Source organism: Moschus berezovskii, chromosome 23 (genome assembly GCF_049115385.1).
Source record: "Moschus berezovskii isolate FMDL1 chromosome 23, NW_MosBer_1.0, whole genome shotgun sequence".
NCBI lineage: Eukaryota > Metazoa > Chordata > Mammalia > Artiodactyla > Moschidae > Moschus > Moschus berezovskii.
The window spans coordinates 5,481,425-5,553,513 of NC_142482.1; positions in this window are offsets into that span (position 1 = coordinate 5,481,425).

Consider the following 72,089-nt stretch of genomic DNA (forward strand, 5'->3'; position numbering starts at 1 on the left):
GACTAGGCCTGACTCCCCAGGGGAACTTTCATAGCAACCCCAAGATCCCTGTGGCCACTGCAGAAGAAAACTGAGTTTACCCTCTCAAGTCTAAATGTGGCCCTCATGCCCTGCAATGACTCGAAAGGAATCACGAAGTTCCACTTACAACACGACAGGAGACATGACTTCCATGAGGCAAAACTAGCGAGTCACAGTGGTTCCCGTCGTAACTCGAGAAGACCTCCAAGCTTCAAGCCGCAATTCGAGAAAAACCATGAAATTCTGCACTCCACGTACAGGTCGCCCCTATCCGCTAATTAAACTTTCTGGATGTTCCCGACGAACAATAGCCAATCAGACTTTCTCTGTTTCCAGTGAAAAGGGACTCGGGTGCAGCCTCCCTTTCAGCACCGATCCCCAGGTCGGGTTGACAGGGTTCTGATCTTCCATCTGTGAGCCGCAGGCCACAGGTATCCTCGTTTGGCCTTGGCTGTGTGAGCAGCTGAAGGGAGTTTAGTCTCGGCAGGCGCCCAGCAGGCCTGTGGCTTCGGTCCGCCAGAGGTGAGCATCTCAGCAGACAGAAACAACCGTGCCAGAAGTGGAGTGGGATCCACCCTGAGGGTGGGCACTGATCGCCAAGAGATGCTCCTGTGGGACTTTGATGGGTCCTGCACACTCTTCTCCCAGAGAGCGAGAGAGATGTCTATGGGCTCTGCTAGGCCCTCGGCTCCCTCTTGTGGTCCCGAAGGCTGGTTGTCACCATCTGGAGCACCTAGCTCTGAGATGATGACCACTGCCACCTGCACTGTGTTTCCCTTTGCCCGCGTGTCCATGCGAAGTGTCAGGCCATCTCTGACCTACACGAGACATGTGCATTTCCTCTCATTGGACTTGCATATGTTTCTTCTCTTTCCTTCCCGATCACTGATTTTCCCGAGGATATGGGGGCCAAAAGGATGGTGGGTCTTTCTCTGGCTTTGTGCTCTGAGGAACACTTCTCCCTGTGTTGGTGTGGGTTTATCTTTCCATTTCTCCTGTCTGGTTTATTGTTGTGAGTTTGTTTGTTCCGGCATAAGAACTCAGCATTTCCCTTGTGCCTGAGGAGTCCCAATTACCACAGCACTGCCTACCTGGAGATTTTGAGCACATTTACCAAGAGGCTTCATTTGGCAGATGAAATCTTGAAAGGACCTACACTGTCCTTTCAGATACCCAAAGGCTACTTCAAATTACATAGAAATGAGAATTCTAAAGTTTGGTCTTCCAGTAGATGGGGAGTCAGAAAGTCCCCTGGAGAAGGGAAAATCTACCCACTCCAGGATTCTGCTCTAGAGAATTCCACGGACTGTAGAATTCATGGGGATGCCAAGATTCTAATAATACTGAGAGACTGCAACTTTCAACTTAAGTCAGTGGAAAATCCAGTTTCCTTTCATTTCAGTGATTGGCATTGATTGTGGCCTCAAAAGGATGGGAAGAAATGCAGAGAAAAGTATACTCAATGTTGTCAGGAGGGGGAGAGAGGAACGGGGAGTGCTTGCCATGAATCTAGGCTCTGCTGGGAAGTGGGGGGAATAGAATGAGGGTGTCTGAATGTAGACAGTGGTGATGCTTACAGAGCATTGTGAAGGCCTCCATATTCCCAGATCGCTTCAAGGAAGGAAAATTTATTGATACATACTTATGAGCAAAATATACATAAAGCCACAAAAAACATAAAAGATGAGAAGAAAGATGCCTAGGAGCCTGATGAAAATCAGCTCAGGGGAAGGGAATTCAATCTCCCCTGGGTGGGGAGAGAGTGGACGGCGTCCACGGGGAACACACAGGGATGGAGGCTGCAGAGCCAACCACACCCTTGGACCAGGTATTTGCCAAAAGGGCTCTGAGTCTATGTCCAGAACTGGGGCCTGTTCTCCCTGCAGGGGAGGGACAGAAATGGTGTGCGTCTGAGTCCTTGGCAGGAGCCAGGGCAGGCTGCCCCTGCCCAGGTGGTCACTTAGGCCCTGACTAGGGTTCTGCCGCCAAAGCCCAAGCAGGTGCAAGTGCATGTGGAGGTGGAGGTTCTGGAAGGTGGGGTAGGACATCAGGGCCTGGGGCTGGGGGTCCTGCAGGCACAGAGATCCAATGTGCTGAGGGTGCTGGCCAGTACCCGGCTTGCCCCGTGTCTTTGGGTGGGGACGTCTCAGGTCTCGATCTCCCCTCATTGGATCCCTGGGTCCTGCACCTGGAGCTCCCACCTCTGTAGGGACAGGTCTTGTTCGTGGAGGCTGGATGAGTTTGACGGCCAGAGCTAGAGCTTGGGGAAAAGAAGAGTTTGCCACAGGCCAGCCTTGCCATGTGCCTAAGTGGGCATGAAAGCTTCCTAGAGATGCACTAAGAAGGCCCAGCATTGGTGTCTTCTCTGCAGTCTCCAAGATGGGTGGTTTGAGTCCAGCCTTTGGTCCAGGCCCAGCCTCAGCTCTTGAGGACTCATCCCTGTGTGGCTCAGCACCGCCTCCCCACACTCACATGCAGCATCCCCAGCCGCCTCACCTCTGTGCTCTGCTGTGTTGGGTTCCAGGTCCTCCTGTTGCCTCCGAGGCAGGGCTTCTCAGCGCTCTGGTTTAGAGCTGCCTGTGCTGAGCTCAGTGGCAGCCTGAGACTGGGTACCCGGGTGTGTGCTGGGTGGTGTCTGAGCAGCAGGCCTTGCCCGCTTCCTCTTCATTGCCAGTTCGCCTGAGCCCTCCGTGGTCACGCTCACCTGGAGCCTGCACTGGGCCTCCAGGGCAGGGGGTGGTGCTCTGAAACCTCCCTCTTGGAGGTTGATGGGGTGTGCACCTCAGGGGCCACCTCGGGTGGGACGCTATGCAATGATAGTGACCACCAGCCAGCCCTGCTTCAGTATTTCTGAGCTGAGCCTGGACAAGATGTCTAAAGTTTCTGCCCGCCTGCCCTTCTGCTCCCAAAATGAACAGATACGGGTGTCTGCTCAGTACCCACCGGGTAGGACGGAGACCCCCCATGAGGGTGTGAGGTCAGCCTGGGCACACGGCTCAGCCCAGACGCTCCCCATGGCACCCAGCATGCTCTCCCCTGGGGTGTGGACACAAGCGACCCACGGGCTCCTGACCCACATGCGGCTGGGCTTGCCTGAGGCAGACACACCCCAAGAAACCCCCATCCACACACAAGGAAAGGCCTCAGGCTTCCCCATATGGGACGGGAGAGGTGGCCTGACCTGGCCTGGGTCTCCCCTGTTACCTTTCGGTTCCTTCAGGCTAAGAATCAGAGGCCTCTCTGGGGGCCCAGAGCCAGCGTCGACCGCGTTTCCACACACTCTGCCTGTGAGCTTGCCTGAGGCCCTGGCCTCTGGGCAGGGGCAAACAGCAGAACATCTTGAAAGCAAGTGATCTGGCTGGGGGCTCCTCTCTGCTGGGGAGGCCTGGAAATCCGGGTTTCGGGTTCTGTTGGGTTCTGTTTCCAGGAAGTGATATCATTTCCTGCTTTCGTCGCCAACGTCCATTCCACAAAGTTCCCCAAGGGAACCTCTGTGTTTCTGGTTGTTCCCCCATGCCCTCAGGACACGTGCAGGCAAATTGACACGCACACAGCACAACCCACAGCCTTGAGAAGACCAGGGTGCAGCCAGGGCCTGAGCTCTGAGGACACAGCTGCCTTCAGCCCAGGTTCCTTCTTCTCAGAAGTGATGTGGCCCTGGGCAAGCCATGTGCCCCGCAGGGTTTCCACAGTCTCTCCATCTGCAGAGTGGGGCTCACTCTCCCATTTCCTGCCTAGGTCTGTCAACCTACAAACAGCTCCAGTGCCTGTTCAAACTTTGGGCCGCTCTCCCATGGAGCTAGGACACTGAGACTTCCCAATGGACGGATTCCACACAGGACTGACCTAGCACAGAATGGGGCAGAATCAGGCCTAGATGGGCTCTGGGACCTTCGAAGATGAAGTCCACTTCCTGCCTATTTCTTGACCCCAGCATTGGGAGGATCGGAAGGTAATATTCAGACATCGCCGCCTCTGATATTAACATTTCTCGTCCTACTCAAATGTCGAACTCTGCCTCGAGGGGTGGTGGAGCCTGCCCCAACAGTGGCTCCCCGCATACTTGTTTTTGAGTCTCATCATCTTGGGTCATTTTCCCCCTTTCAGGGGGAATTGGCACTGTTACTTTTCCCAAACTCAAGAGAGATTCATGCAAATACTGTGAAATCGATTCATTTACTCTCTCCATTGTTCAGTCTCTCTCCCTCGTTCCCTCTCTTTTTTGACCTTTCCCAATTCAGTCTGTCTCTTCCTCTCTGTGTTTCTCCTCTGGATGCTTGCATGCCTGAGAAATGCATGTACGCATGTATATTGTTGACATTCAGTACAGTTCAGTTCAGTTCAGTCGCTTAGTCGTGTCCGACTCTTAGCAACCCCATGAACCACAGTACGCCAGGCCTCCCTGTCCATCACCAACTCACGGAGTTCACTCAAACTCATGTCCATCGAGTCGGTAATGCCATCCAGCCACCTCATTCTCTGTCGTCCCCATCTCCTCCTACCCCCAATCGCTCCCAGCATCAGAGTCTTTTCCAGTGAGTCAACTCGTCGCGTGAGGTGGCCAAAGTGTTGGAGTTTCAGCTTTAGCATAAGTCCTTCCAATGAACACCGAGGATTGATCTCCTCTAGAATGGACTGGTTGGATCTCCCTGCAGTCCAAGGGACTCTCAAGAGTGTTTTCCAGCACCACAGTTCAAAAGCATCAATTCTTCGGCGATCAGCTTTCTTCACAGTCCAACTCTCACATCCATACATGACCACGGGAAAAACCATAGCCTTGACTAGAAGGACCTTGTTTGGCAAAGTAATGTCTTTGCTTTTTAATATGCTATCTAGGCTGGTCTTAACTTTCCTTCCAAGGAGTAAGCGTCTTTTAATTTCATGGCTGCATTCAGCATCCGCAGTGATTTTGGAGACAAAAAATAAAGTCTGACACTGTTTCAACTGTTTCTCCATCTATTTCCCAAGAAGTGATGGGACCAGATGCCATGATCTTCGTTTTCTGAATGTTAAGCTTCAAGACAACCTTTTCACTCTCCTCTTTCACTTTCATCAATAGGCCTTTGAGTTCCTCTTCACTTTCTACCATAAGGGTGGTGTCATCTGCATATCTGAGGTTATTGATATTTCTCCCAGCAATCTTGATTCCAGCTTGTGCTTCTTCCAGCCCAGCGTTCCTCATGACGTATTCTGCATAGAAGTTAAATAAGCAGGGTGACAATATATAACATTGACGTACTCCTTTTCCTATTTGGAACCAGTCTGTTGTTCCATGTCCAGTTCTAACTGTTGCTTCCTGACCTGCATACAGGTTTCTCCAGCGACAGATCAGGTGGTCTGGGATTCCCATCTCTTTCAGAATGTTCCACAGTTTATTGTGATCCACACAGTCAAAGGTTTTGGCATAGTCAATGAAACAGAAATAGATGTTTTCCTGGAACTCTCTTGCTTTCTCCATAATCCAGCGGATGTTGGCCATTTGATCTCTGGTGCCTCTGCCTTTTCTAAAACCTGCTTGAACATCTGGAAATTCTTGATTTACATACTGCTGAAGTCTGGCTTGGAGAATTTTGAGCATAACTTTACTAGTTTGTGTGATGAGTGCAATTGTGCTGTAGTTTGAGCATCCTTTGACATTGCCTTTCTTTGGGATTGGAATGAAGACTGATCTTTTCCAGTCCTGTGGCCATTGCTGAGTTTTCCAAATTTGCTGGCATATTCAGTGCAGCACTTTCACAGCATCATCTTTTTGGATTTGAAATAGCTCAATTGGAATTCCATCACCTCCACTAGCTTTGTTTGTAGTGATGCTCTCTAAGGCACACTTGACTTCACATTCCAAGATGTCTGGCTCCAGGTGAGTGATCACGCCATCGTGATTGTCTTCGTCGTGAAGATCTTTTTTGTACAGTTATTCTGTGTATTCTTGCCACCTCTTCTTAATATCTTCTGCTTCTGTTAGGTCCATAACATTTCTGTCCTTTATCGAGCCCATCTTTACATGAAATGTCCCCTTGAGATCTCTAATTTTCTTGAAAAGATCTCTTGTTTTTCCTATTCTGTTGTTTTCCTCTATTTCTTTGCATTGATCGCTGGGGAATTGTTGACCTAGGGTGAGGCTTTAGGGTTTAATTTCAAGTGAGGTAAAGTTTTCGGGTGGGAGTTCATGTTAGGGGAAAGGATATGTCTGGGGTTTGTTCTGGGAGACTTAGTGGTGTGAGTTCTCAGTCTCTTTTATGAAGGAACCCCTTCTCTGATATTCTCCTTGCAAATATTCTTTTGTGTTAAGATTGCTACCATTTTGATAAGTGAATGCTTATCTTTTCTGATGCAAAGCTGTTCAGTGGATGGAAGCAAGTTGGTGTTTTTTGGTTTCCTGTTTCCTTGACTTGAAGAGACCCAATTTTCTTCCCCCTCCCACACACGTGTTGAGAAGTCCCTGACATTAAGGAGCCAATGGCACTTGTTTCTTTCCAGGAGTTTCATCACTTCAGGTTTGTATTGACGTGTTTCCCTAAATCTGAAATGCTATGAGAACAATAGCTAATGTGATTGTTCAGATGGAACTATCTCCAATTCCCACGGCCTTTCGTTGCAGAGGCTCTAGTTCCCATTCGTATCGCCTCCCCTCCTTTGGCATTGAGGAATTGACCGTTGATGCTTGGGTTTATTTCTGGAACCTCAATTCCATTCCATGTATCTGGTTCTGCGTGTTTGATTTCTTCCCAGTACCATGCTGCCCTGATGATCCTAGTGTGATACTATAATTGGCTATCAGGCAGCCTGCTATGAACATTTCAGGGCTTTGTGGCAGATTGCATTGACTATTTTGACTCCTTTGTTTTTCCATAGATATTCTGGAATTCTTTGGTTATAATGACCTGAGAACACCCGTTGGTATTTTGAGAGGAATAGCGTGGAAACTCTGGATTGCCCCACGGTGGGGTTTGGGGGGAGGGGGAAGTGACATCATCTTACCAGGAGGAATTCCTCTGATCGGTGAGCACAGCTTATTTTCCATTGGATTGTTGGGCTTCACCTTCTTTCATCCATCTCTTGCAGTTCACTGAGAATGGCTTCCCTCCTGGGTTAGATGGACTCCTAGCTATTGCCTTTCAGGGAATGTCACTGTCGGTGGGGTTGATAATTGCCTTCTAAGCGTTTGCTGGAAGTGTTAGAAATGCCAAGGATTTTTCTTCCCCTTCCTCACTGTCCATTTCTCTGAGCCTTCAGGTAGAACAGGCCTATTCCAGGGTCCCACGGGGCTCGGGGTATGCAGCTAGACCGTATTTCTCAGGCCTCAGTGCTGGGCATCATCTGGTGTACTCTCCCTGTCCCTTCCTTCTCCTGGTGTCTCCTTCAGGCCAATTTGTGTTCTTGTCATTTGTGTATCAAGAGCCAAATCCTGCCTAAGCTCTGTGTATGCAAACAGTTTTCTCCCAGCTTGGGATGTGTCATTTGCGCTTTTCAGACGGTTTTGCCCAGAGTCCAAATCTTGGATTTGACAAAGTTCACTGTGTTCCCTTGTTACTCTTTGTGTAGTGCCTTTCTGTAATTTGTGTGAAGACACAGAACTCATGCTAATCTCTGCTCCATTTCCTTCTGGATTTGTGAACCGTTTTGCATGGAACATATGTCTAGGAATCATTTCAAGTGCATTTGTTGAGAGCTGTCAAGTTTCCAAGGACATGCATGTCATCCCCTCTGGTTTCCAAATGTGTTGCTCCTAAACTCTTTTGGATATCTTCTCGGAAAGATGGGTGTTTTTCAGCTTGCATTTCCACAGAAGAATGGATTCAGCAGTTCTAGTTCAGGGACGCTGTGTCCAGTGAAAAGGGAGTTGGGTGCGGCCTCCCTTTCAGCACCAATCCCAAGTTCAGGTTGACAGGGCTCTGAACTTCCATCTGTGATCCAGATTCCACAGGCATCTTTGTGTGCCCTTGGCTGTGTGAGCAGCTGAAGGGAGTTTCGTCTCCGAAGGCGCCCAGCAGGCCTGCAGATTCAGACCGCCAGAGGTGAGCATCTCAGAGGACAGGAGCCACCGTGCCAGAAGTGGAGTGGGATCCACCCTGAGGTTGGGCACTGATCGTCAAGTGATGTTCCTGTGGGACTATGATGGGTCCGCCACACTCTTCTCCCACATAGTGAGAGAGATGTCTATGGGATCTGCTAGGCCCTCCACTCCCTCTTGTGGTCCCGAAGGCTGGTTGTCACCATCCTGAGCACCTAGCTCTGAGATGATGGCCACCTCCACCTACAATGTATGTCCCTTTTCCCACGTGTCCAAGCAAAGTTTCAGGCTATCTCTGAGCTACACTAGCCATGTGCTTTGCCTGTCATTGGACCTGCACATGTTTCTTCTGTTTCCTTTCTGATAACTGATTTTCTCGAGCATGTGGGTGCCACAAGGATGGTTTGTCTTTCTCTGGCCTTGTGTTCTGAGGAACACTTCTCCCTTTGTTGGTGTGGGTTTATCTTTCCATTTATCCTGCATGGTTTATTGTTGTGAGTTTGTTTGTATCGGCGGAAGAACTCAGCCTTTCACTTGTGCCTGATGCGTGCCACTTAAAACAGGATGACCTACCTGGAGATTCTGAGCACATTTGCCATGACGACTTCATTTGGCAGATGATATCTTGAAAGGACCTACACAGTCCATTCAGATATCCAAAGGCTCCTTCAAATGACACAGAAACCAGAATTCTCCAGTTTGGTCTTCCAATATGTGGGGAGTCAGAACAATCCCCTGGAGAAGGGAAAAGCTACCAACTCCAGGATTCTGGCCTAGAGAATTCCATGCACTGTAGAATTCATGGGGATGCCAAGACTCTAACAATACTGAGAGACTATAACGTTCACCTTCAGTCAGACCAAAATCCAGTTTCCTCTCATTTTAATGATTGGCATTGATTGGGGACCCCGAAACGATGGGAAGAATTGCAAAGAGAAGTAGACTCAATGTTTTCAGGTGGGGGAGAGAGGAACGGGGTGTGCTTGCCATGAATGCAGGCTTTGCTGGGAAGTGGGAGGGGGATAGAATGAGTGTTTCAGAATGTAGAGAGTGGTGATGCTTACACAGCATTGTGAAGGCCTCCATCTTCCCAAATGGCATCAAAAAGGAAAATTTATTGGCACACACTTGTGAGCAAAATATACAGAAAGTCATAAAAGACATAAAAATGAGAAGAAAGATGCCTAGAAACCTGATGAAAATCAGCTCAGGGGAAGGGAAGTCAATCTCCCCTGGGTGGGGAGGGAGTGGACGGCGTCCATGGGGAACACACAGGGATGGAGGCTGCAGAGCCACCCGTGCCCCTGGACGATGTGTTTGCTGAAAGGGCTCTGGAAGTCTGTCCAGAGCAGGGACCTGTTCTCCCTGCAGGGGTGAGACAGTCATGGTGGGCGTCTGAGTCTTTGGCAGCATCCAGGGCAGGCTGCCCTTGTGCAGGTGGTCACTCAGCCCCTGACTCGGGTTTTGCCGCCAAAGCCCAAGCAGGTGCATGTACACGTGAAGGTGGAGGTTCTGGAAGGCATGGTGAGACATCGGGGCCTGAGGCTGGGAGTCGTGCAGGTACAGAGTTCCGATGTGTTCAAGGGACTGTCAAGTACCCGGTTCGCCCCGTAGCTTTGGGAGGGTTGTCTTAGGTCTCGATCTCCCCTCATTGGATCCCTGCGTCCTGCACCTAGTGCTCCCACCTCTGTAGGGACGGATCTTGTACGTGGAGGCTGGTTGACTTTCATGGCCAGAGCTAGAGCTGGGAGAGAAGAAGAGTTTGCCAAATGCCAGGCTTGCCATGAGCCTAAGGGGACTTGAAGGCTTCCTAGAGATTCGCTAAGAAGGCCCTGCTTCGGAGTCTTCTCTGCAGTCTCCAAGATGGGTGGTGTGAGGCCAGCCTTTGGTCCAGGCCCAGCCCCACTCTGGGGGACTCCTCCCTGTGTGGCTAAGCACCGCCTCCCCACACTCACATGCAGCAGCCCCAGGAGCCTCAACTCTGTGCTCTGCACTGCTGGGCTCCAGGCTCTCCTGCTGCCTCCAAGGAAGGGCTTCAGGAGCTCTGGGTCAGAGCCGGGTGTGCTGAGCTCCGTGGCAGCCTAAGACTGGGCCCCGGAGTGTGTGCTTGGTGGTGTCTGTGCAGCAGGCTTTGCCTGCTTCCTCTTCTATGCCAGTTTGGCTGAGCCCTCCGTGGCCACGCTCACCTGAAGCCTGTACTGAGCTTCCTGGGCAGGGGGCTGGTTCTCTGAACCCTCCCTCAGGGTGGTGGTAGGGATGTTCCCCTCAGGGGCCACTTCGGGTGGGACACTCTACAATGACAGTGACCGTCAGAAGCACTCCTTCGATATTTCTGAGCTGTGCCTGGCCAGGATGGCTGCTGCCTCTGCCCATCTGCCCTTCTGCTCCAAGAAAGCGCCGAGACGAGTGTCTGCTTAGATACGCAATCGGGAGGACAGATATACCCCTGAGGGAGTGAGGTCAGCCTGGGCAGCCAGCTCTGCCCGGATGCTTCCCATGCCACCAGCCTGCTCTCCCCTGTGGTGTGGACAAAAGCAACCAACGAGCTCCTGACCAATATGCGGCTGGGCTTGCTTAAGGCAGACACACCCCAAGAATCCCCCACCAACACACAGGCAAAGGCCTCAGGCTTCCCCATGTGGGACGGGAGAGGTGGCCAGACCCGGCCTGGGCCTCCCTGTTACCTTTCTGTTCCTTAGGGCAAAGGGCCAGAGGCCTCTCTGGGGTCCCTGAGCCAGCGTCATCCACGTTCCCACAAATCTGCCTGTGAGTTCGCCTGAGGCCCCAGCCTCTGGGCAGGGGCAAACAACAGAACATCTTGAAAGCAAGTGATCTGGCTGGGGACTCCTCTCCACTGAGGAGGCCTGGATACCAGGGTTGCCGGTTCTGTTGGGTTCTGTTGCCAGGAAGTGACATCATTTCCTGGTTCATGGCCGAGGTCACTTCCACAAAGCTCCACAAGGGAACCTCTGAGTTTCTGGCTGTTTCCCCACGCCCTTATGCCACATGCAGGCACAGTGACACACACAGCCCACCCCACAGCATTGGGGAGACCTGAGTGCAGCCAGGGCCTGAGCTCTGAGGACACAGCTGCTTTCAGCCCAGGCTCCTTCTCAGAAGTGAAGTGGCCCTGGGCAAGCCATGTGCCCTGCAGGTTTTCCCCACTCTCTCCATCTGCAGAGTGGGGGTCACTCTCCCATTTTCTGCCTAGGTCTCTCAGCCTACGAACAGCTCCAGTGCCTGTTCAAACATTGGGCTCCTATCACATGGAGCTTGGACACTGAGACGTCCCAAAGGATGGATTCCACACAGGGCTGACCTATCACAGAATGGGGCAGAATCAGGCCTGGAAGGGCTTTGGGACCTGGGAAAAGGCAGTCCCCTTTCTGCCTATTTCTAGACCCCTGCATTTGGAGGACTGGAAAGTCATATTCAGACATCACCCCCTCTGATATCAACCTTCTACATCCTCCTCAATTGCCCCACTTGGCCTTGAAGGCTGGGGGAATCTGCCCCAACAGTGGCTCCCCGCATCCATGTCCTTGAGTCTCATCATCTTAAGTCATTTTCCCCCTTGGGGGAAAAGCACAGTCATTGTTTGCAACCACAAGAGAGATTCATGCAAATTCTATGAAATCGAATCATTTCCTCTCTCCATTGTTCAGTCTCTCTCCCTCGTTCCCTGTCTTTCTTGACCTTTCCAAATTCAGTCTGTCTCTTCCTGTCTGTGTCTCTCCTCTGGATGCTCGCATGCATGTGAATGCATGGACGCATGTATGTTGTTGAACTTGTTTGAGGCTTTAGGGTTTCTTGTCGAGTGAGTTAAAGGTTTGTCGTTGGATTTGGTGTTAGGGGAAGGGATAGGTCTGGGGTTTGTTCTGGGAGACGCGTAGGACCCCCTTCTCCGATATTCTGCTTGCTAATATTCTTTTTTGTTCAGTTTGTTACCATTATGATTTGTGAATGCTCAGCTTCTCTGATGCAAATCTGTTCAAGTGGATGGAAGCCCGTGGGTGTCCTTTGGTTTACTGTTTCCTTGACTTGAAGGGACCCAATTTTCTTCCCCCCCCATACACACATGTTGAGAAGTCCATGGCATGCAGGAGCCTATGGCCCATGCTTATTTCCAGGAGTTTCTTCACTTCAGGCTTGGCGTTGATGTGTTTCACTGAATCTGACGTGTCCTGAGACCAAAAGCCAATGTGATTGTTCAGATGGAACCATCTCCAATTCCCACGGCCTTTCATTGCAGAGGCTCTTGTTCCCATCCATATCGCCTAACCTCCTTTGTCGTCGAGGAATTGACCATAGAAATTTGGGTTTATGTCTGGACCCTCAATTCGATTCCATGGATCTGGTTCTATGTGTTTGATTTCTTCCCAGTACCATGCTGTCTTGATGATCCTAGTGTGATAGTCTAATTGGCCATCAAGCAGCGTGCTATGTCCATTTCAGGGCTTTGTGGCAGATTGCATTGACTCTTTTGACTCCTTTGTGTTTCCATAGATATTTTGGAATTCATTGGTTATAATGCCCTGAGAACAGCCGTTGTTTTTTTTTTTTTTTAATTTTATTGGAGGCTAATTATTTTACAATATTATATTGGTTGGTTTTGCCATACATTGACATGAATCCACCTCGGGTGTATATGAGGTCCCTCTCCCGAACCCCCCTCCCACCTCCGTCCTTCCTTTATTTTCCCTCTGGGTCATACCAGCCCTGAACATCCTATAACATGCCTCGACCCTGAACTGGTGATTCATTTCACATAAGATAATATACATGTTTCAATGCCATTCTCCCAAACCATCCCATCCTCACCCTCTCCCACAGAATCCCTACGACTGTTTTATACATCTGTTTCTCTTTTGCTGTCTCGTATACGGGGTTATCATTTGCATCTTTCTAAATTCCATATATATGCGTTAGTATATTGTATTGGTGTTTTTCTTTCTGGCTTACTTCACTCTGTATAATAGGCTCCAATTTCATCCACCTCATTAGAACTGATTCAAATGCATTCTTTTTAACGGCTGAGTAATACTCCTTTGTGTATATGTACCAAAGCTTTATTATCCATTCGTCTGCAGATGGACATGTAGGTTGGTTCCATGTCCTGGCTATTGTAACCAGTGCTGCGAGGAACATTGGAGTACATGTGTCTCTTTCAATTCTGGTTTCCTCGGTGTGTATTCCCAGGAGTGTGATTGCTGGATCATATGGCATTTCTATTTCCAGTTTTTTGAGGAATCTCCACATTGTTCTCCATAGTGGCTGTACTAGTTTGCATTCCCAACAACAGTGTAGGAAGGTTCCCTTTTTTCCACAACCTCTCTAGCATTTATTGCATGTAGACTTTTGGATAGCAGCCATTCTGACAGGTGTGAAATGGTATCTCATTGTGGTTTTGATTTGCATTTCTCTGATTATGAGAGATGTTGAGCATTTTTTCATGTGTTTGATAGCCATCTTTATGAATTTTTTAGAGAAATGTCTGTTTAGTTCTTTGTCCCATTTTTTGATTGGGTCATTTATTTTTCTGGAATTGAGCTGCAGTAGCTGCTTGTATATTTTGGAGATTAATCCTTTATCAGTTGTTTCCTTTGCTATTATTTTCCCCCATTCTGAAGGCTGTCTTTTCCCCTTGCTTATAGTTTCCTTTGCTGTGCAGAAGCTTTTGATTTTAATTAGGTCCCGTTTGTTTATTTTTGCTTTTATTTCCAATATTCTGGGAGGTGGGTCTTGGAGGATCCTGCTGTGATTTATGTCAGAGAGTGTTTCGCCTACATTCTCCTCTAGGAGTTTTAGAGTTTTTGGTTTTACGTTTATCTCTCTAGACTATTTTGAGTTTATTTTGGTATATGGTGTTAGGAAGTATTCTAGTTTTATTCTTTTACAAGTGGCTGACCAGTTTTCCCAGAACCACTTGTTAAAGAGACTGTCTTTTCTCCATTTTATATTCTTGCCTCCTTTGTCAAAGATAAGGTATCCATAGGTGCGTGGATTTATCGCTGGGCTTTCTATTTGTTCCATTGATCTATGTTTCTGTATTTATGCCCGTACCATACTGTCTTGATGACTGTGGCTTTGTAGTAGAGCCTGAAGTCCGGCAGGCTAATTCCCCCAGTTACATTTTTCTTCCTCAAGATTGCTTTGGCTATTCGAGGTTTTTTGTATGTCCATACAAATTGTGAGATTATTTGTTCTAGTTCTATGAAAAATATCGTTGGTAGCTGGACAGGGATTGCATTGAATGTATAAGTTACTTTAGATATTATACTCATTTTAACAATATTTATTCTTCCAATACACGAACATGGTATATTTCTCCATCTGTTAGTGTACTCTTTGATTATGTTCACTGGTGTTTTATAGTTTTCTGTGTATAAGTCTTTTGTTTCCTTAGGTAAATATATTCTTAAGTATTTAAATCTTTTCGTTGCAACAGAGAATGGAATAGTTTCCTTAATTTCTCATTCTATTTTCTCATTATTAGTGTAAAGGAATGCAAGTGATTTCTGTGTGTTGACTTTATATCCTGCAACTTTACTGTATTCATTGATTAGCTGTAGTAGTTTTCTGGTAGATTCTTTAGGGTTTTCTGTGTAGAGGATCACATCATCAGTGAACAGTGAAAATTTTACTTCTTCTTTTCCAATTTGTATTCCTTTTATGTCTTTTTCTGCTCTGATTGCTGTAGCCAAAACTTCCAGAACTATGTTGAATAGTAGTGGTGCGAATGGGCACCCTTGTCTTATTCCTGACATTAGGGGAAATGCTTTCAGTTTTTCACCATTGAGGATAACGTTAGCTGTGGGTTTGTCATATATAGCTTTTATTATATTGAGATATGTCCCTTCTATTCCCACTTTCTGGAGGGTTTTTATCATAAATGGATGCTGTATTTTGTCAAAGGCTTTCTCTGCATCTATTGAGATAATCATATGATTTTTAGTTTTCAGTTTGTTAATGTGGTGTATTACGTTGATTGATTTGTGGATATTGATGAATCCTTGCATTCCTGGAATAAGCCCACTTGGTCATGATGTATGATCTTCTGAATGTGTTGTTGGATTCTGATTGCTAGAATTTTGTTAAGGATTTTTGCATCTATGTTCAGCAGTGATATTGGCCTGTAGATTTCTTTTTTTGTGGAATCATTACGAGGTTTTGGGATTAGGGTGATGGTGGCCTCATAGAATGAGTTTGGAAGTTTCCCTTCCTCAGCAATTTTCTGGAAGAGTTTGAGTAGAATAGGTGTTAGCTCTTCTCTAAATTTTTGGTAGAACTCAGCCGTGAAGCCGTCTGGAACAGGGTATTTGTTTGCTGGAAGATATTTTATTATAGGCTCTAGTTCCGATTTGTGATGGGTCTGTTCAGATTTTCTATTTCTTCCTGGTTCAGTTTTGTAAAGTTGTACTTTTCTTGGAATTTGTCAATTTCTTCCAGGTTATTCATTTTATTGCCATATAATTGCTGATAGTATTCTCTAATAATCCTTTGTATTTGTGTAGCCGTTGATATTTTGAGAGGAATAGCGTGCGACCTCTGGACTGCCAAAAAGTTGGGGGTCGGGGGGAGGGGGAAGTGACATTTTCTTACCAGGAGAAATTCTTCTGATACTGGAGCACAGTTTATTTTCAATTGGATTGGTGGGCTTCACCATCTTTCATCCATCTCTTGCAGTTCTCTTAGAAGAGGGGCTTCCCTCCTGGGTTAGATGGACCCCTAGCTATTGCCTTTCAGGAAATATCACTTTCGATGGGGTTGATACTTGCCGTCTCCTTCTAAGCATTTGCTGTTAGTATTAGAAATGCCAACAATTTCTCTTCCCCTTCCTCACTGTCCATCTCTCTGAGCCTCCAGGTTGAACAGACCTAGTCCAGGGTCCCACGGCTATTGGGGAGTGCAGCTAGACTGTGTTTCTCAGGCCTTCATTGTTGGGCATCACACGGTATACTCTCCATGTCCCTTCCTTCGCCTGGTTTCCCTGCAGACCTCTCCTTCAAGCTTGTGTTCATGTCGTTTGTATATTAGGAGCCAAATTCTGCCTACGTTCCGTGTATGCAAACAGTTGTCTTTCTGCTTGGGATATGTTGTTTGTGTTTTTCAGACGGTCTTTCCCAGAATGCAAATCTTGGATTTGACAAAGTTCACTGTGTTCCCTGGTTACTCTTTGTGTAGTGCCTTTTGGTATTGTGTGTGAAAACTCAGAGCTCATGTCTAATGTCTGCTCCATTTCCTTCTGGATTTGTGAACCATTTTGCATGGAACGTATGTCTGGGAATCATTTGAAGTGCATTTGTTGAGAGGTGTTAATTTTCCATGGACATGCATGTCATCCCCTCTGGTTTCCAATGTGTCACTCCTAAACTCTTTTGGAGACCTTCTCGGAAAGATGGGTGTTTTTCAGCTTGCATTTCCACAGTTGAATGGATTCAGCAGCTCTAGAAGCAAGGACACTTTGTCCAGTCAAATGGGGAGTCAGGTGCGGCCTCCCTTTCAGCACCGATCCCCAAGTCTGGTTGAGAGGGCTCTGATCTTCCATCATTGAGCCAGAAGCCACAGGCATCCTTGTGTGCCCTTGGACGTGTGAGCAGCTTAAGGGAGTTTCGTCTGCGCAGGCACCAAGCAAGCCTGTGGCTTTGGACCACCAGAGGTGAGCATCTCAGAAGACAGGATCAACCGTGCAAGAAGTGGAATGGGATACACCTTGAGGGTGGGCACTGATTGCCAAGAGATGTTCCAGTTGGACTTTGATGGGTCCAGCACTTTCTTCTGGCAGTGAGCGAGACATATGTCTATGGGCTCTGCTGGCCCTCCATTCCCTCTTGTGGTCCCGAAGGCTGGTTGACACCAACCTGAGCACCTAGCTCTGAGATTATGAGAACCGCCACCTGCACTGTGTTTCCCTTTGCACGTGTGTCCATGCGAAGCATCAGGCCATCTCTGAGCTACACTAGCCATGTGCATTGCCTCATATTGGACATGCACATGTTTCTTCTGTTTCTTTCCCGATCACTGATTTTCTCGAGCATGTGGGGACTACGAGGATGGTGGATCTGGCCTTGTGTTCTGTGGAACACTTCTCCCTTTGTTGGTTTGGGTTTATCATTCCATTTCTCCTGCCTGGTTTATTGTTGTGAGTTTGTTTGTGCCAGCGGAAGAACTCAGCATTTCCCTTGTGCCTGAGGTGTCCCACTTACAACAGCATTGCCTACCTGCATGTTCTGAGCACATTTGCCGAGAGGGCTTCGTTTGGCAGATAACATCTTGAAAAGACCTACATGGTCCTTTCAGATACCCAAAGGCTACGTCTAATGACATAGGGATCAGAATTCTCCAGTTTGGTCTTCCAATATGTGGGGAGTCAGAACAATCCACTGAGAAGGGAAAAGCTACTGACTCCAGGATTCTGACCTAGAGAATTGCATGGATTGTAGAATTCATGGGGATGCCAAGACTCTAACAATGCCGAGAGACTATAACTTTCGCCTTCAGTCAGAGGAAAATCCAGTTTCCTTTTATTTCAGTGATTGGCATTGATTGGGGACCTCGAAAAGATGGGAAGAAATGCAGAGAGAAGTAGGCTCAATGTTGTCAGGCGGGGAGAGAAGAACGGGGAGTGCTTGCCATGAATCCAGGCTTTGCTGGGAACTGGGGGGCATAGAAGGAGGGTGTCCAAATGTAGACAGTGGTGATGTTTACACAGCAATGTGAAGGCCTCCATATTCCCAAATGGCATCAAGGAAGGAAAATTTATTGACACACAGTTGCGAGCAAAATATACAGAAAGCCATAAAAGACATAAAAGATGAAAAGAAAGATGCCAGGAGCCTGATGAAAATCAGCTCAGTGGAATGGAAGTCAATCTCCCCTGGGTGGGGAGCGAGTGGACAGCTGCCATGGACAACACGCAGGAATGGAGGCTGCAGAGTCAACCGCGTCACTGGACGAGGTTTTTGATGAACGGGCTCTGGGTCTCTGTCCAGAGCATGGGCCTGTTCTCCCTGCAGGGGTGGGACAGGCATGTTGGGCGTCTGAGTCCTTGGCAGGTGACACGGCAGGCTGCCCCTCTGCAGGTGGTCACTCAGGCCCTGACTCGGTTCTGCCACCAAAGCCCGAGCAGGTGTAAGTTCACGTGGGGGTGGAGGTTCTGGAAAACGGGGTGGGACATCGGAGCCTGGGGCTCTGGTTCGTGCAGGCACAGAGTTCGGATGTGCTGATGGTGCTAGCCAGTACCCTGTTCACCCAATTTCTTTGGGAGGGGAGGTCTCAGGTCTCAATCTCCCCTCAGTGGATCCCTGGGTATTGCACCTGGAGCTCCAACCTCTGTAGGGACTCGTTTTGGACGTGGAGGCTGGCTGAGTTTGACGGTCAGGGCTAGAGCTGGTGCAGAAGAAGAGTTTGCCACAGGACAGCCTTGTCATGTGCCTAAGTGGGTACGAAAGCTTCCTAGAGATTCTATAAGAAGGCCTAGCATCAGAGTCTTCTCTGCAGTCTCCAAAATGTGTGGTGTGACGCCAGCCATTGGTCCCGGACCAGCCCCAGCTCTGGGGGACACCTCCCTGTGTGGCTCAGCACTACCTCCCCACACTCACATGCAGCAGCCACAAACGCCTCATCTATTTGCTCTGCCCTCCTGGGTTCCAGGTCCTACTGCTACCTCCAAGGCAGGACTTCTCAGAGCTCTGGGTCAGGGCAGGCTCTGCTGAGTTCCGTGGCAGCCTGAGACTGGGCCCCGGGCTGTGTGCTGGGTGGTGTCTGTTTAGCAGGCCTGGCCTGCTCCGTCTTCATTGCCAGTTGGGCTGAGCCCTCCATGGCCACGCTCACCTGGATCCTGGACTGGGCCTCCTGGGCAGGGGGGTGGTGCTCTAAGCCCTCTCTCTGGGAGTTGGATGGGATGTGCCCCTCAGGGGCCACCTCGGTTGGGATGCTCTGCAATGATAGAGACCATCAGCCTGCCCTGCTTTGATATTTGTGAGCTGAGACTGGCCAGTATGGCTGCTGCTTCTGCCCATCTGCCCTTCTGCTCCCAGAAGGAGCAGCGACAAAGATATGCTGAGATACCCACCCAGGAGGACGGAGACACACCCGAGGGCGTGAGGTCAGCGTGGTCCACCAGCTCTGACTGAACGCTCCCCATGACAGGCAGCCTGCTCTTCGCTGGGGTGTGGACACAAGCAGTCAAAGGGCTCCAAACCCACATGCAGCTGGGCTTGGTTGAGTCAGACACACGCCGAGAAAACCCCTTCCACACACAGGGAAAGGCCTCAGGCTTCCCCGGGTGGGATGGGAGAGGTGGCAGTACCCTGTATGCATACACTGAGCTTAGGCAGGATTTGGCTGTTAATACACAAATGACATGAACACAAAGGAGCCTGAAGGAGAGATCTGAAGGGACACCAGGCGAAGAAAGGGACGCCAAAAGTGAAGAGAGTACACCAAATGATGCCCAGAACTGAGGGTCTGATCCACAGGGTCTAGGTGCACTCCCCAAGGCCCGTGGGACCCTGGACTAGGCCTGTTCTACCTGGAGGCTCAGAGAGATGGACAGTGAGGAAGGGGAAGAGAAATACTTGGCATTTCTAACACTCACAGCAAACGCTTAGAAGACGGCAATTATCAACCCCACGGACAGTTACATTCCCTGAAAGGCAATAGCTAGGAGTCCATCTAAACCAGGAGGGGAGCCCCTCTTCTCTGAGAACTGCAAGAGATGGATAAAAGAAGGTGAATCCCACAAATTCCATGGAAAATAGCTGTGCTCAAGGATCAGAAGAATTCCTCCTGGTAAGATGATATCAATTCCCCCTCCCCCGGAACCCCACCGTGGGGCAATCCAGAGGATCCACTCTATTTCTCTCAAAATACCAACGGCTTTTCTCAGGGCATTATAACCAAAGAATCCAAAATGTCTATGGGAACACAAAGGAGTCAAAAGAGTCAATGCAATCTGCCGTAAAGCTCTGAAATGGAAATAGCAGGCTGACTGATAGCCAATTAGACTCTCAGACTAGGATCATCAGGACAGCATAGTACTGGGAAGAAATCAAACACGCAGAACCAGATCCATGGAATGGATTTGAGGTTCCAGACGTAAACCCAAGCTTCTACGGTCAATTCCTCGACGCCAAAGGAGGGGAGGTGATACGAATGGGTAAAAGAACCTCTGCAAGGAAAGGCCGTGGGAATTGGAGATGGTTCCATCTGAATAAACACATTGCCTTTTGGTCTCAGAACACGTCAGATTCAGTGAAACACATCAATGCAAAGCCTGAAGTGATGTAACTCTTGGAAATAAGCACGGGCCATATGTGCCCTAATGACAGGGACTTCTCAACTTGTGTGTGGGGGTGGAAAAAAATTGGGTCTCTTCATGTCAAGGAAACATTAAACCAAAGGACACCCACCAGCTTCCATCCACTTGAACAGCTTTGCAACAGAAAAGCTAAGAATTTGCTAATCAAAATGCTAACAAACTGAACAAAAAAGAATATTAGCAAGCAGAATGTCGGAGAAGGAGTTCCTACGTAAAAGAGACTGAGAACTCACACCACTAAGTCTCCCAGAACAAACCCCAGATCTAGCCCTTCCCCTAACACCAATTCCAACCCCAAACCTTTAACTCACTCTACATGAAACACTAAAGCCTCACCCTAGGTCAACAGTTTACATGCTTACATACATTCACATGCATTCAAGCATCCACAGGAGAGACACAGAGAGGAAGACAGACTGAATTTGGAAAGGTCAAGAAAGAAACGGAATGCGGAAGAGAGACTGAACCAGGGAGAGAGGAAATGAGTCGATTTCACAGAATTTGCATGAATCTCTCTTGAGGTTGGAAACATTGACAGTGCGTATTCCCCCTGCAAGTGGTAAAATGACACAAGATGATGAGATTCAAAGACAGGGATGTGGGGAGCCACTGTTTGGGCAGACTCCCCCACTCCTCGAGGCTGAGTGGGACACTTGAGTAGGACAAGGAAGGTTGATATCAGAGGGGGCGATGTCTGAATATGACCTTCCGGTCCTCCCAATGTGGGGGTCAAGAAATAGGCAGGAAGCGGACTGCCTTTTCCCAGGTCCCAGAGCCCATCCAGGCCTGATTCTGCCCCATTCTGTGCTAGGTCAGCCCTGTGTGAAATCTGTCCTTTGGGAAGTCTCAGTGTCCAAGCTCCATGTGATAGAGGCCCAAATTATGAACAGGAACTGGAGTTGTTCGTAGGCTGACAAACCTAGGCAGCAGATGGGAGAGTGTTCCTCACTCTGAAGATCAAGAGACTGGGTTACCCTGCGGAGCACATGCCTTGCCCAGGGCCACATCATTTCTGAGAAGAAGGATCCTGGGCTGAAAACATCTGTGTCCTCAGAGTTCAGGCCCTGGCTGCACCCAGGTCTCCCCAATGCTGAGGGGTGGGCTGTGTGGTTTCACTCTGCCTGCATGTGGTCTAAGGACGTGGGGGAACAGCCAGAAACCCAGAGGTTGCCTTGGGGAGCTTTGTGGAAGGGACCTCGGCCACGAACCAGGAAATGATGTCACTTCCTGACAACAGAACCCAACAGAACCCACAAACCTGGTATCCAGTCCTCCCCAGCGGAAAGGAGCCCCCAGCCAGATCGTTTGCTGTCAAGATGTTCTGCTGCTTGCCCTTGCCCAGATGATGACTGGACCTCAGGCGAGCTCAGAGGCAGACTGTTTTGGCACGCGGTTGACACTGGCTCAGCACCCCCCCCCCCGAGAGTCCTCTGGCCCTTTGCCCGAAGGAACAGAAAGGTAACAGGGGAGCCCCAGGCCAGGTCCGGCCACCTCTCCTGTCCGACCCGGGGAAGCCTGAGGCCTTTCACTCTGTGTGGATGGGGGTTTTTCGGGGTGTGTCTGCCTCAAGCAAGCCCTACCGCATGTGGGTCAGGAGACCATGGGTCGCTTGTGTCCACACCCCAGGGGAGAGAAGGCTGGGTGGCATGGGGAATGTCCAGGCAGAGCCGCGTGCCCAGGGTGACTTCACACCCTCATGGGTGTCTCTGTCCTCCCGGGTGGGTAGCTGAGCAGATCTTTGTCTTTGCTCTTTCGTGAGCAGAAGGGCAGACAGGCAGAGGCAGCAGCCATCCTGGCCAGCCTCAGCCCAGAAATATCGAAGCAGGGCTGGCTGATGGTCACTATCATTGCAGAGCATCCCACCCGAGTTGGCCCATGAGGGGCACACCCCATCCACCTCCCAAAAGGAGGGCTCAGAGCACTAGCCCCCTGCCCGGGAGGCCCAGTGCAGGATCCAAGTGAACGTGGCCAAGGAGGGCTCAGCCCAACTGAAGATGAAGACGGAGCGGGCAAGGCTTGCTACCCAGACACCACCCAGCATGCACCCCGGGGCCCAGTCTCAGGCTGCCACAGAGCTCCGCAGAGCCGGCCCTGACCCAGAGCTCTGAGAAGCCCTGCACCTGAGGTATCAGGAGGACCTGAAACCCAGAACGGCATAGCACAGACGTGAGGCGGCTGGGACTGTTGAACATGAGTGTAGAGATTCAGTGCTGAGCCACACAGGTAGGAGTCCCCCAGAGCTGGGGCTGGGCCTGGACCAAAGGCTAGCCTCACACCACCCATCTTGGAGACTGCAGAGAAGACTCCGATGCTGGGCCTTCTTAGCGAATCTCTAGGAAACTATCGTGCCCACTTAGGCACATGGCAAGGCTGGCCTTTGGCAAACTTTTCTTCTCCCCCAGCTCTAGCTCCGGCCGTCAAACTCAGAGAGCCTACACCTCCAACACCTGTCCCTACGGAGGTGGGAGCTCCAGGTGCAGGACCCAGGGATCCACTGAGGTGGGTTCGAGACCTGAGACGTACCCTCCCAAAGACATGTGGCCAAACGGGTATTGGCAGGCACACTCAGCACATCGGATCTCTGTGCCTGCATGACCCACAACCCCAGGACCCGATGTCCCACCCCGTTTCCAGATCATCCACCTCAACGTGCACTTACACCTGCTCGGGCGTTGGTGGCAGAACCTGAGTCAGGGTCTGAGTGACCACCTGCACAAGGGCAGCCTGCCCTGGCTCCTGCCAAGGACTCAGACACCCACCATGACAGTCCCACCCCTGCAGGGAGAAAAGGCCCCTGCTCTGGACAGAGACCCAGAGCCCGTTCAGCAAACACCTCGTCCAGGGGCGCATTTGGCTCTGCAGGCTCCATCCCTGAGTGTTCCCTGTGGATGCCATCCAATCCCTCCCCACCCAGGGGAGACTGACTTCCTTTCCCCTGAGCTGATTTTCATCAGGCTCCTAGGCATCTTTCTTCTCAAATTTTATGTCTTTTATGGCTTTCTGTATATTTTGTTCACAAGTGTGTGTCAATAAATTTTCCTTCCTTGATGCCATTTGGGAATATATAGGCCTTCACAATGCTGTGTAAGCATCACCACTGTCTACATTCGGACACCCTCACTCTATCCCCCCACCCACTTCCCAGCAAAGCCTGGATTCACGGCAAGCACTGCCCATTCCTCTCTCCCCCGCCTGACAACATTGAGTCTACTTCTTTCTGCATTTCTTCCCATCCTTTCGGGGTCCCCAATTAATGCAATCACTGAAATGAAAGGAAACTGGATTTTCCTGTGACTGAAGGTGAACGTTATAGTCTTTCAGTATTGTTAGAGTCTTGACATGCCCATGAATTCTACAGTGCATGGAATTCTCTAGGCCAGAATCCTGGAGTGGGTAGCATTTCCCTTATCTGGGGGATTGTTCTGAGTCCCCACATATTGGAAGACCAAACAGGAGAATTCTGGTTTCTATGTCATTTGAAGGAGCCTTTGGGTATATGAAAGGACAGTGTAGGTCCTTTCAAGATGTCATCTGCCCATCGAAGCCCTCTCGATAACTGCTCAGAATCTCCAGGTAGGCAGTGCTGTTGTAAGTGGGACACCTCAGACACAAGGAAATGCTGAGTTCTTATCCTGGCTCAAACAAACTCACAACAATAAACCAGGCAGGAGAAATGGAAAGATAAATCCACACCAACAAAGGGAAAACTCTTCCTCAGAACACAAGGCCAGAAAAAGACCCACCATCCTTGTGGTCCCCACATGCTCGAGAAAATGTATGACAGGAAGGAAACAGAAGAAACATATGCAGATTCAATGAGAGACAATGGACATGGCTAGTGTAGATCAGAGACAGCCTGACGCTTTGCGTGGACATGCAGTCAAAAGGAAACACGGTGCAGGTGGCAGTGGTCATCATCTAGAACAAGGTGCTCATCATGGTGACAACCAGCCTTCGGGACCACAAGAGGGAGTGGAGGGCCTAACAGAGCCCACAGACATCTCTCTCGCTATCTGGGAGAACAGTGTGCCGGACCCATCAAAGTCCCATAGGAGCATCTATTGACGATCAGTGCCCACCCTCAGGGTGGATCCCACTCCACTTCTGGCACAGTGGCTCCTGTATTCTGAGATGCTTACCTCTGGCGGTCCGAAGCCACAGGCCTGCTGGGCGCCTACTGAGACGAAACTCCCTTCAGCTGCTCACACAGCCAAGGGCACACAAGGATGCCAGTGTCCTGTGGCTCACAGATGAAAGATCTGCCCCCTGACAATCCGACCTGGGTATTTGTGCTGAAAGGGAGGCCGCACCCGACTCCCTTCATTGGAGTCAGCACCCCTTCTGCTAGAGCTGCTGAATCCATTCAACTGTGAAAACGCAAGATGAAAAACACCCATCTTTCCGAGAAGTTCTCCTAAAAAGATTAGGAGCAACGCATTTGGAACCCAGAGGGGATGACATGCATGTCCATGGAAACTTGACACCTCTCAACAAATGCACTTCAAATGATTCCTAGACATACGTTCCATGGAAAATGGTTCACAAAACCAGAAGGAAATGAAGCAGACATTAGACATGAGCTCTGTGTCTTCACACACAATACAGAAAGACACTACACAAAGAGTAACCAGGGAACACAGTGAACTTGTCTAACCAAGAATTGGACTCTGGGAAAAATGGTCTGTAAAACGCAAACGACACATCCCAAGCTGAGAGACAACTGTTTGCATACAGAGCTTAGGCAGATTTAGCTTCTAATACACAAGAGAGATGAACACAAAGGAGCCTGAGGGAGAGGTCTGAAGGGACACCAGGCAAAGGAAGGGACCTGGAGAGTACACCGAATGATGCCCAGCACTGAGCACCTAAGAAACATGATCTAGCTGCACTCCCCGAGCCCCTGGAGACCCTGAACTAGGCCTGTTCTACCTGGTGGCTCAGAGAGATGGACAGTGAGGAAGGGGAAGAGAAATCCTTGGCATTTCTAACATTTACAGCAAACGCTTAGAAGGAGAAGGCAAGGATCCACCCCACCGACAGTGACATTTCCTGAAAGGCAATAGCTTGGAGTCCATCTAACCCAGGAGGGAAGCCCCTCTTCTCAGAGAACTGCAAGAGATGGATGAAAGAAGGTGAAGCCCACCAATCCAACGGAAAATAAGCTGTGCTCCCGGATCAGAAGAATTCCTCCTGGTAAGATGATGTCACTTCCCCCTCCCCCCAACCCCCACCCTGGGGCAATCCAGAGGTTGCATGGTATTTCTCTCAAAATAGCAAAGGCTGTTCTCAGGGCATTATAACCAAAGAATTCCAAAATGTCTATGGAAACAAAAAGGAGTCAAAATAGTCAATGCAATCTGCCACAAAGCACTGAAATGTATATAGCATGCTGCCTGATAGCCAATTAGACTATCACACTAGGATCATCAGGACAGCATGGTACAAACATGAAGAACCAGATCCATGGAATGGAATTGAGGGTCCAGAAATAACCTCAAGCTTCTATAGTCACTTCATGGACACCAAAGGAGGGGAGGCGATATGAATGGGAACAAGAGCCTTTGCAACGAAAAGCTCTGGGTATTGGAGATGGTTGCATCTGAATAATCCCATTGGCTTTTGGTCGCATAACACCTCAGATTCAGTGAAACACATCAACGCAAAGCCTGAAGTGATGAAACTCCTGGAAATAAGCACGGGCCATAGGTTCCTTAATGTCAGGGACTTCACGACATGTGTGTGGTGGCGGAAGGAAAATTGCGTCTCTTCAAGTCAAGGAAACAGGAAACCAAAGAACATCAACTAGCTTCCATCCACTTGAACAGCTTTGAAACAGAAAAGCTTAGCATTCACAAATCAAAATGGTAACAAACTGAACACAAAGGAATATTTGCAAGCAGAATATAGAAGAAGGGTTTCCTAAGTAAAAAAGACAAGGACTCACACGACTAAGTCTCACAGAACAAACCCCAGACCTATCCCTTCCCCTAACCTCAACTCCATCCCCAAACCTTTACCTCACTGGAAAGGAAACCTTGAAGCCTCACTCTAGGTCAACAATATACATGCTTACATTCATTCACAGGCACACGAGCATCCACAGCAGAGATAGAGAAAGGAAGAGACAGAATGAATTTGGAAATCTCAAGAAAGACAGAAGGAGGGAGAAAGATTGAACAATGGAGAGAGGAAATGAGTCGATTCCACAAAATGTGCATGAATCTCTCTTGAGTTTTGAAACAATGACAATGCCTATTCCCCCTGCAAAGGGGAAGATGACCCAAGTTGATGAGGCTCAAAGACAAGGATGCGGGGAGCCACTTTTGGGGCAGCCTTCCCCACCTCTCGAAGATGAGTGGAACACTTGAGCAAGAGGATGAAAGTTAATATCCGAGGGAGCGATGGCTGAATGTGACCTTCCGGTCCTCCCAATGAGGGGGTCAAGAAATAGGCAGGAAGGGGACTGCCTTTTCCCAGGTCCCAGAGCCCATCTAGGTCTGATTCTGCCCCATTCTGTGCTAGGTCAGCCCTTGTTTGTGCCGGCGGAAGAACTCAGACTTTCCCTTATTCCTGCAGTTTCCCACTGAAACAGCACTGCCTACCAGGAGATTCTGAGCACATTTGCAAAGAGGGCTTCGTTTGGCAGATGACTTCTTGAAAGGACCTACACGATCTTTTCAGATACCCAAAGGCTACTTCAAATGAAATCGAAACCAGAATAATCCAGTTTGGTCTTCCAACATATGGGGAGTCAGAACAATTGCCTGGAGAAGGGAAAAGCTACCCACTCCAGGATTCTGGCCTAGAGAATTCCATGGACTGTAGAATTCATGGGAATGCCAAGACTCGAACGATACTGAGGGACTATAACTTTCACCTTCAGTCAGACCAAAATAAATTTTCCTATCTTTTCAGTGATTGGCATTGATTGGGGACCCCGAAAGAATGGGAAGAAATGCAGAAAGAAATATACTCAATGTTGTCAGGCGGGGGAAAGTGGAACGGGCAGTACTTGCTATGAATCGAGGCTTTGCTGTGAAGTTGGGGAGGGGGGAGAATGAGGGTGTCCGAATGTAGACAGTGGTGATCCTTACACAGCATTGAAGGCCTCCATATTCCCAATAGCATCAAAGAAGGAAAATTTATTGACACACACTTGTGAGCAAAATATACACAAAGCCATAAAAGACATAAAAGATGAGAAGAAAGATTCCTAGAAGCCTGATGAAAATGAGCTCAGGGAAAGGGAAGTCAATCTCCCCTGGGTGGAGAGGGAGTGGACAGCGTCCATGGGGAACACACAGGGATGGTGGCTGCAGAGCCAACTGCACCCCTGGATAAGGTATTTGCTGAACAGGCTCTAGACCTCTGTCCAGAGCAGGGGCCTGTTCTCCCTGCAGGGATTGGACAGTCATGGTGGGCATCTGAGTCCTGGGCCGGAGCCAGGACAGGCTCCCTCTGTGCAGGTGGTCAAGCAGGCCCTGACTTTAGTCCTGCCGCCAAAGCCCGAGCAGGTGCAAGTGCCGGTGGAGGTAGAGGCTCTGGAAGGCGTGGTGCGACATCAGGGCCTGGGGCTGGGCGTCATGCATGCAGAGATCCGATGTGCTGACGGTGCTGGCCAGTACATGGCTGGCCCCCTATCTTTGGGTGGGGACGTCTCAGGTCTCGATCTCCCCTCAGTGGATCCCTGGGTCCTGCACTTGGAGTTCCCACCTCTGTAGGGACAAGTCTTAGACATGGAGGCTGGCTGAGTTTGATGGCCAGAGCTAGAGCTGGGGGAGAAGAAAAGTTTGCCACAGGCCAGACTTGCCATGTGCCTAAGTGGGCACGAAAGCTTCCTAGAGATTCGCTAAGAAGGAGTCTTCTCTGCAGTCTCCAAGATGGGTAGTTTGAGGCCAGCCTTTGGTCCAGGTCCAGCCCCAGCTCTGTAGGACTCCTCAATGTGTGGCTCAGCACCGCCTCCCCACACTCACATGCAGAAGCCCAGCCGCCTCACCTCTGAGCTCTGCCGTGTTGGGCTCCAGGTCCTACTGTTGCTTCTGAGGCAGGGCTTCTTTGAGCTCTGTGTCAGAGCCAGCTGTGTTGAGCTCCGTGACAGCCTTAGACTGGGCCCCGGTTTGTGAGCTGGGTGGTGTCTCACAGCAGGACTTGCCCGCCTTCTCTTCATTGCCAGTTGGGCTGAGCCCTCCGTGGCCATGCTCACCTAGAACCTACACTGTGCCTCCTGGTCACGGGGTGGTGCTCTGAACCCTACCTCTGGGAGGTGCATGGGGTGTGCCCCTCAGAGTCCACCTCGGGTGGGACGCTATGCAATGATAGTGACCATCAGCCAGCCCTGCTTTGATATTTCTGAGCTGAGCCTGGCCAGGATGTCTAATGTTTCTGCCCCTCTGCCCTTCTGCTCCCAGAAAGAACAGAGATGAATACCTGCTCAGATACCCACCAGGGAGGATGGAGACCCCCCGCCAAGGGCTTGAGGTCAGCCTGGGCACACGGCTCTGCCTGGACGCTCACCATGCCACCAAGCGTGCTCTCCCCTGGGGTGTGGACACAAGCGGTCCACAGGCTCCTGACCCACCTGTGGCTGGGCTTGCTTGAGGCAGACACAGCCTGAGAAACCCCCATCCACACACAGCGAAAGGCCTCAGGCTTCCACGGGTGGGACGGGAGAGGTGGGCGGACCCGGCCTGGGGCTCCCCTGTTACCTTTCTGTTCCTTCGGGCAAAGGGCCAGAGGACTCTCGGAGGGGCCCTGGGCCAGCGTCGACAGCCTTCACACACTCTCTGCCTGTGAGATCACCTGAGGACCCGGCCTCTGGGCAGAGGCAAACAGCAGAACATCTTGACAGCAAGCGATCTGGCTGGGGGCTCCTCTCCACTGAGGAGGCCTAGATAGACGGGTTGTTGGTTCTGTTGGTTTCTGTTGCCAGGAAATGACATCATTTCCTCATTCGTGGCCTAGGTCCCTTCCACAAAGTTCCCCAAGGGATCCTCTGGGTTTCTGGCTGTTCTCCCATGCCCTTATGCCACTTGCAGGCACAGTGACACACATTCAGCCCACCCCACAGCCTTTGGGAGACCTGGGTGCAGCCAGGGCCTGAGCTCTGAGGACACAGCTGCTTTCAGCCCAGGTTCCCTCTTCTCAGAAGTGATGTGGTCCTGGGCAAGACATGTGCCCCCCTTGGTTTCCCCAGTCTCTCCATCTGCAGAGGGGGGTCACTCTTCCATCTCCTCCCTAGGTCTGTCATCCTACAAACAGCTCCAGTGCCTGTTCAGACTTTCGGCTGCTATCACATGGAACTTAGACACTGAGACTTCCCAAAGGACGGATTCAACACAGGGCTGACCTAGCACAGAATGGGCAGAATCAGGCCTGGATGGGCTCTGGGACCTGGGAAAAGTCAGTCCCCTTTCTGCCTATTTCTTGACCCCTGCATTGGGAGGACCGGAAAATCATATTCACACATCGCGACCTCTGATATCAACCTTCCTCGTCCTATTCAAGTGTCCCCCTCAGCCTCGAGGCCTGGGGGAGGCTGCCCCAACAGTGGTTCCCCGAATCCTTGTCTTTGAGACTCATCAACTTGGGTCATTTTCCCCCTTGCAGGGGGAATAGGCACTGTCATTGTTTCCATCCTCAAGAGAGATTCATGCACGTTCTGTGAAATTGACTCATTTCCTCTCTCTATTGTTCAGTCTCTCTCCCTCATTCCGTTTCTTTCTTGATCTTTCCAAATTCATTCTGTATCATCCTTTCTGTGTCTCTCCTGTGGATGCTCGCATGTCTATGAATGCATGTAAACATGTATAGTGTTGACCTAGGGTGAGGCTTTATGGTTTCGTGTCGAGTGAGATAATGGTATCGGGTTGGAGTTGGTGTTAGGGAAAGGGATAGGTCTGGGATTTTTTCTGGGAGACTTAGTTGTGTGAGTTCTCAGTCTCTTTTACGTAGGAACCCCTTCTCCGATATTCTGTTTGCAAATATCCTTTTGTGTTCAGTTTGTTACCATTTTGATTTGTGAATGCTTAGGTTTTCTGTTGCAAAGCTGTTCAAGTGGACAGAAACTCGTGGGTGTCCTTTCGTTTCCTGTTTCCTTGACTTGAAGAGACCCTACTTTGCTTTTCCACCCACATATGTTGAGAAGTCCCTGACATTAAAAGCCTATGTCCTGTGCTTATTTCCAGGAGTTTCTTCACTTCAGGCTTTGCATTGATGTGTTTCACTGAATCTGATGTGTTCTGAGATCAAAAGCCAACGTGATTGTTCAGGTGGAACCTTCTGCAATTCCCATGGTCTTTCGTTGCACAGACTCTTGTTCCCATTCTTTTCGCCTTCCCTCTTTTGGCGTCGAGGAATTGACCGTAGAAGCTTGGGTTTATGTTTGGACCCTCAATTCCATTCCATGGATCTGGTTCTGCAAGTTTGATTTCTTCCCAGTACCATGCTGTCCTGATGATCCTAGTGTGATAATCTAATTGGCTATCAACAGCCTTCGATATACATTTCAGGTTTTTGCGGCCGATTGCATTGACTCTTTTGACACCGTAGTGTTTCCATAGAAATTTAGGAATTCTTTGGTTTTCATGCCCTGAGAGCAGCCGGTTTTATTTTGAGAGGAATAGCGTGGAACTTCTGGATTGCCCCACGGTGTGGGTCCGGGGGAGGGGGAAGTAACATCATCTTATCATGAGTAATTCTTCTGATCCATGAGCACAGCTTATTTTCCATTGGATTGGTGGGCTTCACCTTCTTTCATCCATCTCTTGCCATTCTCTGAGAAGAGGGGCACCCCTCCTGGGTTAGATGGATTCTTAGCTATTGCCTTTCAGGGAATTTACTGTCGGTGGGGTTGATACTTGCCTTCTCCTTCTAAGCGTTTGCTGTGAGTGTTAGAAATGCCGAGGATTTCTCTTCCCCTTCCTCACTGTCCATCTCTCTGAGCCTCCAGGTGGAAGAGCCCTAGTCCAGGGTCCCACGGGGCTCGGGGAGTGCAGCTAGACCGTGTTTCTCAGGACCTCAGTGCTGGGCATCATTCGGCATACTCTCAGTGTCCATTCCTTCGCCTGGTGTCCCTTCAGACTTCTCCTTCAGGCTAGTTTGTGTTCATGTCGTTTGCATATTAGGAGCCAAATCTTGCCTAAACTCTGTGTATGCAAAGAGTTTTCTCCCAGCGTGGGAGGTGTCTTATGCGTTTTTCAGACGGTCTTTCCCAGAGTCCTAATCTTGGATTTGACAAAGTTCACTGTGTTCTCTGGTTACTCTTTGTGTAGTGCCTTTCTGTATTGTGTGTAAAGACTCAGAATTCATGTCTAATGTATGCTCCATTTACTTCTGGATTTATGAACCGTTTTGCATGGTACATATGTCTAGGAATCATTTGAAGTGCATTTGTTGAGAGGTGTCAATTTTCATGGACATCATGTCATCCCCTCTGGTTTCCAAATGCGTTGCTCGTAAACCCTTTTAGAGACCTTGTCGGAAAGATGGGTGTTTTTCCGCATGAATTTCCACAGTTGAATGGATTCAGCAGCTCTAGTATCAGGGACGCTGTGTCCAATGAAAGGGGAGTCGGGTGCGTCCTCCCTTTCAACACTGGTCCCCAGTTCAGGTTGACAGGGCTTTGATCTTCCATCTGTGAGCCAGAGGTCACAGGCATCCTTGTGTGTCCTTGTCTGTGTGAGCAGCTGAAGTGAGGTTCTACTCCACAGGCGCCCAGCAGGTCTGCAGCTTTGGATCGCTACAGGTGAACATCTAAGAGGACAGGTGCAACCGTGCCAGAAGTAAGTGGAATTCACCTTGAGGGTTGGCATTGATCATTAAGTGATGCTACTGTGGGACTTTGATTGGTCTGGCAATCTCTTCTGCCAGAGAGCGAGAGAGATATCTATGGCTCTGCTAGGCCCTCCACTCCATCTTTGGGTCCCGAAGGCTGGTTGTCATCATCCTGTACACCTAGCTGTGAGATGATGACCACCGCCACCTGCACTGTGTTTCCCTTTGCCCATGTGACCATGCGAAGATTCAGGACATCTCTGAGCTACACTAGCCATGTGCATTGCCTCCCATTGGACCTGCACATGTTTCTTCTTTTTAATTCCTGATCACTGATTTTCTCAAGCATGTGGGGGCCATAAGGATGGTGGGTCTTTCTCTGGCCTTGTGTTCTGAGGAACACTTGTTCCTTTGTTGGTGTGGGTATATCTTTCCATTTCTCCTGCCTGCTTTATTCTATGAGTTTGTTTGTGCCCATGGAAGAACTCAGACTTTCCCTTGTGCCTGAGGTGTCCCACTTACAACAGCACTGCCTACCTGGAGATTCTGAGCATATTAGCCGAGAGGGCTTCATTTGGAAGATAACATTATTAAAGGACCTACAAATCCTTTCAGATCCCCAAAGGCTACTTCACACTTTGGTCTTCCAATATGTGGGGAGTCAGAACAATCCTCTGGAGAAGGGAAAAGCTACCCACCCAAGATTCTGGCCTAGAGAATTCCATGGCCTCTAGAATTCATAGTGATGCCAAGACTCTAACGATACTTAGAGACTATAACTTTCGCCTTCAATAAGAGCAAAATCCAGTTTCCTATCATTTCAGTGAATAGCGTTGATTGGGAACCCCGAAAGGATGGGAAGAAATGCAGAGAGAAGTGGACTCAATTTTGATAGGCGGGGGAGAGAGGAACGGGGAATGCTTGCCATGAATCCAGGCTTTGCTGAGAAGTGGGGGGGGGGGATAGAATGAGGGTGTCTGAATGTAGACAGCGGTGACGCTTACACAGCATTGTAAAGGCCTCCATATTACCATGGAAGGAAAATTTATTGACACACACTTGCGAGCAAAATATACAGAAAGCCATAAAAGATGAGAAGAAAGATGCCTAGGAGCCTGATGAAAATGAGCTCTGGGAAAGGAAAGTCAGTCTCCCCTGGGTGTGCAGGGAGTAGACGGCGTCCACGGGGGACACAGAGGGATGGAGGCTGCAGAGACAACTGCGCCCCTGGATGATGTGGTTGCCAAAGGGTTCTGGGCTTCTATCCAGAGCAGGGTCCTGTTCTCCCTTCAAGTGTTGGATAGTCATGGTGGGCGTCTGAGTCCTTGGTAGGAGGCAGGGCAGGCTGCTGTTCCAAAGTTGGTCACTCAGGCCCTGACTCGGGTTCTGCCGCCAAAGCCTGAGCAGGTGCAAGTGCACATGGAGGTGGAGTTTCTCGAAGGCGGGGTGGGACATCTTGGCCTGGCGCTGGGTGTTGTGCAGGCACAGAGATCTGATGTGCTGAGGGTGGTGGCCAATACCCGGCTGGTCCCTTGTCATTGGGAGGAGACGTCTCAGGTCTCGATCTCCCCTCAGTGGATCCGTGAGTCCTGCACCAGGAACTCCCGCCTCTGTAGGGACAGGTCTTAGACATGGAGGCTGGCTGAGTTTGACGGCCAGAGCTAGAGCTGGGGGAGAAGAAAAGTTTGCCACAGGCCAGCCTTGCCATGGGCCTAAGTGGGCAAGAAAGCTTCCTAGAGATTTGCTAAGAAGGCCCAGTATCAGAGACTTCTCTGCAGTCTCCAAGATGGGTTGTGTGAGGCTAGCCTTCATTCCAGGCCCAGCCCCAGCTCTGGGGGACACCTCCCTGTGTGGCTCAGCACCACCTCCCCACACTCACAGGCAGTAGCCCCAGCCAACTCACCTCTGTGCTCTTCCGTGCTGGGCTCCAGGTCTTCCTGCTGCCTCCGAGGCAGGGCTTCTCGGAGTTCTGCATCAGAGCCGGCTGTGCTGAGTTCCGTGGCAGCCTGAGACTGGGTCCCAGGGTGTGTGCTGGGTGGAGTCTGCACAGCAGACCTTGCCCACTTCCTCTTCATCACCAGTTGGGCTGAGCCCTCCGTGGCCACCCTCACCTGGAGCCTGCACTTGGCCTCCTGAGCAGGGGGCTGGTGCTCTGAACCCTCCCTTTGGGAGGTGGATGGGGTGTGCCCCTCAGGGGACACCTCGGGTGGGACGGTCTGCAATGTCAGTGACCGTCAGCCAGCCCTGCTTCGATATTTCTGAGTTTAGTTTGGCAAGGATGGCTGCTGCTTCTGCCTGCCTGCCCTTCTGCTCCAAGAAAGACCAGAGACACCAGTGTCTGCTCAGATACCCACCCAGGAGGATGGAGAATCCCCTGAGGGCATGAGGTCAGCCTGGGCATCTGGCTCTGCCCGGACACTCCCCATGCCACACAGCCTGCTCTCCCCTGGGATGTGGACACAAGAAGCACATGGGCTCCTGACTGAAATGCGGCTGGGCTTGCCTGAGGCAGACACACCGCAAGAAACCCCCATCCACACACAGGGAAAGGCCTCAGGCTTCCCCTTCTGGTACAGGAGAGGTGGCCGGACCCAGTCTGGGGCTCCCCTGTTACCTTTCTTTTCCTTCAGCAAAGGGCCAGAGGCCTCTCGGTGGGGGCCCTGAGCCAGTGTCGACCGCGTTCCCACGCATTCTGCCTGTTAGCTAGCCTGAGACCCCGTCCTCTGGGCAGGGGCAAACAGCAGAATATCTTCACAGCTAGCGATCTGGCCAGGGTCTCCTCTCTGCTTGCCAGGCCTGGATACACAGGTTGCGGGTTCTGTTGGGTTCTGTTGCCAGGAAGTGACATCATTTCCTGGTTCGTGGCTGAAGTCCCTTCCACAAAGCTCCCAAACGGAACTTCTGGTTTTCTGGCTGTTTCCCCATGCCCTTAGGCCACGTGGAGGCACAGTGACACCCACAGAGCCCATCCCACAGCCTTGGGGAGATCTGGGTGCAGCCAGAGCCTGAGTTCTGAGGACACAGCTCCTTTCAGAACAGGCTCCTTCTTCTCAGAAGTGTTGTGGCCCTGGGCAAGCCATGTGCCCCACAGGGTTTCCCTTCTCTCCATCTGCAGAGTGGGTCACAATCTCCCGTCTCCTGACTAGGTCTGTCAGCTTACGAGGAGCTCCAGTGCCTTTTCAAAATTTGGGCCGCTTTCACTTGGAGCTTAGACACAGACTTCCCAAAGGATGGATTCCACACAGGGCTGACCTAGCAAACAATGAGCAGAATCAGGCCTGGATTTGCTCTGGGACCTGGGAAAAGGCAGGCCCCTTCCTGCCTATTTATGGTCCCCGATTTGGGAGGACCGGAAGGTCATATTCACACATACCCCCCTTTGATATCAACCTTCCTGTCCTACTCAAATGCCCCACTCAGCCTCGAGGGGAGGGGGAGTCTGCCCCAACAGTGTCTCCCCGCAATCTTGTCTTTGAGTCTCATCATCGTGGGTCATTTTCCCCCTGGCAGGGGAATATTCACTGTCACTGTTTCCAACCTCAAGAGAGATTCATGCAAATTCTGTGAAATCGACTCATTTCCTCTCTGCATTGTTCAGTCTGTCTCCCTCATTTCCTCTTTCTTGACCTTTCCAAATTCAGTCTGTCTCTTCCACTCTGTGTCTCTCTTGTGAATGCGCGCATGCCTGTGAAGGCATGTACGCATGTATATTTTTGGCCTAGGCTGAGGCTTTAGGGTTTCATTTTGAGTGAGGTAAAGGTTTGGGGTTGGAGTTGGTGTTAGGGGAAGGGTTAGGTCTGGGGTTTGTTCTGGGAGACTTAGTGTTGTGAGTTCTCATTCGCTTACATAATAACCCTTCTCCGATATTCTGCTTGCAAATATGCTTGTGTGTTCACTTTGTTACCATTTTGATTTGTGAATGCTTAGCTTTTCTGTTGCAAAGCTGTTCAAGTGGATGGAAGCTGCTGGGTGTCCCTTGGTTTCCTGTTTCCTTGAATTGAAGAGACCCAATTTTGCTTCCCCCACACACACACATGTTGAGAAATCCCTGACAAGGAGGACCCTATGGCCCCTGCTTATTTCCAGGAGTTTCATCACTTCAGGCTTTGCGTTGATGTGTTTCACTGAATCTGACGTGTTCTGAGACCAAAAGCCAATGTGATTGTTTAGATGGAACCATCTCCATTTCCCACGTCCTTTCGTTGCAGAGGCTCTTGTTCCCATTCTTATCGCCTCCCCTCCTTTGGCGTCAATGAATTGACCATAGAAGCTTGGGTTTAGTTCTGGACCGTCAATTCCATTCCATGGATCTGGTTTTGCATGTTTGATTTCTTCCCAGTACCATGCTGTCCTGTTATCCTGGTGTGATAATCAAATTGGCTATCAGGCAGCATGCTATGTCCATTTCAGGGCTTTGCAGCAGATTGCATTGACCCTTTTGTCTCCTTTGTGTTTCCATAGACATTTTGGATTTCTTTGGTAATAATGTCCTGAGAGCAGCAGTTGGTATTTTGAGAGGAATAGCGTGGAACCTCTGGATTGACCCACGGTGAGGATAAGGGGGATGGGGAACTGATATCATCTTTCCAGGAGGAATTCTTCTGCTCCGTTAGCACAGCTTATTTTCCATTGGATTTGTGGGCTTCACTTTCTTTCATCCATCTCTTGCAGTTCTCTGAGACGAGGGACTTCCTTCCTGGGTTAGATGGACTCCTAGCTATTGTCTTTCTGGGTATGTCACTGTCGGTGGGGTTGTTCCTTGACTTCTCCTTCAAAGAATTTGCTCTGAGTGTTAGAAATGCCAAAGATTTCTCTTCCCCTTCCTCACTGTCCATCTCTCTGAGCCTCCAGGTAGAAGAGGCCTAGTTCAGGGACCCATGGGGCTCGGGGAGTGCAGCTAGACCGTGTTTCTAAGGCCCTTAGTGCTAGGAATCATTCAGTGTACTCTCCATGTCCCTACCTTCGCTTGGTGTCCGTTCAGACCTCTCCTTCAGGCTCGTTTCTGTTCATGTCGTTTGTGTATTAGGAGCCAAATCCTGCCAAAGCTCTGTGTCTGTAAACTGTTGTCTCCCAGCTTGGGATGTGTCATTTGCGTTCTTCAGAAGGTCTTTCCCAGAGTCCAAATCTTGGATTTTTTTTTAATTTATTTATTGGAGGCAAATTACCTTACATTAATGTATTGGTTGGTTTCACCATATATTGAGACGAATCTGCTCCGGGTGTACATGTGTTCCCTTTCTTGAAAGCCCCTCCCACTTCCCTCTTCCCCATATCCTCCCTCCAGGTCATCCCCATGCACCAGCCCCAAGCATCCTGTATCATGTGTCGAATCTGGACTGGTTATTCATTTCACTTATGATAATATATGTGCTGCAATGTCGTTCTCTCCAATCATCCCACCTCACCCTCTCCCATAGAGTCCCAAAGACTGTTTTATATACCTATGTCGCTTTTCCAGTGTCGTATACAGGGTTAATGTTACCATCTTTCTAAATTCCATATATATGTGTTAGTATACTCTACTGGTGTTTTTCTTTCTGGCTTACTTCACTCTGTATAATAGGCTCCAATTTCATCCACCTCATTAAAACTGATTCAAATGCATTCTTTTTGATGGCTGAAAAACATTCCATTGTGTATATGTACCAAAGCTTTCTTATCCATTCACCTGCAGATGGACATCTAGGTTGCTTCCATGTCCTGGCTATTATAAACAGTGCAGCGATGAAAATTGGTGTACATGTGTTTCTTTCAATTCTGGTTTCCTCCATGTGTATGCCCAGGAGTGCAATTGCTGGATCATATGGTAGTTCTATTTCCAGTTTTTTGAGGAATCTCTACACTGTTCTCCATAGTGGCTGTACTAATTTGCATTGCCACCAACAGTGTAAAATGGTTCCCTTTTCTCCACACCCTCACCATCATTTACTGCATGTAGACTTTTGGAAAGCAGCCATTCTGACTGGTGTGAAATGGTATCTCCTTGTGGTTTTGATTTGCATTTCTCTGATTATGAGGGATGTTGAGCATTTTTTCATGTGTTTGTTAGCCATCTTTATGTCTTTGAACAAATATTAAAAGCAGCAAGCGAAAAACAACAAATAGCAGACAAGATGATCCCCATAAGGATAATCGCTGATCTCTCAGCAGAAACCCTTCAGGCCCGGAGGGAATGGCAAGACATACTTAAAGTGATGAAAGAAAGTAACTTACAGCCCAGATTACTATACCCAGCAAGGAACTCATTCAAATATGAAGGAGAAATCAAAAGCTTTACAGACAAGCAAAAGCTGAGAGAATTCAGCATCACCAAACCAGCTCTCCAACAAATACTAAAGGATCTTCTCTAGACAGGAAACGAAGAAAGGGTATATGAACTAGAATCCAAAACAATAAAGGAAATGGCAACGGGATCATACTTATCAATAATCACCTTAAACATAAAGGGGTTGAATGCCCCAACCAAAAGACAAAGGTTGGCTGAATGGATACAAAAACAAGACCCCCATATATGTTGTCTACAAGAGACCCACCTCAAAACGAGGGACACATACAGACTGAAAGTGAAGGGCTGGAGGAAGATATTCCACACAAATAGAGACCAAAAGAAAGCAGGACTTGCAATACTCACATCAGATAAAATAGATTTTAAAACAAAGACTGGGAAAAGAGACAAAGAAGGAAACTACATAATGATCAAAGGATCAATCCAAGAAGAAGATATAACAATTATAAATATTTATGCACCCAACATAGGAGCACCACAGTATGTAAGACAATTACTAACAAGTATGAAAGGGGAAATTAACAATAACACAATAATAGTGGGAGACTTTAATACCCCACTTACAACTATGGATAGATCAACTAAACAGAAAATTAACAAGGAAACACAAACTTTAAATGATACAATAGACCAGTTAGACCTAATAGGTCTCTATAGGACATTTCACCCCAAAACAATGAATTTCATCTTTTTCTCAAGCACACACAGAACCTTTTCCAGGATAGATCACATCCTGGACCATAAATCTAGCCTTGGTAAATTCAAAAAACTTGAAATCATTCCAAGCATCTTTTCTGACCACAATGCAGTAAGATTAGATCTCAATTACGGGAGAAAAACTATTAAAAATGCCAACATATGGAGGCTGAACAACACGCTGCTGAATAATGAACAAATAATAGTAGAAATCAAAAGAGAAATCAAAATATGCATAGAAATGAATGAAAATGGAAACACAGCAACTCCAAACCTCTGGGACACTGCAAAAGCAGTGCTAAGGGGGAAGTTCACAGTAATAGAGGCACACGTCAAGAAAAAAGAAAAAAGGCAATTAAATAGCCTAACTCTACATCTAAAGAAACTAGAAAAGGAAGAAATGAAGAACCCCAGGGTTAGTACAAGAAAAGAAATCGTAAAAATTAGGGCAGAGATAAATGCAAAAGAAACAAAAGAGACCATAGCAAAAATCAACAAAGCCAAAAGCTGGTTCTTTGAGAAGGTAAATAAAATTGACAAACCACTAGCCAGACTCAACAAGAAACAAAGGAGGAAGAACCAAATCAATAAAATTAGAAATGAAAATGAAGAGATCACAACCGACAACACAGAAATACAAAGGATTATTAGAGAATACTATTAGCAATTATATGGCAATAAAATGAATAACCTATAAGTAACGGACAAATTCCTAGAAAAGTACACCTTCCCAAAACTGAACCAGGAAGAAATAGCAAATCTGAACAGACCCATCACAAGCACGGATCTACAGGAAGTAATCGGAAATCTTCCAGCAAACAAAAGCCCAGGTCCAGACGGCTTCACAGATGAATTCTACCAAAAATTTAGAGAAGAGCTAACATCTATTCTACTCAAACTCTTCCACAAAATTTCTGAGGAAGGGAAACTTCCAAACTCATTCAATGAGGCCACCATCACCCTAATCCCAAAACCTGCTAAAGATCCCACAAAAAAAGAAAACTACAGGCCAATATCACTGATGAACATAGATGCAAAAATCCTTAACAAAATTCTAACAATCAGAATCCAACAACACATTAAGAAGATCATACATCATGACCAAGTGGGCTTTATCCCAGGAATGCAAGGATTCTTCAATGTCCGCAAATCAATCAACGTAATACACCACATTAGCAAACTGAAAAATAAAAATCATATGATTATCTCATTAGATGCAGAGAAAGCCTTTGACACAATACAACATCCATTTATGATAAAAACACTCCAGAAAGTGGGAATAGAATGGACATATCTCAGCATAATAAAAGCTATGTATGACAAACGCACAGCAAACATTATCTTCAACGGTGAAAAACTGAAAACATTTCCCCTAAAGTCAGGAACAAGACAAGGGTGCCCACTCTCACCACTACTATTGAACATAGTTCTGGAAGTTTTGGCTACAGCAATCAGAGCAGAAAAAGACATAAAACAATACAAATTGGAAAAGAAGAAGTAAAACTTTCACTGTTCGTTATTGACATGATCCTCTACACAGAAAACCCTAAAGACTCTACCAGAAAACTACTAGAGCTAATCATTGAATACAGTAACGTTGCAGGATATAAAATCAACACACAGAAATCCATTGCATTCCTATACTATAATAATGAGAAAATAGAAAGAGAAATTAAGGAAAGTATTCCACTCACTGTTGCAACGAAAAGAATTAAATACTTAGGTATATATCTACCTAAGGATACAAAAGATGTGTACATAGAAAACTATAAAACACTAGTGAAAGTAACCAAAGAGGACACTAATAGATGGAGAAATATACCATGTTCGTGGATTGGAAGATATTATACTTATTGTGAAAATAAGTATAATATCCAAAGTAATTTATACTTTCAATGCAATCCCTATCAAGCTACCAATGATATTTTTCACAGAACTAGAACAAATAATCTCACAATTTGTATGGAAATACAAAAAACCTCGAATAGCCAAAGCAATGTTGAAGAAGAAGAATGGAACTGGAGGAATTAGCCTGCTGGAATTCAGGCTCTACTATAAAGCCACAGTCATCAAGACAGTATGGTACTGGCATAAAGACAGAAACATTGATCAATGGAATAAAATAGAAAGCCCAGAGATAAATCCACGCACCTATGGACACCTTCTCTTTGACAAAGGAGGCAAGAATATAAAATGGAGAAAATACAGTCTCTTTAACAAATGGGGCAGGGAAAACAGGTCAGCCACTTGTAAAAGAATTAAACTAAAACACTTCCTAACTCCACACAACAAAATAAACTCAAAATAGATTAGAGAGCTAAATGTAAGACCAGATTCTATAAAACTCTTAGACGAGAACATAGGCCAAACACTCCGACATAAATCACAGCAGGATCCTCCATGACCCACCTCCCAGAATATTGGAAGTAAAAGGCAAAATAAACAAATGGGACTTAAATAAAATCAAAAGTTTCTGTACAGCAAAGAAAACTATAAGCAAGGTGAAAAGACAGCCTTCAAAATGGGAAAAAATAACAGCAAATGAAGCAACTGATAAAGGGTTAATCTCCAAAATATACAAACATCTCCTGCAGCTCAATTCCAGAAAAATAAGTGACCCAATCAAAAAATGGGCCAAATCTTGGATTTTAAAAATTTCACTGTGTTCCCCGGTTACTCTTTGTGTAGTGCCTTTCTGTATTGTGTGTGAAAACTAAGAGCTCATGTCTAATGTCTGCTCCATTTCCTTCTGGATTTGTGAACCGTTTGGAATGGAACATATGTCTAGGAATCATTTGAAGTGCAATTATTGAGAGGTGTCAAGTTTTCATTGACATGCATGTCATCCCCTCTGGTTTCCAAATGCATTGTTCCTAAACTCTTTTGGAGACCTTCTCGGAAAGATGGGTGTTTTTCAGCTTGCATTTCCACAGATGATTGGATTCAGCAGCTCTAGCAGTAGGGACGCTGTGTCCAGTGAAAGGGGAGTCTGGTGTGGCCTCCCTTTCAGCACCGATCCCCATTTCCTGTTGACAGGGCACTGATCTTCCATCCGTGAGCCAGAGGCCACAGGCATCCTTGTGTGCCCTTGTCTGTGTGAGCAGCTGAAGGGAGTTTCGTCTCCACAGGCACCCAGCTTGCCTGCAGCTTCGGAACGACAGAGGTGAGCATCTCAAAGGAGAGGAACAAGCGTGCCAGATGTGGAGTGGGATCCACCCTGAGGTTGGGCACTGATCATCAAGAGATGCTTCTGTGGGACTTTGATGGGTCTGGCACACTCGTCTGCTAGAGAGTGAGAGATATGTCTGTGGGCTCTGCTAGGCCCTCCGCTCCCTCTTTGGGTCCCAAAGGCTGGTTATCACCATCCTGAGCACCTAGCTCTGAGATGATGATCACTGCCACGTGCACTGTGTTTCCCTTTGCCCGCGTATACATGCGAAGCGTCAGGCTGTCTCTGAGCTACACTAGCCATGTGACTTGCCTCTCATTGGACTTGTGCATGTTTCTTCTGTTTCCTTCCCAAGCACTGGTTTTCTTGAGCATGTGGGGGCCACAAGGATGGTGGGTCTTTCTTTGGCCTTGTGTTCTGAGGAACACTTGTCCCTTTGTTGGTGTGGGTTTATCTTTCCATTTCTCCTTCCTGGTTTATTACTGTGAGTTTGTTTGTGCCGGCGGAAGAACTCAGCCTTTCTCTAGTGCCTGAGGTGTCCCACTTACAACAGCAATACCTACCTGGAGATTCTGAACACATTTGCTGAGAGGCCTTCGTTTGGCCGATGACATTTTGAAAGGACATACACGGTCCTTTCAGATACCCAAAGTATCCTTCAAATGACATAGAAACCAGAATTCTCCAGTTTGGTCTTCCAATATGTGGGGAGTCAGCACAATCCCCTGGAGGAGGGAAAAGCTACCAACTCACGGATTCTGGCCTAGAGAATTCCATGGATGGTAAAATTCATGGGGATGCCAAGACTAACAATACTGAGAGACTATAACGATCACCTTCAGTCAGAGCAAAATCCAGTTTCCTCTCATTTTAGTGATTGGCATTGATTGTTGAACCCCCCAAAATGGGAAGAAATGCAGAGAGAAGAAGACTCAATGTTGTCAGGCGGGGGAGATTGGAACGGGGAAAGCTTGCAATGAATATAGGCTTTGCTGGAATTGGGAGGGGTAGAATGAGGGTGTCCAAATGTAGACAGTGGTGATGCTTACACAGCATTGTGAAGGCCTTCATATTCCCAACTGGCATCAAGGAAGAAAATTTTATTGACACACACTTACGAGCAAAATATACAAAAAGCTATCAGTCAGTTCAGTTCAGTTCAGTCGCTCAGTCGTGTCCGACTCCCTGCGACCTCATGAATCACAGCACGCCAGGCCTCCCTATCCATCAGCAACTCCCGGAGTACACTCAAACTCATGTCCAAAGAGTCGGTGATGCCATCCAGCCATCTAATTCTCGGTCGTCCCCTTCTCCTCCTGCCCCCAAACTTTCCCAGCATCAGAGTCTTTTCCAGTGAGTCAACTCGTCGCCTGAGGTGGCCAAAGTATTGCAGTTTCAGCTTTAGCATCAGTCCTTCCAATGAACACCCAGGATCGATCTCCCTTAGAATGGACTGGATGGATCTCCGTGCGGTACAAGGGACTCTCAAGAGTCTTCTCCAACACCACAGTTCAAAAGCATCAATTCTTGGGCGATCAGCTTTCTTCACAGTCCAACTCTCACATCCATACATGACCACGGGAAAAAACATAGCCTTGACTAGACGGACCTTTGTTGGAAAAATAATGTCTCTACTTTTCAATATGCTATCAAGGTTGGTCATAACTTTCCTTCAAAGTAGTAAGCGTCTTTTAATTTCATGGCTGAAATCAGCATCTGCAGTGATTTCGGAGCCCAAAAAAATAAAGTCTGACACTGTTTCCACAGTTTTTCCATCTATTTCCCATGAAGTGATGGGACCATAAGACATGATCTTTGTTTTCCGAAAGCTTCAAGCCAACCTTTTCACACTCCTCTTTCACTTTCATCAAGAGGCTTTTGAGTTCCTCTTCACTTTCTGCCCTAAGGGTGGTGTCATCTGCATATCTGAGGTTATTGATATTTCTCTCAGCAATCTTGATTCCAACTTGTTCTTCTTCCATCCAGCATTTCTCATGACGTACTCTGCATATAAGTTAAATAAGGAAGGTGACAATATACAGCCTTGACGTAATCCTTTCCGAATTTGGAACCAGTCTGTTGTTGCATGTACAGTTCTGAGTGTTGCTTCCTGACCTGCATACAGGTTTCTCAAGAGGCAGCTGAGGTGGTCTGGGATTCCCATCTCTTTCAGAATCTTCCACAGTTTATTGTGATCCACACACTCAAAGGCTTTGGCATAGTCAATGAAGCAGAAATAGATGTTTTTCTGGAACTCTCTTTCTTTCTCCATAGTCCAGCCGATGTTGGCAATTTGATATCTGGTGCCTCTGCCTTTTCTAAAACCTGCTTGAACATCTGGGAGTGCACAGTTCACATATTGCTGAAGCCTGGCTTGGACAATTTTGAGCATGATTTTAGTAGCGAGTGAGTTTAGTGCAATTGTGCGGTAGTATGAGCAATCTTTGGCATTGCTTTTCTTTGGGATTGGAATGAAGACTGACTTTTCCAGTCCTGTGGCCACTGCTGAGTTTTCCAAATGTTCTGGCATATTGAGTGCACCACTTTCAGAGCATCATCTTTCAAGATTTGAAGGAGCTCAACTGGAATTCCATCACCACCACTAGCTTTGTTCGTAGTGATGCTTTCTAAGGCCCACTTGACTTCACATTCCAAGATATCTGGCTCTAGGTCAGTGATCACGTTATCATGACTATCTTGCTCGTGAAGATCTTTTTTGTACAGTTCTTCTGTGTATTCTTGCCACCTCTTCTTAATATCTTCTGCTTCTGTTAGGTACCTACGATTTCTGTCCTTTATCGAGCCCATCTTTGCATGAAATGTTCCCTTGGAATCTCTAATTTTCTTGAAGAGATCTCTTGTTTTTCCTATTCTGTTGTTTTCCTCTATTTCTTTACATTAATCACTGAGGAAGGCTTTCTTATCTCTCCTTGCTATTCTTTGGAAATCTGCATTCAGATGCTTATATCTTTCCTTTTCTCCTTTGCTTTTTGCTTCTCTTCTTTTCACAGCTATTTGTAAGGCCTTCTAAAGAGCCATTTGGCTTTTTTGCATTTCTTTTCCATGGGGATGCTCTTGGTCCCTGTCTCCTGTACAATGTCACGAACCTCCGTCCAGAGTTTATCAGGCACTCTATCTGTCAGATCTAGTCCCTTATATGTATTTCTCACTTCCACTGTATAATCATAAGGGATTTGATTTAAGTCATACCTGAATAGTCTAGTAGTTTTCCCTACTTTCTTCAATTTAAGTCTGAATTTGGCAATAAGGAGTTCATGATCTGAGCCACAGTCATCTCCTGGTCTTGTTTTTGCTAACTGTATGGAGCTTCTCCATCTTTGGCTGCAAAGAATATAATCAAACTGATTTCGGTGTTGACCATCTGGTGATGTCCACGTGTAGAGTCTTCTCTTGTGTTGTTGGAAGAGGGTGTTTGCTATGACCAGTGAGTCCTCTTGACAAGACTCTATTAGCCTTTCCCTGCTTCATTCCATTCTCCAAGGTCAAATTTGCCTGTTACTCCAGGTGTTTCTTGACTTCCTACTTTTGCATTCCAGTCCCCTGTAATGAAAAGGACATCTTTTTTGGGTGTTAGTTCTAAAAGGTCTTGTAGGTCTTCATAGAACCATTCAACTTCGGCTTGTTCAGCGTTACTGGTTGGGGCATAGACCTGGATTACTGTAATATTGAATGGTTTGCCTTGGAAACGAACAGAAATCATTCTGTCTTTTTTAAGATTGCATCCAAGTACTGCATTTCGGACGAGGAGAAAAATGCCTAGGACCCTGATGAAAATCAGCTCAGGGTAAGGAATGTAAATCTCCCCTGGTTGGGGAGGGAGTGGACAGAGTCCATGGGGAACACACAGGGATGGAGCCTGCAGAGCCAACCGCGCCCCTGGATGATGTGGTTGCCACAGGGCTCTGGGCTTCTGTCCAGAGCATGGTTCTGTTCTCCCTGCAAGGTTGGGACAGTCATGGTGGGCGTCTCAGTCCTTGGTCGGAGGCAGGTCAGGCTGCCACTGCGAAAGTAGTCACTCAGGCCCTGACTCGGGTTCTGCCACCAATGCCCGAGCAGGTGCAAGTGCACATGGAGGTGAAGTTTCTGGAAGGTGGGGTGGGACATCGGTGCCTGTGGTTGGCGGTCGTGCAGGCACAGATTTCGGATGTGCTGAGGGTGCTGACCAGTACCCGACTGGCCCCATGGCATTGGGAGGGGACGTCTCAGGTCTCGATCTCCCCTCAGTGGATCCCTGGGTCCTGCTCCTTGAGTTCACACCTCCTTAGGGACAGGTCTCGGACGTGGAGGCTGGCTGAGTTTGATGTCCAGAGCTAGAGCTGTGGGAGAAGAAAAATTTGCCACAGGCCAGCCTTGCCATGTGCCTAAGTGGGCACGAAAGCTTCCTAGAGATTCGCTAAGAAGTCACAGCATCGGAGTCTTCTCTGAAGTCTCCAAGATGGGTGGTGTGAGACCAGCCTTTGATCCAGGCCCAGCCCCAGCTCTGTGGGACTCCTCCCTGTGTGGCTCAGCACCGCGTCCCCACGCTCACAGGCATTAGCCCCAGCCAACTCATCTCCATGCTCTGCCGTACTGAGTTCCAGGTCTTCCTGCTGCATCCGAGGCAGGGCCTCTCGGAGCTCTGGGTCACAGCCGGCTGTGCTGAGCTCCATGGCAGCCTGAGACTGGGCCCCGGGGTGTGTGCTGGGTGGCGTCTGGGCAGCAAGTCTTGCCCGCCTCCTCCTAATTGCCAGGTGGGCTGAGCCCTCCATGTCCACGCTCACCTGGGGTCTGCACTGGGCCTACCAGGCAGGGGGCTGGTGCTCTGAGCCCTCCCTCTGTGAGGTGGATGTGGTGTGCCCCTCGAACGATCTGCAATTACAGTAACCATCAGCCAGCCCTCTTCAATATTTCTGAGCTGAGCCTGGCCAGAATGGCTGCTGCTTTTGCCCACCTGCCCTTCTACTCCCAGAAAGACCAAAGAGACGTGTGTCTCAGATACCCACCCGGGAATTTGGAGACCCGCATGAGGCCATGAGTTCAGCCTGGGCAACCAGCTCTGCCCGGACATTGCCCATGACACCCAGCCTGCTCTCCCCTGGGGTGTAGACACAAGCATCCCACGGGCTCCTTACCCACATGCGGCTGGGCGTGCTTGAGGCAGACACACCCAAAGAAAACCCCATCCACACACAGGGAAAGGCCTCAGGCTTCCCCGGGTGGGATGGGAGAGGTGGCCGGACCCGGCCTGGGCCTCCCCTGTTACCTTTCTGTCCCTTCGGGCAAAGGGCCAGAGGCTTCTCGGGGGACCCCTGAGACAGTGTCGACTGCATTCCCACACACTCGGCCTGTGAGCTCGCCTGAGGACCCGGCCTATGGGCAGGGACAAACAGCAAAACATCTTGAAAGCAAGCGATCTGGCCAGGGGCTCCTCTCCACTGGCCAGGCCTGGATACACGGGTTGCGGGTTCTGTTGGGTTCTGTTGCCAGGAAATGACATCATTTCCTGGTTCGTGGCTGAGGTCCCTTCCACAAAGCTCCCCAAGGGAACCTCTGTGTTTCTGGCTGTTCCCCCACTTCCTTAGGCCACGTGCAGGCACAGTGACACCCACACAGCCCACAGCCTTGGGGAGACCTGGGTGCAGCTCTGAGGACACAGCTGCTTTCAGCCCAGGCTTCTTCTTCTCAGAAGTGATGTGGCCTTGGGCAAGCCATGTGCCCTGCAGGGTTTCCTGTCTCTCCATCTGCAGAGTGGGGCTCACTCTCCCATTTCCTGCCTAGGTCTGTCAACCTACGAACAGCTCCAGTGCCTGTTCAAACTTTGGGCTGGTCTCATATGGAGCTTGGACACTGAGACTTCCTAAAGGATGGATTCAATACAGGGCTTACCTAACACAGCAAAGGGCAGAATCAGGCCTGGATGGCCTATGTTACCTGGGAAAAGGCAGTTCCCTTCCTGCCTATTTCTTGACACCCGGATTGGGAGGACCAGAAAGTCATATTCAGACATCGTCCCCTCTGATATCAACCTTCCTCGTCCTACTCAAGTGCCCCACTCAGCCTCCAGGGGAGGGGAGGCCTCCCCAACTGTGGCTCCCCACATCCTTGTCTTTGAGTCCTATCATCGTGGGTCATTTTACCACTTGCAAGAGAATAGGCACAGTCATTTTTTCCAAATTCAAGACAGATTCATACAAATTCTGTGAAATCGACTCATTTCCTCTCTGCATTGTTCAGTCTGTCTCCCTCGTTTCCTCTCTTTCTTGACCTTTCCAAATTCAGTCTGTCTCTTCCACTCTGTGTCTCTCCTGTGAATGCGCGCATGCCTGTGAAGGCATGTACGCATGTAATTTTTGGCCTAGGCTGAGGCTTTAGGGTTTCATTTTGAGTGAGGTAAAGGTTTGGGGTTGGAGTTGGTGTTAGGGGAAGGGTTAGGTCTGGGGTTTGTTCTGGGAGACTTAGTGGTGTGAGTTCTCATTCTCTTACATAATAACCCTTCTCCGATATTCTGCTTGCAAATATGCTTGTGTGTTCACTTTGTTACCATTTTGATTTGTGAATGCTTAGCTTTTCTGTTGCAAAGCTGTTCAAGTGGATGGAAGCTGGTGGGTGTCCCTTGGTTTCCTGTTTCCTTGAGTTGAAGAGACCCAATTTTGCTTCCCCCCACATACACACATGTTGAGAAATCCCTGACAAGGAGGACCCTATGGCCCCTGCTTATTTCCAGGAGTTTCATCACTTCAGGCTTTGCGTTGATGTGTTTCACTGAATCTGACGTGTTCTGAGACCAAAAGCCAATGTGATTGTTTAGATGGAACCATCTGCATTTCCCACGTCCTTTCGTTGCAGAGGCTCTTGTTTCCATTCTTATCGCCTCCCCTCCTTTGGCGTCAATGAATTGACCATAGAAGCTTGCGTTTAGTTCTGGACCCTCAATTCCATTCCATGGATCTGGTTCTGCGTGTTTCGTTTATTCACAGTACCATACTGTCCTGTTACCCTTGTGTCATAATCAAATTGGCTATCAGGCAGCCTGCTATGTCCATTTCAGGGCTTTGCGGCAGATTGCATTGACCCTTTTGTCTCCTTTGTGTTTCCATAGACATTTTGGAAATTTTTGGTTATAATGCCCTGAGAGCAGCAGTTGGTATTTTGAGAGGAATAGCGTGGAACCTCTGTAATGCCCCACTATGGGGATCGGGGGGATGGGGAACTGACATCATCTTACCAGAAGGAATTCTTCTGCTCCGTAAGCACAGCTTATTTTCCATTGGATTTCTGGGCTTCACCTTCTTTCATCCATCTCTTGCAGTTCTCTGAGAAGAGGGACTTCCCTCCGGGTTAGATTGACTCCTAGCTATTGCCTTTCAGGGAATATCACTGTCGGTGGGGTTGATCCTTGCCTTGTCCTTCTAAGCGTTTGCAGTGAGTGTTAGAAATGCCAAGGATTTCTCTTCCCCATCCTCACTGTCCATCTCTCTGAGCTTCTTTGTAGAACATGCCAAGTCCAGGGTCTCACGAGTCTCGGGGAGTGCAGCTAGACCGTGTTTCTCAGGCCCTCAATGCTGGGCATCACTCGGTGTACTCTCTGTGTCCTTTCCTTCGCCTGGTGTCCCTTCACAGTCCTCTCCTTCAGGCTCGTTTGTGTTCATGTCATTTGTGTATTAGGAGCCAAATCCTGCCTAAGTTCTGTGTCTGTAAACAGTTGTCTCCCAGCTTGGGAGGTGTCATTTGTGTTTTACAGACCATATTTCCCAGTGTCCAAATCTTGGTTAGACAACGTTCACTGTGTTCCCTGGTTACTCTTTGTGTAGTGCCTTACTGTATTGTGTGTGGAGACTAAGAGCTCATGTCTAATGTCTGCTCCATTTCCTTCGGGATTTGTGAACCGTTTTGAATGGAACATATGTCTAGGAATCATTTGAAGTGCATTTGTTGAGAGGTGTCAAATTTCCATGGACATGCATGTCATCCCCTCTGGTTTCCAAATGCGTTGCTCATAAACTCTTTTGTAGACCTTCTTGGAAAGATGGGGGTTTCTCAGCTTGCATTTCCGCAGATGAATGGATTCAGCAGCTCTAGCAGCAGTCACGCTGTGTCCAGTGAAAAGGGAGTCGGGTGCGGCCTCCCTTTCAGCACCGATCCCCAGGTCGGGTTGACAGGGTGCGGATCTTCCATCTTTGAGCCAGAGGCCACAAGCATGCTTGAGTGTCCTTGGTTGTGTGAGTAGTTGAAGTGAGTTTCGACTCCACAGGCGCCCAGCAGGCCTGCGGTTTCGGACCGCCAGAGGTGAGCATTTCAGAGGAGAGGAACAACCGTGCCAGAAGTGGAGTGGGATCCACCCTGACGGTGAGCACTTATCGTCAAGAGATGCTCCTGTGGGACTTTGATGGGTCTGTCACACCCTTCTGCCAGAGAGCGAGAGAAATTTCTATGGGCTCTGCTAGGCCCTCCACTCCCTCTCGTGGTCCTGAAGCTTGGTTGTCACCATCCTGAGCACCTAGCTCTGAGATGATGACCAGCACAACTTGCACTGTGTTTCGCTTTACCCGCATGTCCATGCGAAGCGTCAGGCTGTCTCAGAGCTACACTAGCCATGTGCATTGCCTCTCATTGGACCTGCACATGTTTCTTCTGTTTCCTTCCCGATCACTGATTTTCTCCAGCGTGTGGGGGCCACAAGAATGGTGGGTCTTTCTCTGGCCTTGTGTTCTGAGGAATATTTGTCCCTTTGTTGGTGTGGGTTTATCTTTCCATTTCTCCTTCCTGATTTATTGCTGTGAGTTTGTTTGTGCCGGCGGAAGAACTCAGCCTTTCTCTTGTGCCTGAGGTGTCCCACTTGCAACAGCAATGCTACCTGGAGATTCTGAACACATTTGCCAAGAGGGCTTCGTTTGGCAGATGATATCTTGAAAAGATCTACCTGGTCCTATCAGATACCCAAAGGATCCTTCAAATGACATAGAAACCAGAATTCTCCAGTTTGGTCTTCCAATATGTGGGGAATCAGCACAATCCCCTGGAGAAAGGAAAAGCTACCGACTCCAGGATTCTGACCTAGAGAATTCCATGGACTGTAGAATTCACGGGAATGCCAAGACTAACCATACTGAGAGACTATAACATTCACCTTTAGTCAGAGGAAAATCCAGTTTCCTCTCATTTTAGTGATTGGCATTGCCTGGGGACCCCGAAAGGATGGGAAGAAATGCAGAGAGAAGACGACTCAATGTTGTCAAGCGGAGGAGAGTTGGATAAGGACTGCTTGCCATGAATTGAGGCTTTTTTTTTTTGAAGTGAGGGTGGATAGAATGAGGGCGTCCCAATGTAGACAGTGGTGATGCTTACACAGCATTGTGAAGGCCTCCATATTCCCAACTGGCATCAACGAAGGAAGCTTTATTGACACACACTTAGGAGCAAAATATACAGAAAGCTATAAAAGAAAATAAAGAGGAGGGGGAAAATGCCTAGAACCCTGATGAAAATCAGCTCAGGTTAAGGAAAGTCAGTCTCCCCTGGGTGGGGAGGGAGAGGACATCATCCATGGAAAACATACAGGGATGAAGGCTGCAGCGCCAACCGCGTCCCTGGATGATTTGGTTGCCGAAGGGCTCTGGGTCTCTGTGCAGAGCAGGGGCCTGTTCTCCCTGTGGGGTGGGACAGTCAGGGTGGGCCTCTGAGTCCATTGCAGGAGCCAGGGCAGGCTGCCTCTGCACATGTGGTCACTCAGGCCTTGACTGGGGTTCTGCTGCCAAAGCCTGAGTAGGAGCAAGTGCACGTGGAGGTGGAGTTTCTGGAAGGCCGGGTGGGACATCGGGGCCTGGGGCTGGGGGTCATCCTGGCACAGAAATCCGATGTGCTGAGGGTGCTGGCCAGTACCTGGCTGGCCCCGTGTCATTGGGAGGGGACGTCTCAGGTCTCGGTCTCCCTTCACTGGATCCCTGGGTCCTGCACTTGGACCTCTCTCCTCCTCCTTAGTGACGGGTCTTGGACTTGGAGGCTGGCTGAGTTTGACGGCCAGAGCTAGAGCTGGGGGAGAAGAAGAGTTTGCCACAGGCCAGCATTGCCATGTGCCTAAGTGGGCCAGAAAGCTTCCTAGAGATTCGCTAAGAAGGCCCACCAACGGAGTCTTCTCTGCAGTCTCCAAGATGGGTGGTGTGATGCCAGCCTTTGGTCCAGGCCCAGCCCCAGCTCTGGGAGACTCCTCTCTCTGTGGCTCAGCACCGCCTGCCCACACTCACGTGGAGCAGCCCCAGCCGCCTCACCTCTGTGCTCTGCCTTGCTGGGCTCTAGGTCCTCCAGCTGCCTCCGAGGCAGGGCTTCTCAGAGCTCTGGGTCAGAGCCAGCTGTGCTGAGTTCGTGGCAGCCTGAGCCTGGGCCCCGTGTTGTGTGCTGGGTGGTGTCTGAGCAGCAGGCCTTGCCCTCTTCCACTTCAACGCCATTTGGGTTGAGCCCTCCGAGGCCACTCTCACCTGGAGCCTGTACTTAGCCTCCAGGGCAGGGGGCTGGTGCGCTGAGCCCTCCCTCTGGGAGGTGGATAGGGTGTGCCCCTCAGGGGCACCTCAGTTGGGACGATCTGCAATGATAGTGACCATCAGCCAGGCCTGCTTCGATATTTCTGAGCTGTGCCTGGCCAGGATGGCTGCTGCTTCTGCCTGCCTGCCCTTCTGCTCCAAGAAAGTCCAGATACACAAGTGTCTGCTCAGATACCCACCCGGAAGGACGGAGAACCTCATGAGGGTGTGCGGCCAGCATGGGCAACTGGCACTGCCCGGACTCTCCTCATGCAACCCAGCCTGCTCTCCCCTGGGGTGTGGCCACCAGCAGCCCATGGACTCCTGACCCTCATGTGGCTGGGCTTGCTTGAGTTCGACACACCCAGAGAAACCCACATCCACACACAGGGAAAGGCCTCAGTCTTCCCCGCGTGGGACGGGAGATGTGGCTGGACCCGGTTTGGGGCTCCCCTGGTACCTTTCTGTTCCTTTGGGCAAAGGGCCAGAGGCCTCTCGAGGAGGGGGTGCCTGAGCCAGCGTCGACCGCATTCCCACACACTCTGCCTGTGAGCTCTCCTGAGGCCCCGGCCTCTTAGCAGGGGCAAGCAGCAGAACATCTTGACAACAAGTGATCTGGCTTGGAGCTCCTTTCCGCTGGGGAGGCCGGGATACATGGGTTGCGGGTTCTGTTGGGTTCTGTTGCCAGGAAGTGCCATCATTTCCTGGGTTCGTGGCTGAGGTCCCTTCCACAAGCTCCCAAAGGGAACCTCTGGTATCTGGCTGTTCCCCAACGCCCTTAGTCCACGTGCAGGCAAAGTGACACCTACACACCCCATCCAACAGCCTTGGGGAGAACTTGGTGCAGCCAGAGCCTGAGCTCTGAGGAAAGAGCTGCTTTCAACCCAGGCTCCTTCTTCTCAGGAGTGATGTGGCCCTTGGCAAGACATGTGCCCCGCAGGGTTTCCCCAGTCTCTCCGTGTGCAGAGTGGGGGTCCCTCTCCCATCTCCTGCCTAGGTCTGTCAGCTTACGAAGAGCTCCAGTGCCCGTTCAAACTTTGGGCCTCCATCAAAAGGAGCTTGGACACAGACTTCCCAAAGGAAGGATTCCACACAGGGCTGACCTAGCACAGAATGGGTCAGAATCAGGCCTGGATGGGCTCTGGGACCTGGGCGAAGGCAGTCCCCTTCCTGCCTATTTCTTGACCCTCGCATTGGGAGGATCGGAAGGTCATATTCTGACATCGCCCCTTCTGATATCAACCTTCCTCGTCCTAATCAAGTGTCCCACTCAGCCTCGAGGGGTGGGGGAGGCTGTTCCAACAGTGGCTCCCCACATCCTTGTCTTTGTGTCTAATCATCGAGGGGGAATAGGCACTGTCATTTTTTCCATCCTCAAGAGAGATTCATACAAATTCTGTGAAATTGACTCATTTCCTCTCTCCATTGTTCAGTCTCTGTCCCTCGTTCCGTCTCTTTTATGACCTGTCCAAATTCAGTCTGTCTCTTCTTCTCTGTGTCTCTCTGTGGATGCTCACAAACTGTGAATGCATGTACACATGTATAATATTGACCTAGGGTGAGGCTATAGTTTTTCCTTTCGAGTGTGGTAATGATTTGGGACTGGAGTTTGTGTGAGGGGAAGGGATTCGTCTGTGGTCAATTCTGGGAGACTTAGTGGTGGGACTTCTCACTCTCTTTTACGAAGGAACCCCTTCGCCGATATTCTGCTTGCAAACATTCTTTTGTGTTCAGTTTGTTACCATTTTGATTTGTGAATGCTTAGCTTTTCTGTTGCATAGCTGTTCAAATGGATGCAAGCCCATTGGTGTCCTTTGGTTTCCTGTTTCCTTGACTTGAAGACACCCAATTTTGCTTCACCCCCTACACATGTTGAGAAGTCCCTGACATTAAGGAGCCAATGTCCCTTGTTTATTTCCAGGACTTTCATCTCTTCAGTTTGGCGTTGATGTGTTTCACTGAATCTGAGGTGTTATGAGACCAAAAGCCAATGTGATTTTTCAGATGGAACCATCTCCAATTCCCATTGTCTTTCGTTGCAGAGGCTCTTGTTCGCATCCTTATTGTGTACTCTCCTTTGGCATCGAGGAATTGACCACAGAAGCTTGGGTTTATTTCTGGACCCTCAATTCCATTCCATGGATCTGGTTCTGCGTGTTTCATTTCTTCCCAGTACCATGCTGTCCTGATGAACCTAGTGTGATAGTCTAACTGGCTATCAGGCAGCCTGTGATGTCCATTTCACGACTTTGCGGCAGATTGCATTGACTCCTTTGACTCCTAATATTTCCACAGACATTTTGGAATTCTTTGGTTATATTACCCTGAGAACAGCTGTTGGTATTTTGAGAGGAATAGCGTGGAAACTCTGGATTGCCCCACGGTGGGGGTCGGGGGGAGGGGGAACCGACATCATCTTACCAGGAGGAATTCTTTTGATCCGTGAGCACAGCTTATTTTCCACTGGATTGGTGGGCTTCACCTTCTTTCATCCATCTCTTGCAGTTCTCTGAGAACAGGGCTTCTCTCCTGGGTTAGATGGATTCCTAGCTATTGCCTTTCAGGGAATGTCACTGTCGGTGGCGTTGATACTTGCCTTCTCCTTTTAAGTGTTTGCTGTGAGTGATAGAATGCCAAGGATTTCTCTTCCCCTTCCTCACTGTCCATCTCTCTGAGCCTCCAGGTAGAACAGGCCTAGTCCAGGGTAACATGCGTCTCGGGAAGTGCAGCTAGGTCGTATTTCTCAGGCCCTTAATGCTAAGCATAATTCAGTGTACTCTCCGTGTCCCTTCCTTTGCCTGGTGTCCTTTCAGACCCCTCTTTCAGGCTCGTTTGTGATCATGTGTTTTGTGTATTAAGAGCCAAATCCTACCTAAGTTCTGTGTATGCAAACAGTTGTCTTCCAACATGGGATGTCTCGTTTGCATTTTTCACAAGGTCTTTCCCAGAGTCCAAATCTTGGATTTGACAAAGTTCACTGTTCCCTGGTTACTCTTTGTGTAGTGCCATTCTGTATTGTGTGTGAAGGCTCAGAGCTCATGTTTAATGTCTGCTCCATTTCCTTCTGGATTTGTGATCCGTTTTGCATGGAATGTATGTCTAGGAATCATGTGTAGTGCATTTGTTGAGAGGTGTCAAGTTTCCATGGACATGAATGTCATCAACTCTGGTTTGCAAACGTGTTGTTCCTAAACCCATTTGGAGAAATTCTCGGAAAGATGCGGGGTTTTTTTAGCCTGCATTTCCACAGTTGAATGGATGCAGCAGCTCTAGCAGCAGGAATACTCTAATTGCTTAACATCTTAAGAGAGATCCCACATTCCTTCTTCAAACTCGAAAGAATACTCAGCACCCTACATGCAACTCAAAGTGTTCCCCATAGATACCTGACCAACCTCGAGAGAAGCAGCGAGGTTCCTGCCACAACTCAAGAAGAGACCAGTTTTCCACTCGTCATGTCGAGTTGAGGATCGATTCCCCTTCTTTGTCTGGAAATTAATCCCGATGTTCCTGTTGAATGTGAAGAGGAGGCCTATGTCCCCTTGAAACTCAAGAGGACCCTGGGGAGTCGTGTCGCAATTCAAAAAGACACGGATTATCCCATCCGCTCGAATAAGGACTGATTCCACTGTGCTGATTCAAAGAGAACTCCCGGGATCAAGTAACACAAATAAGGGAGGCCTGACTTCGCAGGTGCATCAAGGAGGAAAAGCCCCAGGACAGAAATTGAACTCAACAGGAGGCCTCCGACCCCTTGAACAACTCGAAAAGATAGCGGAGTTTCAAGCCTCAACAAGAGACGTGGCATGACTCCCCTGTTTAAACTTCATAGGAAGACTGAGACCCATGTCAGAACTGGAGAGACAGCCTGAGGTTAGCGCCTCAACTCCAGATAAGACCCTATTCCCCTTCACTGACTCGAAAGACATCCCAAAGGCTTCTCACAGCTCAAAAGGATTCCGGACTTCTCAGAGACAACTTGAGATGCTCCGTGAGGCCTCTTTTGCAACTCGAGGGATCCAAAAGTTTCCTGCCCCCAACCTAGACACACTCTGGCATTACCCCTTTCAATGTGAATTGAAGCCCGATTCCTCTGCATTGACTCGAGAACAATCACGACCTTCCCCTTGCAAATTGACTTCCTTGAGGCAACACGAGTGTCTCCCTGAGTTCCTGGCGTAACTCGAAAGGAAATCCAAACTTCCCTTCGCAACTCGCCAAAAACCACGAGAAGCCCCAGGCAACTTCACATGAGGCCCTTTTTTTCCTGCAGCGCCTGGAGAGCAATCCCGAGTTGACTATCAAGATAACATAGGAGGCTTGAATCCCTATTTACAATTCAAGTGGCTCACAGAATACCCATCTTCAGTCGAGTGAAACCCTCATTTTCCATCCACTGTTCAAGAAGAGCTCTGTATTCCCCACCTCCTCACGATATGATCGTTAAAACTCTGTTTCAAATTTAGTGGAATCCTTTCTTCCTCTCCCACCACAAGATAAGGCTTCTGTCTCCTATTGAAACTCGAGGGCACTCCCGAGGGTCCTGATGCAAGGATAAAGGACTCTGTGTTCCACCTCCAATCAAAGTAGGTCTTGATGATCTAGCAAAGTTCCAATGGAAAACCGACGATCCCCTCACAATGTGATGGGAATCCTGACACCCATGCTGAGCCTATAAAAAAAGCCCTAATGAATAGCCTGATCACGACAAGAGTACTGGTTCCCATTTTACAACTCGAAAGGAAAGCAGAATTCCATGCCTCAAATCGAGACGAAACCTGACTCCCCAGCAGAACCTTCATAGCAACCCTGAGATCCCTGTCGCCACTGGAGAGGAAAACACAGTTGACCGACTCAACGCAAGATGGGGCCCTATTGCTCTACTGTGCCTCGAGGGAAATCCCGAGGTTCCTCTTTCAACACGAGAGGAATCCTGACTTCCCTGGGGCAACACGAGCGAGTTCATAAGGTCCCCGTCACAATTTGAGAAGAATACCAAGCTTCCCGCCGCAACTCGAGAAAAACAACCTGATTCTCCACGCAATGCGTGATGAGGAACATTTCCACTGCAGAGTCTCAAGAAAAATCCCAAATTCCCGCTTGAAATTTGAATGGGTACTTGACACCCTTTATACAACTCAAAACTTCCCGGACATAGTCATCCCCACTGAAGAGGAGCACACAGTTTATGTACACAATGCTAGATGAGGCCCTATTCCTCTGCCACACCTCGAGAGGAATCCCGAGGTTCCCCTTCCAACACAAAATGAGACCTGACTTCCCTGGAACGACACGAGCGAGTTCCTGAATTCCCCGTCGCAGCTCAAGAGGAACCCAAAGCTTCCCGCCACAACTCGAGAAAAATCACAAGATTCTGCCCTCAAGGAGAGATGTTCAACTTTTCCATTGCCGATTCTCAGGAGAAATCCCACATTCCCGCCTAAAACTCGACAGGTTACTTAACATCCTTTAGGCGACTCAAAAGTGACACTGACATAACCATTCCAGAAAATTAGAGATATCAAGGGAACATTTCATGCAAAGATGGGCTCGATAAAGGACATAAATGGTATGGACCTAACAGAAGCAGAAGATATTAAGAAGAGGTGGCAAGAATACACAGAGGAACTGTACAAAAATGAACTTCAGGACAAAGATAATCACGATGGCATGATCACTCACCTGGAACCAGACATCTTGAAATGTGAAGTCAAGTGGGCCTTAGAGAGCATCACTATGAACAAAGCTAGTGGAGGTGATGGAATTCCAGTTGAGTTATTTCAAATCCTGAAAGATGATGCTGTGAAAGTGCTTCACACAATATGCCAGCAAATTTGGAAAACTCAGCAGTGGCCACAGGATTGGAAAAGGTCAATCTTCATTCCAATCCCAAAGAAAGGCAATGGCAAAAAATGCCCAAACTACCGCACAATCGCACTCATCTCACACGCTATTAAAGTCATGCTCAAAATTCTCCAAGCCAGGCTTCAGCAATATGTGATCCTTGAACTCCGAGATGTTCAAGCAGGTTTTAGAAAAGGCAGAGGCACCAGAGATCAAATTGCCAACATCCGCTGGATCATGGATAAAGCAAGAGAGTTCCAGAAAACCATCTATTTCTGCTTCATTGACTATGCCAAAGCCTTTGACTGTGTGGATCACAATAAACTGTGGAACATTCTGAAAGAGATGGGAATACCAGACCACCTGACCTGCCTCTTGAGAAACCTTTATGCAGGTCAGGAAGCAACAGTTAGAACTGGGCATGGAAAAAAGGAATGGTTCCAAATAGGAAAAGGAGTAGGTCAAGGTTGTATATTGTCACCCTGCTTATTTAATTTATATGCAGAGGACCTCATGAGGAACGCTGGACTGGAAGAAGCACAAGCTGAAATCAAGATTGCTGGGAGAAATATCAATAACCTCAGATATGCAGATGACGCCACCCTTATGGCAGAAAGTAAAGAGGAATTCAAAGGCCTCTTGATGAAAATGAAAGAGGACAGTGAAAATTTGGCTTGAAGCTCAACATTCAGAATACGAAGATCATGGCATCTGGTCCCATCACTTCATGGGAAATAGATGAGGAATCCTTGGAAACCGTCAGACTTTCATTTTTGTGGGGCTCCAAAAAAACTGCAGATGCTGACTGCATCCAGGAAATTAAAAGACGCTTACTCCTTGGAAGGAAATTTATAACCAACCTAGATAGCATATTAAAAAGCAGAGACATTACTTTGGCAAAATAGTTCCGTCTAGTCTAGTCAAGGTTATGATTTTTCCCGTGGTAATGTATGGATGTGAGAGTTGGACTGTGAAGAAAGCTGATCGCCGAAGAATTGATGCTTTTGAACTGTGGTGCTGGAGAAGACTCTTGAGAGTCCCTTGGACTGCAGGGAGATCTGTCCAGTCCATTCTAAAGGAAATCAATCCTGGGTGTTCATTGGAAGGACTGATGCTAAAGCCGAAACTCCAATACTTTGGCCACCTCATGTGACGAGTTGACTCACTGGAAAAGAGTCTGATGCTGGGAGGGATTGGGGGTGGGAGGAGACGTAGACGACGGAGAATGAGATGGCTGGATGGCATCACCGACTGGATGGACATGAGATTGAATGAACTGTGGGAAAGGGTGATGGACAGAGAGGACTGGCGTGCTGTGAATCATGGGGTCACAAAGAGTGGGAGAGGACTGAGCGACTGAACTGAACTGAACCGAGAGGAACACCGTATTTCCTGCCACAACTGACAAAGTGTCCCGTTTTCCAGTCCTCTTTTCCGGATGAAGGTCGATTCCCCCGCTTTGTCTGGAATGGAATCCGGACGTTCCCGTCGCACAGTACGAGGAGACCGGTAACACCTTGAAACTCGGGAGAATTCCGGGTTTCCAAACACAATTGGAAAAGTTACCAATGTCCCCACCCACTCGAGATGTTGTCTGATTCCACTGCACAGATTCAAATATATCCTCGAATATCAACTCACAAGACGAGTGGAGACCTGTCTCCTGAGGATTTTCAACAAAATCTCCAGGTAAAATTTAACTCAATTGTGGCCTAACACTCCTTTCACAACTCGAGAAGAAAGTGGAATACCATGTCTGAACACGAGACGAGGCCTGACTCCCCAAGACAATTTTGAGAGCAACCTTTTCGCTACTGGAGAGGAATTCTGAGTTAAACGGACTCAAATCTAGCTGCAGACCTACTTCTCTGCAGTGACTCCAAAGGAATCCCGAGGTTCCCCTTGCAAACGGAAAGGCGTTCTGACTTCCCAGAAACAACACAGGAGGCTCCCTTATATAGCCATCGTCACTCGAGAGGATCACCACATTTCCCGCCGCAACTCGAGAATAACCTCGAAATTCCTCTTTCAAAGCAAGATGATGCCCCCCCCCTTTTTTTTTCCTACAGCACGTAGACAAAAGTCCCAAGATCCTTCTCCAAATTCGATTAGGCTTGAGTTCCTTGATGCCACTTAAGGGTCTCCCAGAGGTACCAGTCCCAATGAGAGAAGAAAACCGATTTTCCCCACCACAATTTAAGAAAAGGCCAGTGATCACACCTCAGCTGAAGATAATGAACGTTCCACGTTCAGCTGAAGAGGAATCCCAATTTCACCTCGTAACACAGGATGAGTCCTGTCACATCTATTTACACTTGAGGGCCACACTGTAGATACTGCAGCATGTTCAAAAGACTCCGAGTTCACACTCAAGTAGAGATGAGTCGTGTTGTGTTTGCAGCAGCTCCAGTGGAACACGGAGTATCAACTCGCAACATGATCGGAGGCGTGAATTCCCTGGTGAGACTCTCGAAAAAGCGCAAATTTCCTGTTGAAACAGAAAGCAGACCTGATAGTCCTTTTACAACTCGGGGGTAAATTAGAGCTCCCTCCTCAACAAAGACTAGGCTTGATTCCCCAGTGCAACCATCAGAGCAACACCAAGATCCATGTGGTCACTTGAAAGGAATACTGAGTTTACCCACTCAAGTCTAAATGTGGCCCTCATGCCCTGCAGCGACTCCAACGGAATCGCAAAGTTCCACTTTCAACAGGAAAGGAGACCTGACTTCCCTGAGGCAAAACAAGCAAGTCCAAGTGGTTCCCGTCATAATGCGAGAATACCTCCAAGCTTCAAGCCGCAACTCCAGATAAACCACGAAATTCTCCACTCCACGCCACAGGACGCCCTTTTCTGCTGCAGCGTCTTAAGAGAAGTCCCACATTCCCTCTTCAAACTCGAAAGGATACTCGGCACACTACAGGCAACTGAAGAGTTTCCCCGAGATACCTGGCTAAACTCAAGAGGAGCAGCGAGGTTCCTGCCACAGCTCAAGAAGAGACCCGTTTTCCACTCGTCATCTCAAGGTGAGGATCGATTGCCCTGCTTCGTATGGAAATTAATCCCGATGTTTCTGTCAAATCTGAAGAGGAGGCCTATGTCCTCTTAAAACTCGAGAGGACCCCGGGGAGTCGTGCCACAATTCAAAAAGACACCAATTTTACCATCCGCTCAATATAAGGACTGATTCCACAGTCCCAATTCAAAGGGAACTCCCAGGATCAAGTAACACCACTCAGGGAGGCCTGATTTCCCAGGTGCATCATAGAGAAAAAGCCCCAGGACAGAAAATCAACTCAACAGGAGGCCGACCACACTTTTTACAACTCGAAAAGTTAGTGGAGTTCCATGCCTCAACAAGAGACTTGGCATGACTCCCCTTTTGAAACTTCGTAGGAACACTGTGATCCATGTAAGAACTGGAGAGGCACACTGTGGTTAGCGCCTCAACTCCAGATGAGACCCTATTCCCCTGAACTGTCTCGAAAGGCATCCCAAAGGCTCTCCACACTACAAAAGGTTTCTGGACTTCCCAGAGACAACTTGAGAGGATCCGTGAGGCCCCTTTTGCAACTCGAGGGATCCGAAAGTTTCCTGCCCAAGTTCGAGAAACACTTTGGGATTACCCACTTTCAATGTGAATTGAAGCCCGATTCCTCTGCATTGACTCGAGATCAATCACGAACTTCCCCTCAAAACTTTTCTTCCCTGAGGCAATATGAATGTCTCCCTGAGTTCCCTGGCATAACTCGAAATGAAAGCCATACTTCCCTTTGCCATCGCCATATACCACGAGAAGCCCCAGGCAACGTCACGTGAGGCCCTTTTTTCCTACAGTGCCTGGAGAGCAATCCCGAGTTCTCTCTCAAGAGACCACAGGAGAGTTGAATCCCTTTTTACAATTGGAGGGGCTCCCAGAATATCCATCTTCAATTGAGAGAAAAGCCCAGTTTCCGTGCACAGCTCTAGAAGAGCTCTGTATTCCCCACGTCCTCACGATATGAGCATTCAAACCCTGCTTCAACTCTACGTGTATCCTTTCTTCTTCTCCCACCACAAGAGGAGGCCTCTGTCTCCTATTGAAACTCAAGTGCCCTCCCCCGAAATCGGCTGAGTTCCACCTCCAATCGAGGTAAGTCCTGATGATCTAGCAAAGCTCCAATGGAACACCGACTATCCCCTCACAACATGATGAGAAAGCTGACACCCCTGCTCAGCCGAGAGAAAAAGCCCTAATGAACCTCCTGATCAAGACACGAAGAATGATTCCCCTTTTACAACTAGAAAGGAAAGCAGAATTCCATGCTTCAAATCGAGATGAAGCCTGACTCCCCAGTAGAACCTTCATAGCAGCCCCGAGATCCCTGTCGCCACTGGAAAAGAACACAGAGTTGACATACTCAACGCTAGATGCGGCCCTATTCCTCTGCTGCACCTCGAGAGAAATCCCGAGGTTCCCCTTCCAACACGAAAGGAGACCTGACTTCCCTGGGGCAACACGAGCGATTTCGTATGGTCCCCAACGTAACTGGAGAAGAACCCCAAGCTTACCGCTGCAAGTAGAGAAAAACCATCAGATTTTCCCCTCAATGCGAGATGAGAAATTTTTCCGCTGCAGGGTCTCAAGAGAAATCCTACATTCCCGCTTGAAATTCGAACAGATACTTGACACCCTTTATGCGAATCAAAACTTCCCCTACAGAGCTGTCCCCACTGAAGAGGAGCACACAGTTTAGGTACACAACGCTAGATGCGGCCCTATTTCTCTGCCGCACCTCGAGGGGAATCCCGAGGTTCCCCTTCAACACGAAAGGAGACCTGACTTCCCTGAAGCAACACCATCGAGTTCCATAGGTCCCCGTCGCAAATCGAGAGGGAGCCCAAGCTTCTTGCCACAACTAGAGAATAACCATAAAAATCTGCCCTCAAGGAGAGATGAGGAATATTTCCACTGCAGAGTCTCAAGAGAAATCCCACATTCCCGCTTGAAATTCGAACGGGTAGTTGATAACCTTTATGCGACCCAAAAACTTCCCGGATATAGCCATCCACATTGAACCGGAGCACACAATTTACGTACACAACACTGGATGCGGCCCTTTTCCTCCCACGCGCCTCGAGAGGAATACTGAGGTTCCCCTTCCAACAGAAAATGAGCACTAACTTCCCTGGGACAACGCGAACGAGTTCCTGAGTTCCCCGTCGCAACTCGCAGGGAACCCCTAGCTTTCCGCCGCAACTAAAGAAAAACGACAACGTTCCCCCATCAATGTGAGATGAGGAAATTTTCTGCTGCAGAATAATGAGAGAAATCCCAAATTCCAGCTTGAAATTCGAAAGGGTACTTGACACAATTTATGGAACTCAAAAAGTTCCACACTGGAGAGGAGTACACAATTAATGGACTCAACACGAGATGAGGGCCTATTCCCATTTAACGGCTCAAGAGTAACCCCGAAATTTCCCTCCCAATCCAAAAAGGGACAAGACTTCCCTGAAGGAACACGAGCGAGTTCCTGAGGTCCACGGCGCAACTCGAGACGGAACCCAAGCTTCCCGCCTCAACTGGAGAAAAACCAAGATTCTGCCCTCAAGGCAAGATGAGGAATATTTCCGTAGCCGATTCACCAGAGAAATCCACATTCCCACTTGAAACTCGACAGGTTACTGAACATCCTTTATGCGACTCAAAAAGTAAACCGACATACACAGCCCCAGTCGAGAGGAACACGGAGTTTTGTGCCACATTGACAAATTGTCCCATTTTCCAGTCATCTTTTCCAGATGAGAGTAGATTCCTCTGCTTTCTCTGGAATGGAATCCGGACTTTCAGGTCGCACTGTACGAGGAGGTGGGTACCTCCTTGAAACTCAGGAGGATCCCCAGGTTTTCAAAACACAAATGGAAAAGGTACGGATGTCAAAACCCACTTGAGATATTGTCTGATTCTACTGCACAGATTCAAATGTATCCTCGAGTATCAACTCATAAGACGAGTGGAGACCTGACTCCCCGAGCATACTCGATACAATCTCCAGGTACAAATTCAACTCTAATGTGGCCTAACACCCATTTTACAACTCGAGAAGAAAGTGCAGTTCGATGTCTGAACAATAGACGAGGCCTGATTCCCCAGGTGAATTTTGAGAGCAACCCCGAGATACTTGTTGCCACTGGCAAAGAACACACAGTTGAACGAATCAACACTAAATGCCGCCCTATTCCTCTGCTGCGCCTCGAGAGGAATCCGGAGGTTCACCTTCGAACACGATAGGAAACCTGACTTCCCTGGGGCAACACGAGGGATTTCCTGAGGTCCCAATCACAACTCGAGAAGAACCCAATGTTTCCCGCCGCACTCGTTAAACACCAAAATCTTGTGCCCTCAATGCGAGATGAGGAAATTTTCCGCTGCAGAATCTCAAGAGAAATCCCACATTCCTACTTGAAATTCGAACGGGTACTTGAAACCCTTTATGCGACTCAAAAAATTCCCCAACATAGCCATCCACATTGATGTGGAGCACACAATTTTACTACAGAACACTAGATAACGACCCTATTCTTCTCCCGCGCCTCTAGATGAATCCTGAGGTTCCCCTTCCAACAGCAAAGAGACCCAACTTCCCTGGGACAACGCGAGTGAGTTCCTGATGTTCCCATAGCAACTCGAGAGGAACCCAAAGCTTTCCGCCTCAACTCGTGAAAAACGACAAAGTTCCCCCATTTATGCGAGATGAGGAAATTTTCTGCTGCAGAATCTCAAGAGAAATCCCACATTTCCAGTTGAAACTCGAAGAGGTATTTGACACCCTTTATGCGACTCAAAAATCTCCCTTACATAGCCGTCCCCACTGGAGACGAGCACACAATTTACGGACTCAACTCAAGATGAGGCCTTAAGCCCATTTAACGGCTCGAGAGTAATCCCAAAGTTCCCCTTCCAACACAAAAGGGACCAGACTTCCCTGAAGAAACACAAGAGAGTTCCTGAGGTCCCCAGCCCAACTCGAGAGGGACCTCAATCTTCCTGCCACATCTCAAGAAAAACCACAAGATTCTTCCCTCAAGGCGAGATGAGGAACATTTCTGTTGCAGCTTCGCAAGAGAAATTCCACATTCCCACTTGAAACTCGACAGGTTACTGAACATCCTTTACGCGACTCAAAAATTAAACCGACATACACAGCCCCAATCCAGCGGAATACGGAGTTTCCTGGCACAGTGACAAATTACCCCGTTTTCCAGTCCTCTTTTCCAGATGAGAGAGTCGATTCCTCTGCTTTCTCTGGAATGGAATCCGTATGTTCTGGTCGCACAGTACGAGGAGGCAGGTACCAATTTGAAACTCGGGAGGATCCCCAGGTTTTCAACACACAAATGGAAAAGGTAGGGATGTCACCACCCACTGGAAATATTGTCTGATTCTACTGCACAGATTCAAATGTAGCATTGAGTATCAACTCAGAAGACAAGTGGAGACCTGACTCCCTGAGCATACTCGATACAATCTTCAGTTACTAAATCAACTCTCATGGGGCCTAACACCCGTTTTACAACTCGAGAAGAAAGCGCAGTTCCATGTCTGAACAAGAGACGAGGGATGAATCCCCTGGAAAATTTTGAGAGCAACCGCGTTTAGGAGCCCGACAGTGACCACGAGAGAGAATGGTTAAGGAAGCAGAGATGTGCCTGCAAACAAGACTCTCTGCTTGGGCAGAGCATGCTTGCAAACAGGATGTTCTTCCAGGAAGCCTGCACACAATATCCAAGGTTAATGTTCCGCTCGCATACAAGGGAACATGCCCTCCTTAGAAAAAAGGAAGAGGCTGGAGTTCTGGGCAGGCTTTGTAGTAAACATGATGTGGTCACTTCCTCCCTTTGTTCCTCCTGTCCTTGAAATGTGCTTAGTTTTTTGTCCTTATTTGGTAGAAGAATGCATTGCTTAGATTTTGGTATGTGCCCAGCTACCGGGGTATAAAATTAAACCGCAAGGGGGCTTGCGCAGAATTTTACCTCTGGCCGGAGTTGTGTCTTTGTCTGTCTTTTGTGTGGTTTGTCTTTGTGTCATTTAGCCCACAACATCTGGCGCCCAACGTGGGGTCCAAGCGAAACCGAAAGGGTGAGTACCCCCTCAGGCATTGTAGGTCCAAGGCAGGGGAAATTTCGGGAAAATTATGGGGAATTCCCCATCAGCAAAGGCACAATTCATGGAGCTAGTCAAAGGACTTCTCCACTCCATCGGGGTAAAGGCATCTAGTCGTCGTTTATCGGAGTTATTTCCCCTTGTGGAGCAGCATTGTTATTGGTTTAACTGCCAACCTAAAGTACAATTAAACTTAAAGGAATGGAAATTGATACAGAAAGAATTACAACAACAGCATCAGAAGGGTAACATAATTCTTTTGAAATTGTGGAATCTATGTAGTGCTATCACTCAAGCACTTGCATTGTTTTCCACCGATAGTGAAACTAAATCTACAAAATCTGAGGTAATTTGTGAGGAAGTCCTATTGAGAAACAAACAAACAAAAAATCAAATGGTGTCACTTTAAATGACGCTTCCGTGGCCACTGCTTTGCATTCCAGGGATGGGGAATCAGACACCAAATCTGATAGTGCTAGTGATTTCTCCTCTTCATCCGAAGGCAACGACGATGTTGATAAAGTGACCTGAAATTTTCAACAATGGTGGAAAACACAGAATGAAGGAACAAAGAGGGTTCCTACTCCTACAGCCCCTCCCTATCCTTCTCTTTTTCCGGTATCGCATAGTTCTCCAGATGTAGGCCAAGAGGGGCCCTCTTTCTCATTTCCTGAGTCCATGTTTTATGATGATGATATCCCTGTGCCCTCTGGTGATTTTACATATCCTCCACAGTTATTTCCAATTCAATGGCAAGTAGCTCCCAACAGTATGATTAATGTTCAATATTCGCCTTTTAAATATAAATTTTTCAAGGATCTTAAAGCTGCTGTTGCTCAATATGGTCCCCAATCCCCTTTTGTATTAGCTATGTTAGATTCTGTAGAGAAGAAAAAATTGATTCTTCCCTTCGATTTGGAGTCCATAGCCCAGGCTCTGCTTAAAGGATCCCAGTGGTTGCAATTAAAGAGTTGGTGAGAAGAAAAAGCCCAAACACAGGCTCAAATTAATGAGGGACAGAACCCTCCTGATCCTTTACAAGATAAATTGATGGGAGAATGACAATTTCGAGCCTTAAGAGATCAGGCTCAATATTCTGACCAGGATTTACAACAGGTTTGCCAAGTATTTCTTAGGGCTGGGCGCCATATTGTACCTACTGGCCACGCTCAGCCTTCTTTCACAAAAACTTTACAAGGACCCAATGAACTTTATACTGATTTTCTTGCTAGATAGTGGGTGGCTGTTGAGGGGCTGTTGGACGTGATGAAATTTCAGAGATACTTTTACAAACACTTGCTTTCGAAAATGCAAACCCAGAATGTAAACCTGTTTTAGGTCCGTTAAGGGGACAGGGGACTTCTATAGCTAAATATATTAGAGCTTGTTCGGGAGTGGGAGGAACTGAACATAATGCTACTGTTTTTGCTACTGCCTTGGCTCAAGCTATGAAGCCCTCTCAGGGCAAAAATTGTTACCATTGTGGGAAACCTGGACATATGAAAAAGGATAGCAAAAAAATAAAGGCAAAACAAGGATATACAAAACAAAATAAGCCCCATGGGCTTTGCCGCCAATGTGGTAAAGGGCTTCATTGGACCAATGAATGCCTCTCTAAAACTAATAAATATGGCAATCCTATTGGTAACCCACATTCGGAAAAACTTAGCGTGCCTCAGTCACTGTGTCCCAGGATCAATGCCGGGGATGCAATTAACCATGCCTCCTGCTCCTCAAGTAACTCCTTTGTTTCCCAACAACCCTTAGAGATGACCACTACAACAGGAAAAACCAAACCTCTAATGGTGTCAGATTTACGCTCTGCAACTTCAAGAAGAGCTGCTGCTGATTTGCCTCTCGCTGAAAATATTCTTTTGTCTCCGGGCTGTGGCATTTATAAATTAAGAGCAAACGTATTTGGCTCATTGTCTAAAGGCACTTTTGGCTTAATATTGGGCCGCAATAGTGCCGCTCTAAGAGGCCTAACCATAATTCCTTGAGTAATAGACTCTGATTTTGTTGGAGAAATTTTAATTTGGTCTCTACTTCTGTTACAATTTCACTATTGGCTGGAGAACGTATAGCACAAGTACTTCTTTTATCTTATCTACCATTTTCTGTTCTTCCTTATGAAAGGTCAGGAGGTTTTAGAAGTACTGGGCAACATATATTTTGGGAGATGCTCATCAAGGATTCTAGTCCTGTCCTTTCCTTGACCATACAAGGAAAGAACTTTGAAGGGTTAATAGACACCGGGGCAGATGTTTCAGTCATATCCTCCCAACAATGGCTCCAAGACTGGAGCAAAGAAAAGAGTCCTCTAATGTTGACCGGAATAGGCTCCATTGCAGATGGTTGAAAAAGTACTCGTCCTTTACAATGCCAGTTCCATAATGGAAAAACAGTTTTTGTCACTTTTTATATTGTTAGTATACCTATAAATATATGGGGAAGAGATATTCTCTCTCCCATGGGAGCCTCTTTAAGCATTCCGTTGGGAAACTAATAGCCACTGCTCAAACTCCTTGAGCACTCTCATTAAAATGGATAATTAATACTCCTAAATGCGTTGAGCAGTGGCCATTACCAAAAATGATGCTCGAGGCATTAGAGTAATTAATAACAAACAACTTCAACTTGGCCATACAGAGCCTTCTACTCCCCTTGGAATTCTCTTGTATTTTTTATAAAAAAAGAAATCTGAAAAATGGAAAATGTTGACTGATTAAAGAGAACTTAATAAATGTATTGAACCCTTGGGAGCCTTACAGTTGGGCCTTCCTTCTCCTGCTCTTTTTCCACAAAATTGGTCTTTAATGGTATTAGATCTTAAAGATTGTTTTTTTTTTTCTTTTACTATTCCCTTACAATTACAAGATAGAGATAAATTTGCTTTCACGATTCCTGTTTTTAATCACGCTCAGCCCGTTAAGCACTACCATTGGACAGTCTTGCCACAGGGAATGATATATAGTCCTACCTTATATCAAGAGTTTGTAGCTCGTTCCTTACAATTTATACATCAAGAATATCCTAATTATAATCTCTATCATTATATGGATGATCACTTCTTGGCAGTTCCCTGTATCGCTGAACGTGATAAATTCTTCTGAAAAGTATAGGAGGCTTTGAAATAATATAACTTGCTGATAGCGCCAGAGAAAATTCAAAAGGATTTTCCCATTTCTTATTTAAGGACCATATTAGAACAACACCAAATTTGGCCTCAAAATTTGCAAATTAAAAGATACCATTTAAAAACTTAAATGACTTCCAGAAATTATGAGGAGATATTAATTGGCTTCACTCGGTACTTGGGATTCCTACTTATCAATTACAACACTTATTTTCTACTTTAAAAGGAGACACAGCTTTAGATAGTCCTCGAATCTTAACCCCCTTGGCTTTGCAAGAGCTTCAGTTTGTTGAACAAAGATTAAATGATGGTTTTTTAACATATATTTCTGCCTCTCAACCTATTGCATTCATAATATTTCATACCCCTCATTCTCCATCTGGTGCAATTGCTCAAGGAAAAGGATTAATAAAATGGTTTTTTTTTTCCTAATAGTTTCTCTAAAAAATTAACTATATATATATATATATATATATATATGGATAAATTAGCCTTTCTTATACAAAAGGGTCACAATCGTATTTTACAATTATCAGAAAAAAAACACACCAAATTTTCATTCAATTAACAAATGCTCAGATATCTTTATGTTTACAATTTAATAAAAATTGGCAAATCTCCCTTGCTTCATTTCCTGGTTCATTTTCGAATCATTATCCGTCATCTAAATTGATTGATTTTCTTTGAGCCAACGCCATGAAATCTCCGATTTCAGATGTTCCAGTTAAAAGACCCACTGTTTTTACTGATGCAAATAAAAACACCGCTGGACATTTTACTTTTGAACGTTCTAAAGTGTTTCCCCATTCATTCTCCTCTGCAGAGCCTGCTGATTTGTGGGCTATTTATTTAGATTTGCAAGATTTTCCTCAACTTCCTGTTAACATTTTTTCAAATTCTAGATATGCTGTTCTCTCTTGTCTTCAACTTCCTCAAGTTTCCCTGCCTATAACTCTTAAGACAGATATTAATAAATTGTTTTATCAGGTGCAGCAATTGCTTCTACAACATTCAAAATCAATTTTCTTTAGTCATACCCATGCTCATCCCGCCCTTCCTGGACCATTGTCCTTCAGAAATGCTGCAATTCATGCAATACTTTATCATATAAAAGTAGCAAAACAAGAGCATCATCTGCCACACACTAACTCTAAAGGATTAAAAATATCTTATGATATTGCTCAAAAACAAGCTGAAAATATTGTTCGCTCATGTCCCAAATGTGCGCCTTTTACTTTACCATTTACCCAACCCTGGTGTCAACATAAGAAGACTACAAGCAAATCAGATATGGCAAATGGATCTAATTTTTATTTCATCTTTTGGGCAACAAAAAAGTGTCCATCATACTATAGATACATGCACACATTTCCAATGGGCTACTGCATTACATTCTGAAAAAGATGACGCTGCTATTACTCATTTATTATCTTGTTTTGCAATTATGGGAATACCAATTGAATTAAAAACTGATAATGCACCTGCTTACCAATCGGCTAAACTAGCTCACTTTTTATCCCAATATCATATAACTCATACTTTTGACATCCCTTATAATAGTCAAGGACAAGGTACCATTGAAAGAGCTAATCGTACTTTACGTAAATATATTGAAAAAATAAAAAAAGGGGAACAGGAGAGATTTATGAAACCAAAAGATATCTTGAATAAAACCTTACTTACTTTAAATTTTTTGAATATTTGACGCAAAGAAATTCTATCAGCAGCAGAATTGCATTTTCGAAGAAAAGATGAGGATAAGAAGATCTTGAATACACTCCTTCGGTATAAAGATAAAAAGGTTGGGTTCCAGCATCACTGATATATTTAGGACGAGGTTATGCTTTCATATCTGTTGATAATTTTAGGTTTTGGACACCAACTCGGTTGATGAAGATACATCATGGATGACCACTTTGTGAGAAAATTTGAAGAGCTTTCTGCACAGCGGAGCTTTACTTTCCCTACCCTATCTGCGTCCCTTCCAACATGGGGGCAACTGAAGAAGCTTACACAGGAGGCTGAAAAAACCCTCGTTAATGCTGGTGAACCTCTCAATCCTACTAATTGGCTGTTGGTTATGATGGCTGTGGTTACCTGTCAGGTAATGTATGTGCAAGCGATAGAATATACTTATTGGGCTTATGTTCCTAATCCTCTTGTGAGAGCTG